A 72,089-nucleotide genomic window follows, 5' to 3' on the forward strand; every position below is an offset into this window, starting at 1 on the left:
TGCAATAACTGGAGAAGTGTTCAGTAGCTATAGATGTGGCAAATTGGAAAGCCTATTCCAGATGTTCCAAAATATGTTAGATTTTTTTTACTCTAGAATAACTTCTATTAACACAATGATTATTTGCCAAGGTTGTTTAGAGGATCAGGATTTATATTTCTATCATGTGTCTATTTATGTAAGTATGTATGTATCTATGATCTATCTATATATATCTATATCCATCTATCATGTATCATCTATTATGTTCTATCTACCTATATATTATCTATATATTTATGTATGTATCTATCTCTACCTAAAGGGAAATTTATTACAGTGGCTAACAATGTGTGGTTCAGCAGATCCAACAACGGCTGCCTAACAAAAGAAGGTCTAAGAATGCAGTAGGTTTTACACCAAAAAGGCTGCATGTCACAGCCTGACTGCAGTATATTCCAGAATCAAAAAGTGAGTTTCAATGCCAGTGAGGGAATGGACTTGCTCTAAGATTGAGAGCAAGCAGACAGCAATAACAAGCTTCCGTCCATGTCCTTTATATAGGCTGCTAGCACAAGGTGTGGTACAGAATAAAGGTGGGTCTTCTCATCCCAAATGATGTCTGTTTAACGTCATATCTCCTCACCTCAAAAATCTGAATGAGAAATGAGTCTTTGCATTCAAGGGATTTAATAAAGGAACAAAATTCCTCGAGGTGTGATTAGTCCTTTGGGTTTCAGTTAACTCAGATGTGGTCAAGTAGACAACCACAAATTGTCTTCACAAGATTCTATAAGTAACAATGAGTATTTGATGCATGACTCAATAACAAAGTAATTTTAAAGACTCCATTCTAGCATTTCATGTGTGCCCATTGCAACCTAATCATTTCTCAGGAACCATCACCTTGTCCTAGTAGTCATGGAAACGTAAGAGTGTCTACAGTAACTTGTTTTTCTTAAGGTTGGCAGTCACTGACATTTGGGCTTCAAAGAAGAGAGATAAAAAGGTAAGACTTTTATATATTCCATGCGGTTTTGATTACAACTTTCACTCTCCTACAATAGAGAATGCAAAAGAAGGCCCCTGATATATAGATTAGGCTACTTTTGGACATCCCTTCCATTTGAGGACATCCTGCTGAACATCATAAGTTCCAGGAAGCCCTGTGTATGAAAATGAAGGCATCCCAGGCCTGAACTGACCACATATCTGTGCAACTCACTGATGCTGTAGATGGGAATTAGCGACTCTGTGGTTTTCCCTATGTATAAAATGGGGCTAATACATGTGTGGGTAACATTGAATGGTCATTAATCTCCTGGACTGTTTAAAGTAGGTTCAAATGAAGCAAAGCAGTCAGCTGAGCAGGAACATGAGGCTAACAGAACTCTTCATTCAGGGCATTCAGCTCTTCTTTTGATGATGCTCTCACTGATACATATTCCCAATGACTTAGAAGAAGAGTGGTGATATTGGGATCCTCCAAATGGATCCTGTCAATGATGACACTAAAAGGTAAAAACTTAAAATATGACATATGAAGGCTTTCCACTTGGTTCTTTACAAAACTGTTGTATCTACCCTTGGGGTTCAGGCAAGGCAAGCACCACATTCTGCCAAGAGCACACATTTGTCTGAAACAAAATCATTCTCCATCCTGATTTCATTTCTGATTCAGAGCATACTGCTCCTGCAGTCAGACTGCCTCAGAGCTGCCTTGGCAAGACAGAGCTCATGGTGGTACTGAAGCCACCATCAATTACAAACCCATCTTGTTGATGTAATTTCCTAAGAATTACATCTACTGCTGTCACCTCTTAAGGAAGCACAAACCACAGAAGATTGTGGAACATTGGGTAGCGGGTAGATAATGCCAGCTGGCAAGGATATCCTTTTTGGAAGCTCCTCACATTTCTGCCTGTGTAATGGCAACAGCATTATGCACAAGCTAGACTCACTGAAGAACTTTCCCTCTTTCATTTCTGCTAAATAACTTATCAGGAATTCTAGCAGGATTTTCTCATTTTCCTTATTGCTACGGTCAAAGATTTGAATTGATGGAAGAGCCAAATAAGTTGTTTCACACTATTAGTGTGAAGTGTAAGTATTGTGTCAAAGATGACATTGGTTTACTCAAAGTACCTCCACATACATTATGTGTTGAACCCAAATGAGGTCAATTTTAGCAAGGTGCAATGTTGAATAAATAGCAGATACAAAACGCACATATCCACAATTTCTCATCTTTTACAAACATATTGTTCTGTGGTCCTGGGTTGTGAACTCAGTACCTCACTCTAACACCAAGTTATATCACTATCCAGTTACAAATAGAAGTTTAATTTTGTGATCATGCTGCTTTTAATTGTAAAATATTACACACACCTTTCTCAAGAAATGAACACTATTTAGGAAACATGAAAGTAATTATGATGGCATATTCTCCATTAATTGGTCAACTTATCATTAATTTTCTGTGCATGCTTACACTGATATATATTCAGATATTTGAAGAAGTCACATGTTTTCTTTTACATAAATGGGCATACTGTGTACATTGTATTTCTTTTTGCTTCTCTCTTCTAAAGGGTTATACAGATATTAAAGTGTTCTAGTAAGGATCAGGCAATAATCCACTACAATAATTTGAGCATTTATTCTTTTGGAACTCTCATTACAGTTATTTATAATCGTTCTGTTTTGCAAAGAAGGACGCAGTAAGCATCACCTTCAATGATACTACAAACTCTTTTTCCATCATTAGCTCCAAGCGTTGACATTCCTAGTCAACAACTAGAAACATAGCAACATTTGAAGGACACAGTCAGTGTCTAAAACATCTTACAGTCTGGACTCCTGCCACAGTCATAGATCTCAAGGCTTCTTATACGTATTTAACTAGTGTGTGGAACCCTAATAGTGTATACAGACCACTTAGATAAAATGTTGAGACAGCAGGGACAACTGCGAGTACTTGGGACTCTGTAAACCATGGCCTGTAAGTTCCCCACCCTTCTGTTATGTTCCTGGCTTGATATTATACTTGTTCTATCTCATCTTCAGATTTGCTAGAGCAAAGGAGTGGATCTTCAAGCTGACTGGCTTCCTTTGCAGCCTCCTATCTTTGGGTTTGAATAATTCTTGCAGTGAGGAGGTACTAGCACCTCAGGAAATTCCATGATAAGGTTGTTCAGCTTGTGTACATCAGATTCTAGAAGCTAATTACCATCAAGAGTTTAACATCTCTGGTTCTGTGACCAGAATTCAGGTGTACAGTCCCGTCAACTCAAACTGGACCATTTCACCTGAATTTTGATGTGCACAGACTCTGATATTACTTGCAATGCCGATAAAACCCTATGTTGTAATCTTTAGATCATCAACTATTAGTCTCAGCATTGTCAAAGTCCCAGTCCCTACCAGCTACTCAATGTTCCAGAATCTTCTGTGGTTTATGCTGCAAATGCTCTGTCTTAATTCTGGTTGTCAGCAGCCTATGTGCCATCACTTCTGTGACCTGGAACCATGTAGTACATCTCCATGGCAAAACCACCCTTGACTTTCCACCGACCTTTCCAGTTAAGAAAGCAGCCCTGATAAACAAGCACAGAACTCATGTGTTCCTAGTGGGTATCCTGACAACCACCTTGTCGCTCTTTGGTTCAATTATGTTCCTCTTTGAGATCAAGTCATTGAAAGTAAAGAGGAATCTGAATGTCTAAACAGGCCAACCAAAAGGTCTGAAATGACAGTGTTGGTGTTTGCAAAATGTCACAGGAGACTCCATGGCCAAATGTCTTACACCCACATGACACCCTTCCAATTATCTATTCATTTAAAATAAAACATCTTTGATTTTGAGATAACATTTTAATTTCAAATCGTCTCTATTTGTTGATTGTGCTTCTTCTTTAAAGATATTCACATCCTAAACTTTGCATGCCAAGACGACGTGAGGTTTGTTGTTAAAGTGAAGAAGAACACACAAAAATGTAATCAAGTATCAGGTTGGAGACAGATAAGCCTCAATAATGTGTATTGAGGGCAGAGCAGAACTTACAACCTTGTCATTGCTGAAAAGTCTGTTTTTGAGGTGGGGGGGCAGGAAGGGTATCTATGCAGTGAGGATGCTTAGAATCTCTGAAGACTTATTAGTGTGAAGACATATTACCTGGTGGGAATATCTGAAATGTCCAGGTGTTTTCCTTATGGTCTGGTGTACAATGGTGATCACTGTGGGAACCAGTGAGTAGGTGTTCCCACTGAAGCAATGAAATACCCTCTCTAAATTGGAGAGGTGGTGGAGGGAGCTGGTGTCTGGAGTTCAGTGTCTGTGTTTCTAAGGAGAGCTTCTGAATCTTTATGTCTTATCCGGAAGTAGCTGGAAAAGTGTTTCCCCAATGGGTGGCTCAACCCCTGGGGGAAGTGACTAAATCCAATGTTCCCTTCAAAAGCCACATTTTCATTTTTTTCCTCTTCCCTTAATCTCAGCATTCATAATAGTGTATGAGGTGAGATCATAGTAGAACAAAAATACAAAGCATCTTCTAAGTACCCTAAGGAGAAAAGTCAGTTAGACATACATATAAACTGACTGAGGAAGCCATGAAGGTCAGTAGAGCACTGGAGAAAGTTGTTGCTGCATGAGAGTGTTTTAAATGGAGTTTGAGATCAAATCCTCAGCATCTGGTCCCCAAGTCTTTATTGGTAAAATTGAACAACTGAGATTTTGTTAAAAACATTTGGCTGTGTCCAGGCATATGTTACACTGAAAGGTGCTGTCCTGACCTCCCACCAGTACCATTTTGCTACTGGCTCCCCTGCACTGGAATTTTTAATGGATATAGGGCTGAGAGCACCTTGCATCCTTAGCTGCTAGTAAAGCTTTCAATGACAATTCTCAAGAAAACTCACTGGAAGACTAGCTAACCACCTTCGTTTCAGCTGTCCAAGTTAAAAAAAAAAAGAGGGGATCCAAAAATCTGTTTTTGTTTTTGTAATTTCAGACCAAGGAGCTTCCCATTGCATCTTTACAGGGCATACTTAGAGTATGGAGTTCATGAATACCTCTCACTACAACAGCAGCCTAAAGTGAGAAAGGCCAGTCTACTGCTGATAGTACTCAGGTCTTGCTGTCCTCAGCTGCAAGGTATCCTCTATGGTGGAAAACATTCTCCCTTTTATAATTCTTCTGTATGTAGTGGTAGAGACGCTAGGGAGTAATACAGGCTCTCAGACATGCTATCTAAATACTAAGCACTTTGCCACTGAGCTGTATATATCTATAAGCCCCAGGGATTCCTTCATGAATGCATTTATCTTAGATTTTTAAATTTTCAAAGTGTGTGTGTCTCTGTGTGTTTTGCCTGCATGTATTCATGTGAACCATGTTCCCTGGTACCCAAAGAGCTAATAAAAAGGTGTTGGATCCTCTTGAACTGGAATTATGGATTGTTGTGAACTACGATGTGCATGTTGGGAAGGGAACTCCAGGTCCTGTGCAAAAGCATGATTAGCAATCTCTCCATCCTTCTTCTTACTGAAAAAAAAAAAGTTTTAATTAAGAACTAGCTGAGTATGATGACACATGCCCATAATACGCTGGAAATTTAAGGAGTGGTTAATTGAACATAAATTTAACCAAGTTTTTTTTTTAAGTAACATTTTGGAGGATTAATTAATTAGGGTTGTGTTTTGGTTTGTTACTTTTGAGACTCACTTTGTAGGCCTGGGTGACCTGGAACTCACCATGTTCTAGCTTGAATATCTTGATTTTTTTAAACATACAATCAAGATTTTTCTGTGATAGTGATAGCGAAGTATTTGACTTTAATGGCATTTTGGGGCAATGAACTAATTTTTCCCTTTGAAGAAGAAAAATGAGGGCTATTTATTTCAGTTTGGATTTTGCCAGGACATCCTGGACACAGGAACTCAGGAGAAAATTTATCAGCAGTACTAATTCTTCTTTTGTTCTTATTAGTTTTTATAGTCACTAATGAAGAAATTTCTTCATAATTATTGATCCCTTATGTGTGAAAGAGCTGTTTGAAATAAAACACTCTGTTCGAATTTTCTTTGGAAAAAGTGGCCTCTGATTATTGTCTACAGTTTGTAAAGAGGCTATGAGCCAATCTGTACATACTTTAGAACATCATGTTAATTCTAAGAATCTCAATAAATAGGTTGAATAAGTATTCAACCAGAATTATCTTCTTATCAGCTGTAATATCTCTGAGTATTTGCAGCTTTGTGACTCTTGGGAGAAAGTCTTTGAAGGTCTACTATCGATGAGATTGAAATGGAAATATATGGGAGTTTTATTCAAAATGAAATGACTGCTTGAAATCATGATTTTGTAGGTCTGATAAAATGGGATGAACCAAGTCTTGTGCTTGAATCTCATCTTCTTTTGATAGTACTTTTTATAGTAGCTGTCTTTTCACACCCGTATGAAACTCTTATTAATAAAAAAGTATAGCCATTTTGCTTTGGCTTCCATTCTAAGACTCCAGCTTTTAACCAGGTTTCAAATATCTTTTCATGCACAGCATGTTCATGCTGAGTTTCTGGTTTGTATTATCCACCCACGGTTCACTGGCAAATGAACATTCCTTTGAATTAACTAGATCATAAGTCTTCTCTGAGGAAGATATCTTGGCATTTTGTCCAGAATGGAATCTACTACTTTCTAATACAGAAAGAACATTTTTTTTGGTTCTATAACTTGAATTATTCAAACCTAAAGATGATGCAGCAATAGCAGAGAAGCTGTGCTCTCTAGAAAATCATGAAGTGATGAATCTACACAATCTGTTTTTACCTTTGTGTAAAATACCTTTTGTCTAAGTGAAATTTTTGACATTATAAACTTTATTATTTTTCCATCCACACTATATAATCTAGAGTCCATTAAAGTCTAATTCATCTCCTTTAATAACAAGGAAATTGTTACTGATGGTGTGAGGTGCTTGAGATATTGGAAATAAAAGAGATAATGCAGAGCATTCCCAGCAGACCTACCATCACCCCACACATGCGCCAAAGATATTTAAGCATCCATTCACAGTATTCATGCCCTCATCAGTGATCTAGACTGAGATCATGTATTCTAGCTCTAGGCCAAGGCTCTACCCCATGTCCTTCTCAATTCAGATGGTCCAGAAAGAGTGAAAAGAAAACCCAGAAAAATAGGAAGGCAGACCTGGCCTCACAACTCTAGGACATTAATAAATAGCCACAAAAACTGTATCCTTACTTTCTAGTAGTTGCATCCCATCATGGTTAGAGAGAAATGAAGAAAGTCAGGCTGTTCTCTGGATGAAAATAGAAGGGTTCAGCAATGAATATCTCCAAACAGATACCTGTAGATTTTCTAATAGGAAGGTCTGTTATCTTGGAAGCTCACTGTAAGAAGGTTGAAAGGACTTTTCATTTATAAAAGAACAGTCGACTGATGAGGCATAAATATAAAATTCCATGTATGATATGTATAAGTGATGATCCTAAATTATTCAATGCTGCTATGGTTCAGAGACATTTTGGCTAGCCACAAGAAAATGGGTCAGTTTTCTATGATAAATATCCAAGGTCTAGGTTATGGCATATAAAACAATTCCAGCAAGCCTATAACCAACATCAAATGAAATGGAGAGAAATTTAAATCAATTCCACTGAAATCAGGGACAAGGCAAGGATGCCCACTCTCTCCATTTCTATTCAACATAGAACCTGAAGTCCTTGCTAGTGCAACAAGACAAAGGTGATCAAGGGGATTCAAACTGGAAAAGAAGTCAAAGTACCACTATTTGCAAATTATATGATAGTATAAATGAGTAACCCCAAAAAGTCTACCAAGGAACTCCTACAGCTGATAAATACCTTCAGCAAAGTGGCTGGATACAAAATTAACTAAAAAAAATCAGTAGTCCTCCTGCATACAAAAGACAAATGGACTGAGAAAGAAATTAGGAAAACAACACCCTTGACAGTAGCCACAGGAAAAAAATATCTTAGTGTAACTCTAACCAAACAAGTGAAAAATTTGTTTAAAAAAAAACTTCAAATCTTTGAAGAAAGAAATTGAAGAAGATATCAGAAGATAGAAAAAAATTCCCATGCTTAATGGCTCCGTAGGATTAACATTGGAAAAATGGCCATCTTACCAAAAGAAATATACAGAATCAACATAATTCCCATCAAATTACTAATACAATTGTTTACAGACCTTGAAAGACAATTTTTAAACTTTATATGGAAAAACAAAACAAAACAAAACAAAACAAAAAAACCCAGAATAGCTAAAACAATCCTTTACAATAAAAGCTCTTCTGGAGGTATCTCCATCCCTGATCTCAAGCTGTACTATTGAGCAATAGTAATAAAAACTGCATGGTACTGGCATAGAAACAGACAGGTAGATCAATGGAATCCAATAGAAGACCCTGAAATAAGCCCAGAAAAAAACTATAGACACCTGATTTTCGAAGAAGCCCAAACCATACAATGGAAAAACATATAATCTTCAACAAATGGTGCTGGTCTAACTGGTTGTCTACATGTAGAAAAGTGCAAATAGATCCACATTTACCTGCAGAAAATTAAAGTCTGAGTAGATCAAAGACCTCAACATACAAGCAGACACACTTAATCTGTTGGGAGAAGAATTGGAGATCAACCTTGAGCTCATTGGCACGGGAGACAACTTCCTGGACAGAACACCAACAGCACAGGCTCTAAGATCAACAATTAATAAAGGGACCTCATGAAACTGAAAAGCTTCTGTAAAGCAAAGGACGATGTCAACAGAACAAAAGACAGCCTACAGACTGGGAAAAGATCTTCACCAATCCTTCATCCAATAGAGGCTAATATCCAGAATATATAAGGAACTCAATAAATTGAATAACAACAAACCAAGAAATCCATTTAAAAATGGAGCATAGAGCTAAACAGAGAATTCTCAATAGAAGAATACCGAATGACAGAGAAACACTTAAATACTTAACATCCTTAGTCATCAGGGAAATGCAAACCAAAACAACTTTGAGATTCTATCTTATACTGATCAGAATGGCTAAGATAAAAAACTCAAGTGACAACACATGCTGGAGAGGATTTGGAGAAAGGGAAACCCTCCTACATTGCTGGTGCGAGTGCAAACTTGTTCTATCACTTTGGAAACCAGTCTGGTGCTTTCTCAAAAAATTGGGAATAGTGCTACCTCAAGATCCAGCTATACCACACTTGGCCATATATCCAAAAGAGGCTCCACCATTCAACAAGGACATTTGCTCAAGTTTGCTTTTAGAAATTTTATTTAGCCAGAATCTGGAAACAACTGAGATGTTCCTCAATGAAGGAATTGATTACAGAAATAGTGGCACTTTTACACAATGGAATACTACTCAGCTATGAAAAACAAGGAAATTGTGATATTTGCAGGCAAATTGATGGAACTAGAAAAGGTTTTTCTGGGTGAGGTAACCCAGAAACAGAAAGACAGGCATGGCATACACTCACTTATAAGTGAATATTAACCATATAATATGGGAAAGCCATATGAAAACCTACAGACCTAAGGAAGCTAAACACTAAGGAGGACCCGAGGGAGGATGCTTAAATCTCCTTCAGAATGGCAAATACAATAGACACCATAAGTGGTGAAAGAGGAGAAAGAGGACGGGAGCCTAATATGGAGGGTCCTCTGAAAGGCTCCATCCAACAGGGGATCAAAGCAGATACTGAGATTCACAGCCAAAGTTTGAACAGAACGCAGAGTCTTATGGAAGAATGGGGGGTAGAAGGACATGGAGGGGACAGGAGCCCCACAAGGAGACCAATAATGCTAAAAATCCTGAACCCATGGGGTCCTGCAGAGACTAATGCACCAACCAAGGACTATGCATGAAGAGGACCTAGACCCCCTGCTCAGATGTAGCTGATTGTCAGCTCAGTCTCCATGTTTGTTCCCAAGTAAGGGGAACAGGGACTGCCTCTGTCATGAACTAGGTTGCCTGCTTCTATCATGGAATTTTTTTTCACCAACTATGGAAGGTTTTTGCTGGGTATGGTCCATTGGAATGTCGAATGCAATCTTTTAGTTTGAAAGAATCAGTCGAAGCCCAACTTTTATCACTGTTTGGCTTGAAGAGGCTTCTGCCAAGCCTATCTTTGTGCATGACTTGGTTTTTCTCATTTTCAGCTTTTAATATACTTTCTTTATTCTGTACATCTAGTGTTCCAACTTATGGAAGTGTTTCTTTTCTTGTACTGTTTGGTGCTTTGTGTGTATATTATACCTGTATGAGTGGATCTCCCTCTTGATTTGGCAAGTTTTCTTCTATCATCTTATTAAATTTTGTTTTTGTTTGTCCTTTTAGCTTGTTTTGTTGTTTGATTACATTGATGTATTTCAGTATATTGACCCCCCGACCCCGGCATGCCAAGAATGAAGCCTATTTGGTCCAGGTGGATTGTTGGTATAATATTCTTGTGGAATGTATACAATTTACCCTTATTCATACACATGCTGATTTCTCTACCCCACTATCTGGTTTCCTTTTGGACATTGCATTCTGATGCTTATTCTAAGCATCACCTGTCTCAAGTTTGTGTAAACATGCCACCATTTGTTTTCAGTATTGCAACTACCCAGTGCTGCGCAATGGAGAGAACAGGGTGGGCCATCCTGGTCCAGAATGGAGGAGAAAAGAAGTGAGTGGGAGAAAAGGTCGAAGAAGGCAGATCTGAGAAGAGAAGACCTGGAAACACCAGGAGAGATGAATCGGACATAAGATGACTAAAAGCAAGTATAATGTGCAAAATCTAAATGTGAGGAAGCTAGGTGGGCTTGGAAGTTTAAGATGGAGTAATTATTGCCCAGCATTGTGCTCTAGGTTAATTAAAAAAAATGTTATTCTCTGTGTGGTACTTTGGGTATACAACTGGCTTAGATATAACCATTGTTTAACTAAAAGATAAATTAATAGTAAATATTAATAATCAGCAACAGTGAGTGATATCTTTGATGTGTTTGAGAATTCAGTTTGCAAATATTTTATTGAGTACTTGTGGCAGCCAGAGTGGATTTGAATTAGCCAAAATGGAGTGTGTTGGTGCTGAGCTTGAGTAGTGGTCTCTGGTAAATAAAATTTTGCCTTCTGACTTTGGCAGTTAGTCAGCCTGTGAAAGACTGACTTTGGCAAGCTTTGCATTAGGGAGCTCTTGAAAGACCCCCGAGGGAAATCTTCCGTCAGGGAGACCCCCACTCCCAAGGATCAGCGAGACCAGTTGTTCGGCTGCAAACAGCAAGAGGCTTTATTTAATACACGGGTACCCGGGGCAACAAAGTCTCTCGGAGGACTTGCGCGCCCTCTGGGGGGAAAGCTGGGCTTTTTATAGGGTTTTAGAGCAAAAGCGCGGGTACAGAAGCGAGAAGCATGGTTACAGGGAGCTGATTGGTACATTTAAATGAGACCACAATTTGAGTCAGAGTTTGGCAGGGACACCAGGATTCCAGGAACTGGGTGGTCGAGAAGGTCATGATGACCCCTTAACTTGGGCCGCCACATGTTGTTTTCCTTAGGACTCCTATCTCAGCTGGAACAGTCTCACAGATATCCCACGAGGGTGAATAACACAAGCTGTTTTTAGCTCGACTGGGGCAGCCTGACCGCAGATATGACACAGCTGGGTTTCTCAGTAATTTTCCAGTTCCCCACCTAGCCTACAGAGTTTCTCAAAACAGTGGTGTACTACAAAATAGTGTTAGCTATGTTTAACTTAGGGTGAGGCGGGGGGTCTTTCACTCTGTTCTTGGGAACAAGATAGACAAGCTCCATGCTGTTCCTGGGAACAAGATTAAGCAGGCTCCGCTCTACCCTGGAAACCAGATAGTTGGTCCTGTGCAACCTTGAGCTACTCTGGGAGCCAGATAGCTGGTTCCATGCAACCTTGAGTGAATCCTTGGAGAAGCTGCCAGCTGATGCATGTGGATGTTACAATAAAGAAAGTTCCTTGTTTTCTCCTGCTTTTATATAGTTGGTTCTCCCTTCAATAAGTCGGTCCCTTGATCAATGACTTGGTGTCCTTCTTCATGTCGCCTTGTTCTTTTTATTTCTCAGCCCTCTCCTCATGCAGTATCCAAGTGTGGTTGTGGGCAGCCACACGTACTTTTGCATCAATCTTCATAAGTAAAATTGGTCTGAAGTTCTCTTTTTTTGTTGGGTCTTTGTGAGGTTTAGGTATCAAGGTGACTGCGGCCTTATAGCATGAAGCTGGTAATGTTCCTTCTATTTCTATTTTGTGGAATAGTTTAAAGCATACTGATATTAACTCTTCTTTGAATGTCTGGTAAAATTCTGCACTGAAACCTTCTGGGCCTGGGCTTTTATTTTTTGGATGGGAGACTTTTGATGACAGCTTCTCTTTCCTTAATGGATATAGGACTATTTAATTTATTTACCTGATCTTGATTCAGCTTTGTTAAATTGAGTCTATCAAGATAATTTTCCCATTTCATTTAGCTTGTCAAATTTTGCTGTGTATAGGCTTTTGAAGTAGGACCTAATGATTCTTTGGGTTTCCTCAGTGTCTGTCATTATGTACCCCTTTTTATTTTGGATTTTATTGATTTGGATATTGTCCCTCTGCTTTTTAATCACTTTGGCTAAAGGTTTGTCTATCTTGTTGATTTTCTCAAAGAACCTGCTCTCAGACATACCCAAGAGAATAGACAGCTGGAAGTAATCAAACTCAGAGCTGAAATCAATAAATTAGAAACAAAGAGAAAAATTCAAAACATCAGTGAAACCAAGAGCTCCTCTATTTTTTCAATTATAGGAAAAGGGAGGAATCTTAGTTCATAAATCTTGATGCACTAGCTTACTTCCAGGTTGCTTAGGCATCTGTGGTGTTATCATTGGTCACTGCCCACAGGGTGCTGGGTTAAAAGAAACTCTCCCTCTTACATCTCTCACTTGCTCTCTCTGCTTTTGTTTCTCTGTCAGGGTGCTACCTTTCCCCATCTCTGCCCTTCTCTCTCTCTCTCTCTCTCTCTCTCTCTCTCTCTCTCTCTCACTCTGTCTCTGCCCTCATGGCTCAATCAGGCCCTAATTCTCTTCTGCTTCCCTTTCCTCAAATAAATATCTTTCATTCAAAAAAAAAAAAAGACACAGGCTAATGGATACAAAATGGATAGAAAAACATGATTTATTCTTCTTTTGTGTACAAGAAACACACCGCAACATCAAAGATAAACACTAGCTCAGAGTAAAGGGTTGAAAAAAATATTTTTCAAGCAAATGGACCCAAGAAGGAAGCTGGTGTAGCTATTCTAATACCTAACAAACTAGTTTTCAAACCAAAATTAATCAAAAGATATGGAGAAGGACATTTCATGTGTGCCCTCCCCAGATGCAAGGGCAACCACATCTGTAAAAGGAAGATTATTAAAGCTTAAATGACACATTGAAACTCACACATTAATACTGGAAGACTTCAATAACACAATCTCACCAATAGACAAATCCTCCAGAGAAAAACTACATAGACAAATAAAAGAACTATCAGATGTTATGAGTCAAATGGACTTAACAGATAGCTATAGAACATTTCTCCCACACACAAAAGAATATACCTTCTTCTGAGCACCTCACAGAACCTTCTCCAAAATTGACTACATACTCAGTCACAAAACAAGTTTCAACAGATTTAAAAAATTAAATAACCCTTGTATCCTATCAGACTATCACATATTAAAGCTGAATCACAACCACAGACACAACAAAAAGCTTACGTACTACTAGAAACTGAACAATTCACTACTGAGAGACTATGAGGTCAAGGCAGAAATATAGAAAGAAATTAAAGACTTCCTAGAATTCAATGAAATTGAATGCACAATATACCCAAACTTATGGAACACAATATAAGCCATACTAAAAGGAAAGTTCATATCATTAAGCCCCTTCATAGAAAAATTAGAGAGGGGGGAGGGGCCAAGATGGCGGCACCTGGAGAACACCGTGTCTGAGAAGCGGGACAACACACTTCGTGCAGCAACCAGCAGACTGAACTCTGGACCCTAAAACAACAGCGATCGATCGTGTTTCCCAGGTGAGGGGAGGCTCCCATGGCGTGGGAATCGGTCGGGTCCACTCTCGGCTGCCCAGCCAGAACCCGGAAGAGAACCCGGCTAACTCGGGCTTTGGGTCTCCGGGCTGGTGCCGCAAGCCTGCTTGTGCCAATCACTTTCCTAGGCTGATTGGTGGGCACAAGGGTGCCTGAGGCTGAGAGTGCCCCTAGTGTGGGCATCATAGGGATTCTTGGGATAGCGATCCCAACATTGAAGCCTCTGCCTTGCAGGTCCACCAGGGTAATCCAGGCAAACAATCCCTGGATCTCAGTCAGAACTGCGTAATAGTGGCTTGCAGGCCACTGCAATAGTCAGAGAATCCGCGCATGCACACTGCACCCGCTAAAAGCACACGGGAATAGTGCCAGCATCACATTCTTTACTTAGGCAAAACTGAAAACACAGTGCACACTCCCAAAGCAGTGAACCTCTCTCATCTTCCTGAAAAAACAGTCCAGAAAACAGAAAGTGAGGATCATAGCCCAAACTACAACCTCGAGAAAAAACCAGTGAGGATTATAAATAACCAGATGGCTAGAGGCAGACGTAAGAACACTCCCAACAAAAATCAGGACATAATGACCTCGCCAGCAACCCCACAAAACAATGGACACTTCAATTCACTAGATACACAAGGAAACGACCTCAAAACTATGTTTCTCCAGCTATTAGAGGCCCATAGAGATGAAATGAACAAAGCCCTCAGAGAAATAACCAAAGAAATTGAGACTAACCAAGAGGAAACAAATCGAGCTCTCAGAGAAATGACTACGAAAATTGAGGCAAACAGAGAAGAAATGCACAAAGCTCTCAAAGAAATGTCCACACAAATGAAGGCAAATAAAGAAGAAATAAACAAAGCTCTCATGGAAATACAGGCAATTATACCCAAAGAAGTAGAAGCACAATTAGTGATACATAGAGAGGAAACGGACAAAAAAATAGAAGTTATCATTGAAAAGCAGGAGTCCACAATCAAACAGATGAAGGCAATGGTGCAAGACATGAAAACAGAATTAGAATCAATAAAGAAAACACAAATAGAGAAAAACCAGGAGCTGGAGAACATAGAGAAAAGATCAGGCACTACAAAGGTAAGCATCACCAACAGAATACAAGAAATGGAAGAAAGAATCTCAGGAGCGAAAGATACACTTGTGGAAATTGACACGTCTCTCAAAGAAAAAAAAAAATCAGAAAAGTTCCAAACACAAAACATCCAAGAAATCAAGGATACCATGAAAAAACAAAACCTAAGAATAATAGGAGTAGAAGAAAAAGAAGACATCAGGCTCAAAGGTCCGGAAAATATTTTCAAGAAAATTATAGAAGAAAACTTTCCCAACTTAAAGAAGGAGATGGCCATAAACATACAAGAGGCCTATAGAACACCAAGTAGACTAGACCAGAAAAGAAATTCTTCACGTCACATCATAGTCAAAACACTGAACCTACAAAACAAAGAAAAAATTCTAAAAGCAGCAAGGGAAAAAGGCCAAGTAACATATGAAGGTAGACCTATCAGAATCACACCAGATTTCTCAACAGAAACTATGAAAGCCAGAAGGGCCTGGACAGAAATCATACAGTCCTTAAGGGACCACAGATTCCAACCCAGACTACTATACCCAGCAAAACTTTCAATCAACATAGACGGATAATTCAAAATATTCCAAGACAAAACCAAATTTAAACAATATTTACATAGTAACCCAGCTCTACAGAAGTTACCAGAAGGGAAACTCCAAACCAAAGAAAACAACTACATCGAAGGAAACAGAGGAAATAGATAACTACACAACAAAAAAACCAAAAGAAGACAAGCAATGAAACTCAGTGACACCACCAACACCACATCTAAAGTAAGTAACAATTGTTGGTCACTAGTTTCTATCAACATCAGCGGACTCAACTCCCCAATTAAAAGACACAGACTAACAGAATGGTTGTGGAAACAGGATCCATCATTCTGTTGCATCCAAGAAACACACCTATGCAACAAAGATAAACACTACCTCAGAGTAAAGAACTGGAAAAATGTCTTTCAAGCAAATGGTTCCAGAAAACAAGCGGGAGTAGCCATCCTAATATCTAAGAAAATAGACTTTCAACCCAAGTTAATCAAAAAAGAGAAGGAGGGCCACTATATTCTCATCAAAGGAAAAATCCACCAAGAGGACATCACAATTTTGAATATCTATGCCCCAAATACAAGAGCACCTACATTCGTAAATGAAACAATATTAAAGCTTAAATCACACATTGATCCTAAAACCCTAATAGTGGGAGACTTCAACACTCCACTCTCACCAAGGGACAGATCAACTAGACAGAAAACAAATAGGGAAATAAAAACAATTACAGAGACCCTAAATCAAATGGACCTAATAGACGTCTACAGATCTTTTCATCCAAACTCAAAAGAGTATACCTTCTTTTCAGCACCGCATGGAACCTTCTCCAAAATAGACCATATAGTTGGTCATAAAGAAAGCCTCAACAGATACAAAAAGATTAAAATAATCCCTTGTATCCTATCTGACCACCATGGACTTAAGCTGGACCTCAACAACAACAGAAATAACAAACAGCCTACATGCACATGGAAACTGAACAACCTGTTACTCAACGACAGCTGGGTTAAGGAAGAAATAAAGAAAGAAATTAAAGACTTCCTAGAATTCAATGAAAACGAAGGCACAACATTCCCAAATTTATGGGACACATTGAAAGCAGTGTTCAGGGGAATATTTATAGCACTAAGTGCCTGCAAGAAGAAATTCATAACATCACATACAAACAACTTAATGACCCAACTGAAAACCCTAGAAAAAAAAAAAGAAGCAGATACACCCAAGAGGAGCAGAAGGCTGGAAATAATCAAACTCAGGGCTGAAATCAATCAATTAGAAACAAATAAAACTATTCAAAGAATCAATGAAACAAAAAGCTGGTTCTTTGAGAAAATCAACAAGATAGACAAACCCTTAGCCAAACTAACTAAAAAGCAGAGAGAATCTATCCAAATCAACAAAATCAGAGATGAAAAGGGTGACATAACTACAGACACAGAGGAAATTCATACAATCATTAGGTCATACTACAAAAGCCTATATGCCACAAAATTTGAAAATCTAAATGAAATGGACAATTTTCTTGATAGATTCCATCTTCCAACATTAAGTCAAGATCAGGTAGAAAGACTAAACAGCCTTATATCCCCCAAGGAAATTGAAGCAGTCATTCACAGTCTCCCCTCCAAAAAAAGCCCTGGGCCAGATGGATTCAGCGCGGAATTCTACCAGACCTTCAAAGAAGTGCTCACACCAATACTCCTCAAACTATTCCACAAAATAGAAACAGAAGGTACATTACCAAACTCATTCTATGAAGCAACAGTCACCCTGATACCTAAACCACACAAAGACCCAACAAAAAAAGAGAAGTTCAGACCTATCTCTCTTATAAACATTGACGCAAAAATACTCAATAAAATACTTGCAAACCGAATCCAAGAACACATCAAAGATATCATCCACCACGACCAAGTAGGCTTCATCCCAGGCATGCAAGGGTGGTTCAACATACAGAAATCTATCAATGTAATCCACCACATAAACCAACTGAAGGAGAAAAACCACATGATCATCTCCTTAGATGCTGAAAAAGCATTTGACAAAGTCCAACACCCATTCATGTTTAAAGTCTTGGAGAGATCAGGAATACAAGGCACATATCTAAACATAGTAAAGGCAATATACAGCAAGCCTATAGCCAACATCAAACTCAATGGCGAGAAACTTAAATCAATCCCACTGAAATCAGGGACAAGACAAGGCTGCCCACTCTCTCCATACCTCTTCAACATAGTACTTGAAGTCCTAGCCAGAGCAATAAGACAACTAAAGGAGATCAAGGGGATACAAATCGAAAAGGAAGAGGTCAAAGTGTCACTATTCGCAGATGATATGATAGTATATATGAGCAACCCCAAAAATTCAACCAGAGAACTCCTCCAGCCGATAAACACCTTCAGCAAAGTGGCAGGATACAAAATCACCTCAAAAAAATCAGAAGCCCTCCTGTATACCAAAGACAAAAGGGCCGAGAAAGAAATTAGGGAAACAACACCCTTCACAATAGCCACTAATAACATAAAGTACCTTGGGGTGACACTAACCAAGCAAGTGAAAGACCTGTTTGAGAAAAACTTCAAGTCTCTGAAGAAAGAAATTGAAGAAGATCTCAGAAGATGGAAAGATCTCCTGTGCTCATGGATTGGTAGGATTAACATTGTGAAAATGGCCATCCTGCCAAAAGCAATCTACAGATTCAATGAAATTCCCATCAAAATACCAACTCAATTCTTTACAGAACTTGAAAAAAAGATTCTCAGCTTCATATGGAGAAACAAAAAACCCAGAATCTCCAAAACAATCCTGTACAACAACAGATCATCTGGAGGTATCTCTATCCCCGATCTCAAGTTGTACTACAGAGCAATAGTAATAAAAACTGTATGGTATTGGCATAAAAACAGAAAGGAGGATCAATGAAACCGCATAGAAGACCCAGAAATAAACCCACACACCTGTGAATACTTGATTTTTGACAAAGAAGCCAAAACCATTCAATGGAAAAAAGACAGCATCTTCAACAAATGGTGCTGGTCCAAATGGATGTCCACATGCAGAAAAATGGAAATAGATCTATATTTATCACCCTGCACAAAACTAAAGTCCACGTGGTTCAAAAACTTCAACATAAAACCAGATACTCTAAATCTGTTAGAAGAAAAAGTTGGGAACGACCTAGAACTCATTGGCACAGGAGACAACTTCCTGAACAGAACACCAACAGCACAGGCTCTAAGAGCAACAATCAATAAATGGGACCTCATGAAACTGAAAAGCTTCTGTAAAGCAAAGGATACTGTCATCAAAACAAAACACCTGCCTACAGATTGGGAAAGAATCTTCACTAACCCTTTATCTGACAGGGGACTAATATCGAGTATATACAAAGAACTAAAGAAGCTGAAAAGCAGCAAACCAAGTCATCCACTTAAAACAGAGCTAAACAGAGAATTCTCTGTAGAGGAATATCGAATGGCAGAGAAACACTTAAAGAAATGCTCATCCTCATTAGCCATCAGGGAAATGCAAATCAAAACGAGCCTGAGATATCACCTTACACCCATCAGAATGGCCAAGATCAAAAACTCAAGGGACAACACATGCTGGAGAGGTTGTGGAGAAAGGGGAACCCTCCTCCACTGCTGGTGGGAATGTAAACTGATACAACCACTCTGGAAATCTATCTGGGGCTTTCTAAGACAATTAGGAATAGTGCTTCCTCAAGACCCAGCTATACCACTGCTAGGTATATACCCAAAGTTTGCTCAAGTACACAAAAGGGATATTTGCTCAACCATGTTTATAGCAGCATTATTTGTAATAGCCAGAACCTGGAAACAACCCAGATGTCCATCAACAGAGGAATGGGTACAGAAATTGTGGTATTTTTACACAATGGAATACTATTCAGCAATCAAAAAGGAGGAAATCATGAAATTTGCAGGCAAATGGTGGGATCTAGAAAAGATCATCCTGAGTGAAATATCCCAGAAGGAGAAAGACAAACACAACACGGTATATACTCACTTATATAGACCTATAAGATATGATAAACATAATGAAATCTATACACCTAAAAAAGATAATCAAGAGAGCGGACATGGGGTAAGATTATCAATCCTCGTTTAGAAAGACAGATGGGATGCGCATTGAATATATGACAGGAGTCTACTGAGTGCATTTGAAAGACTCTAACTAGCATTTTCTTCAAAGCAAAGACTCATGACCAAACCTTTGGCAGAGTATAGGGAATCATAAGAAACTAGGGGAGTTAGTCTGATGAGGAAAGGATAGGAGCTCCACAAGGACCAAATATATCTGGGCACAGGGTCTTTTCTGAGACTGACTTGCAACCAAGGACCATGTATGAATGTAACCTAGAACCTCTGCTCAGATGTAGCCTGTGGTAGCTCAGTAACCAATTGGTTTCCCATAGTGAGGGGAACAAGGACTATTTCTAACAGGAACTCAATGACTGGCTCTTTGGCCTCCCCACCCCCCACGGGAGAAGCAGTCCTGTTAGGCCACAGAGGAGGACTTTGCAGCCAGTCCTGAAGATACCTGATAAAACAGGATCAGATGAATGGGGAGGAGGTCCCCCCTATTAGTGGACTTGGCAAGGGGCATGGTGGAGGTGAGGGAAGGAGGGAGGGACTGGGAGGGAATGAGGGATCGGGACATGGCTGGGATACAGAGTTAATAAAATGTAACTGATAAGAAAAAAATAAAATTAAAAAAAAGAAAAATTAGAGAGATCTCATACTGGCAATTAAACAGCACACCTGAAAGTCCTAGAACAACAAGAAGCTTAAACCACCCAACAGTACTAGGTGGCAGGAAATAATCAAACTGAAGCCTGAAATCAATAAAATAGAAACAAAGAGAATAAAAAATCAATGAAACATAGACATGGTTCTTTGAGAAAATCAACAAGCTAGACATACCATTATCCAAACTAAAATTCAAAGAGAGACAGTACCCAAATTAACAAAATCAGAAATGAAAAGGGGGACCTAACAACAAACACAAAGGAAATCCAAATAATCATTAGAAATTCAAAGAATCAAAAACCAAAATTGAAAAATCTAAAAGAAATGCACAATTTTCTTGATAGATATTACTTATGAAAGTTAAATCAAGATGAGATAAACAATTTAAATAGACCCATAACCACTAAGGAACTAGAAGTTGGCAGTAAAAGTCTCCCAAACATCAAAAAAAGAAAAAAAAGAAAAGAAAAAAGAAGAAAGAAAGAAAGAAAGAAAGAAAGAAAAGAAAAACAAAACAAAACAAAACAAAACAAAACAAAACAAAACAAGGCCAGATGGTTTTAGTGTAGAATTCTACCAGACTTTCAAAGAAGAGCTAATACCGATACTCCTGAAGTTATTCCACAGAACAGAACCTGAGGGAACATGGCCACCTAATTTTTAATAAAGAAACCAAAAATACATTGGAGAAAGAAAGGATCTTCAACAAGTCAAACTAGATGTCTACAAGTAAAAGAATGCACATAGATCCAACTGATCACCCTGCACAAAACTCAAATTCAAGTAGATTGAAGACCTCAATATGGCCACAGATACACTGAACCTGATGGCAAAGAAAGTAGGGAGTAACCTTAAACCAATTAGCATAGGAGACAGCTTCCTGAATAGAACACTGAAAGAACAGGCACTAATAGCAACAATTAATGAATGAGACTTCATTAAACTGAAAAGATTCTCAAAGGCAAAGGACGCTGTCAATTGGAAAAAGCTCTAGCCTATAGAATAGGAAAAGATTTTTATCAATTTCACATCCATTTGATAAAGGACTAATGTCCCAAATATATAAAGAACTTAAGAAACTAGTTATCAACCCTCCCCCCAAATAATCTAATAAAAATAGGGAACAGATATAAACCAAAATTCTCAATAGAGGAATCTCAAACAGCTGAGAAGCACTTAAGGAAATGTTCAACATTAATAGCCATCAGAGAAATGCAAATCAAAAGGATTTTGAGTTTCCATCTTACATCATCAGAATTACTAAGATCAATAATACTAGTGAGAACTCATGATGATTGGTGAGGGATGTGGAGAAAGAGGAACACTCCTCCATTGCTGGTGAGAGTGCAAACTGTAAAGCCACTTTGGAAATCAATGTGGCAATTTCTCAGAAAATTGGGACTAGCTCTATATAAAGACCCAGCTATATCATTCCTGGACATATACCCTAGGGAAGATCCATTCTACCACAAGGACACTTGCTCAACTATGTTCATAGCAGCTTTATTTTTTAATAACCAGAAACTGGAAACATCTAGATGTCCATCAACTGAAACTATATAAAGAAAATGTGGTACATTTACATAATGGAGTATTACTCAACTGTTAAAAAGTGGCATCATTAAATTTGCAGGCAAATTGATGCAACTATCAATAGTCATCCTGAGTGAGGTAACCCAGATGCAAAAACAAATATAGATTATAGCTATTTATGAGTGAATATTAGCTCTTAAGTAAATGATAATGAAGCTTCATCCAACAGACCAAGAGAGGTCAGGTGAAGAGGAGAGTTTCTGAATGTAGTGGGGGGGGGTGGAATGTATGGATCTACCTGGGAAGAGGAAACAGAATAGGTCTTTTTCTTGGTGAACTCCCAGCAGGAGGGATCAGGTGTTTGGCTGGGGTGGCACATGGGAGGATGGAGCAAGAGAGTGCAGGGAAAGATGCTTGGAACGGGGATGTATTTGAGGGCTGATGTGGAAACTTCCTGGAATCTAGGAGGATGATCCTAGTGAGGACTAGTTGGTGGAGGACATGGAGTCTGAACTGGCCATCTTTTGTAACCGGGAAAGGCTTTGGGGTTGCAGTCTGTCTAGTTTTGGGCTGAAGGGGTCCAGTGGAAATTCCCAAACAACACAGGCTGATGCTAGTAAAGAGCATCATTTGCCAAAAACTGACAGCAGGGCTATGTTACCAAGGCCAGGAGCTACACAGCTTATTGAATGTAGAAATGTAAAGCTGGTGCTTAAATGGAGCCTTCATCTCTATGCTCTAGCCTCATTAGTAGGGGAAGACACTCTGCAGGATATAAAAAAAGAAACCCAGTCAACAAACCAGCCATAAAACTTTGGCCTACAGTCTCTCTGACCTGCAAGTGTGCTATGGCAATGGTGGAACAGAACTTGTGAGAGTGGCCAAGAAATGTTTGGTTTAACTTGAGGCCCTGACACTAGAGGTAGTCTATGCCCTCCAGTGCCTGCATAGCCAGGAACTGGAGAGTGGGTAAGTCCAGTGTCCTAAGGTAGAACCATACATGACTGGTAAAAAAAAAAAATCAACAAAATGATTCCTAATAATATTCTGACATACTTAGAAATCAATGCCTTGAGGGAAGGAGGGGGATCTAAGATGGCAGTGCCAGGAGGACATTGTGTCTGAGGAGCAGGACAGCAGTGACTGTTCAGTGATCAAGAGACCAAACTCTGGGCCCTAAAACACCAGTGATTGTGTTTCCTTGGGAGAGAAAACCCCATGGTGTGAGAAGCAATCAGGTTCATGTCGCCCAGCTAAACCCCGGAAGAGTTCCTGGGTCCTGGTAGGTGCTCCGGCACCCAGCATAGAGCCACACACCTGTATGTTCTGATCACCATCCCAAACTGAACTGCAGGCACCACAACACCAGAGACTGAGATTTCCAGTTGAGAAACCATCCCAGACAGAACAATGGGCCCCAGAGCACTAGAGACTGGGTTTCCACGTTGGGAGGAAATCCCATGGTTAGGAAAACATCAGGTCCAACCTCAGAGCACTCAGCCAAGACCTTCCACCCTCTAAAGTTCTTGGGAAAACTTCCCGGGTGTCTGCAGGTTGCACAGTTGCCAGTGCTGAACCACTTGTCTGCACCTGCATGCTCTACTTACCATCCCAGATGGAACTATAGACCCCAAAACACCACAGACTGGGTCTTCCTGTCAGAAGGAATCCCAAGGTGGGGGAAACATCAGGTTTGACCTCAGGACACCCAGCTCCTGAAAAGTTTCTGGGTTCCCATAAGCTCCAGGCTCTAGCTTCCTGCTGCATACATGAGTGCTGCGCTCACCTGCCATTGATTACTGCATGGGTACTGGGGGCACAGAGCTCCAATCTCAGATTTACAGAAGCCTGAGAGCCACTGGAGCAGCCCCCAGATACTGCTCCAAGGTGCACCCAGATATCCCTAGCTAAACTAACAAAACCGCAATGCTTCCTGATTTTCCAAGAGGGTGTGCCCAGCAAACACAGTGTAAGGGCAACAGCAGCAGTTCATTAAATTCAGAGCAAGAAACCCAGCAGCAGGGCAGCTGTCTCCAGAACTTCTCCTGGTGAAAGGACAGAACCCCTGACTACCAGTCACCACACCTGAGGTGTGCTGTGTGAGGTGCCTGAGGTGAGCTGTGGCAATTCCAGAGAATCACTGCCATTTGGTTGACCATACCCAGAAACCTGACGAGGCCTTCTTCAGAAACCTGCCAAGGGGATTCTATCCACCCAAGGATTCCAGGAGGCACCAGAAACTAACAGCCAACACTTAAGACAGGCAAATGGGTAGAGGCCAGTATAAAAACACAACCAACAAAAGGCAAAGCAATATGGCATCACCAGAACCCACTTATCCAGGGGCTAGTAGCCCTGGAGACCCTAACATAAGTAAATTTCAAGAAGATGACCTTACATCTATGCTTATGAAGAGGATAATGGAGGAAACAAATAAAACGCATAAAGAAATAGAGGAAGATAAAGTCAAACAGATTAGGGACATCTGTAAAGAAATAGAGGACGATAAAGTCAAGATGAGAATGGCCTTCTGTAAAGAAATATAGGAAGATGCACCCAAACAGTTTGCAGCCTTCAGAGAGGAAATAATTAAATCACAGAAAGAAATAAAAGAAACAGAGGAATGATCCAACAAACAGGTGAAGGATTTGAAGGAAAAACAGGAAAATAAAGTCAGACAGGTGAAGGACTCAACAAAACATTTCAAGATATGAAGGCAAAATTGGAAAAATTAAAGAAAACAGGAACAGAAGAAATCATGGAGAGGAAGAACTTAGGGAAGAAAACCCCAGAACTACAGAGGTAAGCATAACCAAGAGACTACAAGAGATGGAAGAAAGAATCTCAGGTGCAGAAGATACAATTGAATAAATTGATGTATCCATCAAAGAAAATGATGAAACTAAAAAATTAGTGACTCAAACCATCCAAGAAATCCAAGACAACATGAAAAGACAAAATAAGAATAATAAGAAGAGGAAAAAGAAAATTCCTGTTTCCAAGGCCCAGAATATATTTTCAACAAAATCATAGAAGAAAATTTCCTTAATTTAAAGGAGAGGCATATGAGCATACAAGAGCCCTACAGAACACCTAATAACTTAGACTACAAAAGAAAATCCTCCTGCCACATAATAATCAAAACAGTAAGTATACAGAACAAAGAAAAAATACTGAAAGCTGCAATGGAAAAAGGCCAAAAAACATATAATGGCAAACCCATGAGAATCACAACTGACTTTTCAAAAGTGACTACGAAAGCCAAAAGGACCTATATGGATATCATGCAGATCCTAAGAGAACACAGATGTCAGCCCAGGCTACTATACCGAGCAAAACACTCAATCATTATAGATGGAGAAAACAAGATATTCAATGACAAAACCAAATTTAAAAAATACCTACACACAAATCCAGCATTACAGAAGATACAAGAAGTAAAAATACAACCCAAGAAAACTAACTACCTTCAGGAAAACAAAGGAAATAAATAACCTCACTATAGCAAAACTAAAAATAGCCAAGCACACAAACACACTAACACAACCAACATCAAAATCAAAGGCTCTAACAGCCACTGGTCATTAATCTTTCTCAAGTTCAGTGGACTCAATTCTCCAATATAAAGACACAGACTAACAGAATAGAAGCATAAACAAGACCCAAAAATCTGTTGCATACAAGAAACACATCTAAGTCACAAAGATAGATATTATCTGAGAGTAAAGGGATAGAAGACGTTTTTCCAAGCAAATGGACCCAAAAAGCAAGTAGGAGTAGCCATTCTAATATCTAAAAAAATAGACTTTCAACCAAAATTAATCAAAAGAGATGGGGAAGAACACTTCATACTCACCAAACGAAAATTCCACCGAGAAAACATCACAATCCTGAACATCTATGCCCCGAATAAAAGGGCACCCATATTTGTAAAAGAAACATTAATAAAACTTAAACCACATATAGATCCCCACACACTACCAGTGGCAGACTTTAACACCTCACTCTCAACAAAGGACAGTTCACCAAAACAGAAATTAAACAAGGAAACAATGACTCTAACAGAGATCATGAATCAAATGGATCTAACAGACATCTACAGAGCCTTTCACCAAACACAAAAGAATTTACCTTCTCAGCACCTCATGGAACCTTCTCCAAAATAGACCATATAGTTGGTCACAAATCAAGCCTTAAGAGATCCAAGAAGATTGAAATAATCCCCTGTATCCTATCTGACCACCATGGACTAATGCTAGACTGAAACAAGGGTGGAAATAGTAAATAGCCTACACACAAATGGGAACTGAACAACTTGCTACTCAATGACAGCTGGGTCAGGTAATAAAGAAAGAAAGAAATTTAAGTCTTCTTAAAATTCAATGAAAATGAAAGCACAACATATCCAAATTTATGGGACACCATGAAAGCAGTGCTAAGAGGAAAGTTCATAGCATTAAGTGCCTTCAAGAAGAAATTCAAAGCATCTTATTCAAGCAAATTAGTGGCTCACCTGAAAGCCCTAGGGGAAACAAAAACACAGAACCACCCCAGATGAGTAGAAGATTGGAAATAATCAAACTCAGGGCTGAAATCAATAAAATATAAACAAATAAACCCATGGACCCAAGAGCCGGTTCTTTTAAGAAAATCAACAAGACATAAAAACCCTTATCCAAACTAATTAGAAGGCAGAGAGAAACTCTCCAAATCAGCAAAATCAGAAATGAAAGGGGGGACATAACAACAGACTGAGGAAATTCAAACAATCATTAGCTCTTACTTCAAAAGCCTACATGCCACAAAATTTGAAAATCTAAATGAAATGAACAATTTTCTTGATGGATTTCACTTACCAAAGCTGAATAGAAACCAGGTAAATAAAATAAATAGTCCTTTATCCCCTAAGGAAATAGAAGCTCTCAACAAAACTCTCCAATCCAAAAAAAAGCCCAGGGCCAAATGGTTTCAGCACAGAATTCTACCAGACCTTCAAAGAAGAGCTAACCCCAATACTCTTCAAAATATTCCACAAAAAAGAAACAGAAGTAACATTACCAAACTCATTTTACAAAGCCACAGATAGTTTGGTGCCCAAACCTTTCAAAGACCAAATAAAGAAAGAGAATTCCAGGCCAGTCTCCCTTATAAACATTGATGCAAAAATACTCAACAAAATACTCACAAACAAAATACAAGAACACATCAAAGATATAATCCACCATGACCAAGTAGGCTTCATCCCAGGTATGCAGGGGTGGTTCAGTATACGGAAATCCATCAATGTAATCCACCATATAAACAAACTGAAAGAAAAAAAAAAACACCACATGATAATCTCCTTAGCTGCTGAAAAAGCATTTGACAATATCCAACACCCATTCATGTTTAATATCTTGGAGAGATGAGGAATACAGGCAATATACAGCAAGCCTATAGCCAACATCAAGCTAAATGGAGAGAAACTTAAATCAATCCCACTGAAATCAGTGGTATGGCAAGACTGCCCACCCTCTCCGTATCTCTTCAACATAGTTCTTGAAGTCCTTGCTAGAGCAATAAGATTATTAAAGGGGATGAAAGGGATACAAATTGGAAAGGAAGAAGTCAAAGTATCACTATTTGCAGACGATATGATAGTATATCTGAGTGACCCCAAAAATTATAAAACGGAAATCCTACAGCTGACAAACACCTTCAGCAAAGTGTCTGTATACAAAATTAACTCAAAAAATCAGTAGCCATCTTGTATACAAAAGACAAATGGGCAGAGAAAGAAATTAGGAAAACAACACCCTTCACAATAGCCACAAAGGACATAAAGTACCTTGGTGTGACTCTAACCAAGCAAGTCAAAGATATGTATGAAAAAAACTTACAGTCTCTGAAGAAAGAAATAGAAGATATCAGAAAATGGAAAGATTTCCCATGCTCATGGCTTAGCAGGATGAACATAGTAAAAATGGCCATCCTATCAAAGCAACCCACAGATTCAATGCAATTCCCATCAAATTACCAAGCCAATTCTTCACAGACCTTGAAAGAAAAATTCTCAACTTCATATGAAATAACAATAAACCCAGATTTGCTAAAACAATCTTCAGTAATAAAAGATATTCCGGAGGTATCTCCATCCCTGATCTCAAGCTGTACTACAGAGCAACAGTAATAAAAACTGCATGGTACTGGCATAGAAACAGATAGACAGACTGGTAGATCAATGGAATTGAATAAAAGACCCAGAAATAAACCCATACAACTATGGACACCTGAATTGGACAGAAGCTTACCACGGCAGGACTCTGAAAGACTCTACCCTGCAGGGTATCATAGAAGAGGCTGAGACTCATAGCCAAACTTTGGGCAGAGTGCAGGGAATCTTATGAAAGAAGGGCAAGATAGAACAACCTGGAGGGGATAGGAGCTCCATAAGAAGAGAAAAAAATTCTGGGCAAGGGGATCTTTTCTGAGACTGATACTCCAACCGAGGACCATTCATAGAGATAACCCAGAATCCCTGCACAGTGATAGCCCATGGCAGCTCAGTGTCCAAGTGGGTTCCATTGTAATGGGGACAGGGACTGTCTCTGACAAGAACTCAGTGGCCTGCTTTTTGATCACCTCCTGAGGGAGGCGCAGCCTTGCGAGGCCACAGAGGAAGACAATGCAGGCACTCCTGATGAGACCTGATGGAGTAGGATCAGATGGAATGGGAGGAGGACCTCCCCTATCAGTGGACTGGGTAAGGGGCATGGATGGGGAAGAGGGAGGAAGGGTGGAATTGGGAGGGATGAGGGAGGGGGCTATAGTTGGGATACAAGTGAATAAACTGTAATTAATAAAATATTTTTTTAATAAAGAAATCAATGTCTTGTTTAATTGCCACCAGTGTCTTCCTGTGGCAGCAGATGGAAGCACAGCCAGACATGCGGAGTGAGAATCTAAACTGAAAGTCTTCATTGGGTCACTCCTCTTGGATTTTGGGTACCATGTGGAAGAGGGAAAGGAAAGACTGTAGGAGTCAGGGGGAATAGAGAACACCAGGAGAAAATGAGTCAGCCAAACAGGGCTCACATGTGCTCACAGACTGAAGTGGCAAGTACAAGGCCTGCATGGGTCTGTACCAGGTTCTCGGCATATATGTCATGGTTGTTAGTTTTGTGTTTTTGTGAGACTCCTAACAGTGGCAGCAGGTGTGTCTCTTTTGCCTGACTCTTTTGTCTCTTTTGCCTGCTTTTGGGACTCTTTCCCTCCTTGTCCATCCTTGATACGAGGGCTTTTGCATTGTTTTATTATCTTGTTTTGTTGTGTTTGGTTGGTGTCTCTTGGAGGCCTGCTACTTTCTGAAGGGAAACTGAGGGGGAAGTGCATCTGGGGTTGAAGGGGAATCTGTGGTCAAGATGTATTATGTGAGAAAATAATCTATTTTTAATAAATTAAATAACATTAAATTAAAAAGAAAATAAAATATGTCATTAATAGGGGAAAAGAATGAATAGAAATGAAAGATTAGGGGAACTTTGCATATAATGTGGGAAAAAAACAAATACATGAGTTCTTGATGTACTAAAGCCACTTGAAAAGGTTTAGAAAGCCACTCAGAGAAATAACTGCAGAAACTTCCATAAGCAAGAGTAAGGTACATATAAGAAATAGGAAATCCAAGGGTAACCAGTCAAATGGAACCCCAGCACGTTCCTTGTATCATTTCTTAAAATAAAGTGAAAAAAGATTTTCAAAACTGTAAATAAATAATCCAAAATATACCCTGGGGCATCTGATGCTTCTGAGAGGTGATTTCATAAAAGAAACCAAGTAAGTAAATGAGGGATAGGAAATAACCTCACTGTCTGCACCATCTTCATGACTTTTCTGTGTCCCATCCACAGCCCCACTCAGTGCCCAGAAACCTCACATCCACCATCAGAAAGAATCTAGCCTGGTTCCCACATTGAGTGTTCCACCCTACACATCGAGTGATCACTCCTACCCTACTGCAACTAGCCATAGGTCCCTTCTGCAGAGCCTGTCCCACTCCATTCCATGTATGCACTCCCCATGTCTTCCTCTAGGGTCTAGCCAGGTGATTACCCTTGACCTCCCACCCAAGCCTTTTCTGAAACATCCAGATCTAACACAGGCACAACAACCAGTTCCTTGACCTATTCTGGATAGCTCCAACATGCAGCAGATAACTTCTAGGTTTACTCCAGGTTCCCACAATCATAGTTTCTGCTTATTCTGACCAAAACCACTTGAACCAAAGGCATACCTCTAGGCTTTCCCCAGGACTCACCCTACCTACCCCAAACCACCCACAAGCACCTCCTACACGGTCTCTACCACCTAACTTGTACCCAGACATCTTAAACCTCCTCCAATGTCTAGCCTGATGTCTTCTGAGTGGCTCTTATCATCCAACTCAGTATACAGACTCCTTATGTTCCCCTTCAGGACCCAGCAGGGGACTCAGATCCTTTGCCCTAGCCTAGTCTTATCACCCACGCTAATGCTGCACACAAGTTCTGTGCTTCAAGCAATACCCTTCCTAACTAGATTTCAAGAGGGCCCCACATTTACCTTGACCTGGTATGACCAATCTTGCCTGTCTGCCAGCCAGTTCTAGGATGCACATAAGACATACCCTACCTGCAACCACCCACAAGTCTCTTCTATGCTACCTCCACACCCCCACTTGGTACATGTACTTCTTATAACTTCCTTCAGGTTATTGCCTGATCTGTTTGTCATGGTCTCTGCTACCACACTTGGTACTCAGACTCCGTGTATCTTCCATAAGGGCGCTGCATGGGCATTATATTCCATGTCCCAACATAGTCTGCACACACATCCCTTACAGAAGGTTTAACCAAGTAGACTTTCGACCTACAACCAACCACAGGTCCCTTCTGTTCACCACCCCACTAGGCTCCTAGACATCCCACTTCATCTTCCAGGGTCAAGCAGGGTGAGTTCCCTTGAACTGCTCATTACTTCTCTTTCTGTAGTCCTCCATATCCAGCCTTCATCCCACAACCAGTACACTGGCCTTGTCTGGAGACCTGCACTTGCCCTCCAGCCAGCATCATGGCTTCCTTTGCACCTGCCTATACTGACCAGCCCTGTTGGGTCAGAGATAAGTTCCAGGTCTCAGCTAGGACCTGTCCTGCCTACAATCACCTACAGGACACTTCTATGCCACCTCTTCAACCCCACTATGTATCAATACCCTCACATAAAGCAATAATCTAAGCATGGATACCATATCACAAACTTCTGCATATTGTGACCACCTAAGAATACACCACAGCCAAACTCTAGGTTTCCACTAGGATCTGCCCTGCTGCAACCATCCAAGTGTCCCTTCTGCATTGCTAACTACTCAAGTGGGTACCTACACTTTCCATATCCTCCTTAAGGTCTAGTCCAGTGAGTTCCCTACATCTCCCCACCTATTCCTTTACTTTAACCCCCCAGGTCTAACCTGGGTCACACAACCACTGCCCTGGACTACTTTGGTCACTCCAGCCTGCACAGCAGCCTACACATAGGCCTTACAGGGTCCTACATTTTTTCAACAGCTTATTCTAAAGAGCCTAGCCTGTGCTGCAGGCAAACTCTAGGTTTCAGCCAGGATCCACCTTTCCTAAAACCACCTATAGGTCCCTCCTGTGTAGCCTCCACCTACTACACTAGGTAACCAGACTTCACCTGATATTCTCTGGGAAAGGCCAAGCTTAGTGAATTTCTTGACCTATCCATCCACTCCCCTTTTGCAACCTGACAGGTCTAGCCTTCGTCCCATAGCCTTTGCCTGGACTAGTAGGCTTTACTAGAACAGTCCTTACATGAAACCACACAGACGGAACTTCTGTGTGTGTTGCCAATACCGTGCCACTCAGTATCCAAAGTACTAATGTTCTCCCTCAGGGTCTAGCAAGGGATTCATATGCAATTGCCCTGGCCTAGTCTGACCGCCCTTCCCTGGGCTGCAAATGAGCTCTGTGCTTTAGGTAGGACCGGTCTTATCTGAAAACACCCACAGATCCCTTCAGCAAAGCCCTCACTAATCCCTTATGCATTCACACTTTACAAGTCTGCATCCAGGATCTTTCCTGGTGAGTACCACTGAATCCAAGCCTGTTCTCGGCAACAAGGTAGATCTAGCCTGGATCTCACATCCAGAGTCTCAGCCTAGTGTGGCCAGGCCTACCTGCAGAGAAACCAATATTTACACATCTGCAGGGTCTCATACTGTTTGCACCGGCCTAATGGGACTACTAAGGGCTGTGCTACAGAAAATCTCTGGGATTTAGCCAAGACTGCCTTACCTCAAACCACTCATAGGCCCTTTCTATACAGTCTCTTTCAGTGCACTTGGTACCTACACTTCCCATGTCCTTGTCAGTGTCCCTCTCCTCCCCATCTAAGCTTTTCCCAAAACCCACAAGTTCTAGCTCAGGTACCAAATCCATTGCCAGTGCCCACTGTTGCCAGCTATTCTTGCACAGCAGTCAATTTCTAAGTTTCCCAGGGGACCCACTTCTTTGTCTTTGTCTATTTGATCAACACCCAGTGTGCCCCAGCGAAGCCCCAAATTCCCACCAGGACTCAATTTAACCTGCAACCAATCACACGCACATTCTAGGCAGCCTTTACCATGCCACTGGATAATCAGAATGACCACATCCTATTCCAGGGTCTAACTTCATCCCTTTTGTGTGACTCCCCCGCCACCAATTCACAAGAACCCAGGATCATCGTATCCTCTTTAAAAGAACTACCCTGGTGTGTTCCCTTGACCTCTTCATCTACTTTTTTTTTTTTTCAACCATACAGATCTAGCCCATATCCTGCAATCAGGGACCCCAGACCTCTCAGGAGCTAACATCAAGGCTTCTACAGAGTCTCCCATCCTTTGCACCTGCCTAATCTGACTACCTCAGCCTTGGCCTCAGAGAAGCTCTAGGCTTCATCCAGGACTGGCCCTACCTGCAATTATTCATAGGTCCCTTTTGAATCATCTGTGCCCCTCCACTCTTGTCCCCAGACTTTCTATCTATTCCTCCAGTGCCTAGAACAGGCCCCACATCACCTGGCCTTGCACAGTCCGACAACCCCTTAGAACTTCACAACCAAACTCTAGGCTTCCAATAGGCCCTGCCCGACCTAAAACCATCCTCTGTTTTTTTTTTTTTTCGTTTGTTTGTTTTGTTTTTGTTTTTCTGTGCTGCCGCCACCACTCCAGCAGGCACCCAGACTTATCCAGGGTAGATCCAATGAATTCCATCAAACTCCCCATCCGTTCTGTAAAAACAGTCTCCATATCTAACCCAGCCTCCACAAGCAGTGCCCTGGCCTTCTTTGGTTACACTAGCCTGCACAGCAGCCGAGATCTAGGCTTCTGCAAAGTATCATGTCCTTTTCACTAGCCTCGTCTGAATGCCAAGGCTTGTTCTTCAGACAAAATGCAGGTTTCAGCCAGGACAATGCTACCTGCAATCTGCCCTTCTGAGCAGCTTCCACCACCCACTTTGTACCCATGTCATCCTCTAGGGTCTAGCCCAGTCAGTTCCCCTTGACCTCTTCATCATGCCTTTTCTAAAGCCTACCAGATCTATCCAGGCTCCCACAACCAGTGCCATGGCCTAGTCTGGCCAGCCATGCCTATTCACCAGACAACTACTAGGAGTTCCCACAATCCTACATCCTTTGCGCTAGCCTAGTCTGATCACTCCAGCATGGTCCAGAGACAAACTCTAGGCTTTAGCCAGAAATGCACTACCAGAAATCATCTGCAGGTCCTTTCTGTCAAGCCTCTGCCACCACAACGGCCCCCCAACATCATATGGAATCCTCTAGGATAAAGCTTGATGATACCTTGACCTCCACATCCATACCTTTCCTGAAACACACCAGATCCTTGTCCCACATATTTTGCCCCTTCCCAGTAATACCATCCCAGATTGCTCTGCAGCCAAAGTCTAGGCTTTGATAATCACATGGCCTACCTGTAACCATATCTAGGCACCTCCTGGGCAACCTCTGTTTTGCCACTCAGTATTCAAATGACCTACAACCTTCTTCAAGGTCTAGCCTGATCCCTTTTGTGTGACACTCCTGCCATATCAACCCACTCAGTACATAGGCTCCTCATGTTCTTCAGGGTTCATCAGGGGACCTTGTGAGTACTCTTGGCTTCCTATCCAAGCCTATCTCACAACCAGCCAGATCTGTCCTGGGTCTCACAACCTGAGTCTCACAGCCTAGTCTGGTCAGTCTTACCTGCATATTAGTCCTAATGGCAACCACTCACAGGCTTCTCTTTCCCTGCCTGACCACCTCCTTAGGTACCCAGACATCCCATCATCCCATGTCCTCCAGGGTCTAGTCTACTGGGTACCCATAACATTCCCTTCAGACCTGTTTTTTTTTTTTTGAGACCAGTATATTTAGCATAGGTCCTACAGTCAGTGCCATGATATAGTCTGACCAGCCCTTCCTGCCCAGCAGCTGATCTGTAGGCTTTGTAAGTATTTCATACCTTTTACCCTGGCCTTGTCTGACTATAGCAAAGCTCTAAGCTTTAACCAGGGATTTCCCTACAGGCAATAACCCACCAGCCCTTTCCAAGATGCTTTCATCACAGCCCTGGGTAACTAGATTTCCCACCTCTTCCTGAAGGGTCTAGCCTCATCCATATTGTGTGGCCTCTTTCAACTCATTTGTTACCCCGATTCCCTGAATCTCTTTTCATTGTCTAGTCTGTATCCAACATCCTTTGCTGCCACAACCTAGTCTGATCTACCCCACTTGTGCTGCAGCAAAGCTCTAGGCTTCCAGGAGAACTCACCCTATCTGTAATCACCCACAATCTACATCTGTTTCCTCTGCTATGTCCCTCAGCACCCAGAGACTTACAACACTGTCTAAGACGTTTACTCAGATCCCTTCTGTGTGGCCCCACTAGCACGGGGATTCAGGGCTCACAGGACCTCATTCTGATTCTTGTAGTCTAAACATTCCTGCCTGTCCTACAGCTAAGCTTGTGGCTACCACCTGGACACCCTACCTGCAATCACCCACAGGCTCCTTCTGGGCTGCATCCACCCCCTGACTAGGAGCATAGAATCCCCATGTAATTGTCTAGGGTCTAGTATGGGTGCCACATCCCAGGTACCAACACTGATTGCACCACAGCCAAGCTTTCACCAGGACCTGCCTTCCCTGCAATAATCCATAGGTGCCACTGGGTTCTCCCCAAACCCAGTAGGTAACAATAATTTCATGCCCTTTTTCAAGGGAGACGACAGTGAGTTCCCTTGACATTACCATTTAAACCTTTCTGCAACTCACCAGATCTAGCCCTTGTCTCACATCCTGTTCCTAGTCCCACTACAACCACCCCCAATTGCAAAGCAGCCAAACTCTAGGTTCCCACAAAGCCTATCGTAAATGCAACCTACCACAGAAGGGGTACATTCTGTTCCCCTTAATCATGCCACTCGTTAACTATTTCTGATGTCTGTTCTTGGTTGTCAACTTACTACATCTGAAATTAACTGAAAATTCGAGTCAGTGGACACACCTGTGAGAGATTTTTTTTTTTAACTAATTAGATCATTTGTTGTAGGAAGATCCACTTTAAATCCAGATAACTTCAGGTGGGAAGGCACATCTTTAATCAGGGTCACAGCTTCTAGTGGCTGCCTAGATAACAGACAAGGAAGAAAGAAGCTTTTACTCTTTGTGGATCTCCCTCTGTTCTTGATTCACTGGCATTAGAGCCTACGTCCTTGGGATTCAGATGTACACTGAAGACCAGCTGAGACATCCAGCCTTGTCGACTGAACAACTACTGGGGATTCTTGGATCTTCTGTTATAGACAGCCTTTATTGGACTAGCTGGACCACAGCTGTAGGCCACTCTAATAAACCCCACACATATTTCATTCTATCCATTCTGTTCTGTGGAACCCTGACTGTATATACCATTCATCCCACATCTTCCTCCAGGGTCCACTTTCATCCCTTGTGTATGGCTGCATTCAATTGACTTGTTAGGCAGATGTCCCAAGTCCTCCTCTGTGGTCAAGCCTGGTTAGTTCCCTTTGACTCCCCCACTGAAGCCTTCCTTTAACATGCCAGGTCTGGCCCTGGCCTGACAACCAGTGTCCTGGTCTAGTCTGGCCACTTAGCTTGGGAAGTAGCCAACATCTTGACTTCCACAGGGACACACATCCTTTGCATGGCTTAGTTTGACCACAACCACCTATGTCCCAGATAAACTCTAAGCTTCAGCTAGGATGGCCTTACCTGTAACTTTCTTCAGGTCCGTTTAGCATTTGCCTTCACCACTCCAGTTGGCACACCGACTTTCCATGTCATCTTCCAGGTTCTAATGTGGCCAGTAGCACTAACCTCAACAGCCAAGCCTTTCCCCTACCATCTGGCCTAGCCTTGCTCCTACAACCAGGGCCATGGAATAGTTTTCCATAAGTCCTTGTACAGCAGCTGACATCTAGGCTTCAGCAGGATGTGCAGAATTTGCTCTGACCAACATTACCAAGCTCTGGGACTCTTCCTACTGACAACCACCTACAGGCACTGGCTGCCCTGCCTCCACCATGCCACAAATTACCCAAACTTCCCATTTCTTCTTCCAGGGTCTAGTCTTCCCTGCTTCTCCTGTGCTGTAGCCAAACTCTATGCTTCTAGCAGGACTTATACATGCAACCACCCACAATCTACATTTGTACCAACACTCCACTCAGTACCCATACTTCCCACATCCTCCAGAAGTGTCAAGTCTTATCCTATGTGGACCCATCAACCTGGGAAGTAACCAAATTAAATACTGCTCCAAAGTCTAACTTAGATGCTGCATCCTGGGCCACAGCCTAGGCTGACCATCACTGTCTGCCTTACATCAAGATCTAGGTTTCTGCTTGGATATCCAACCAGCGATCACCCACAGGCCCCTTCTGTGGCACCCCCAACACACCACTCTGTACAAGGACAGCCCACATCCTCCAGCTGGGTCTAGTCTTATCCTTTCTATGTTGCCCCCATCAAACCAGACAGTAGCCAAACTCCTCCATGTCCTCCTCTATGATCTAGCCTGGGTCCAATATACTATGCACAGCTGAGGCTGGGCACATTCAACTGTACTGCAGTTAAGCTCTAGGCTTTGGCTTAGACACCTTACCTAAAACAACCCACAGGTCCCTTCTGTACTGCCTCCCACTACCCTACTAGGTACACTCCCTGTGTCATTCTCTGTGGTCTACCATGGGTCCCGCATGCCATGCCTCAACCTAACCTGTCCAGATCCAATTGCCACACAACCAAGCTCTAGGCTTCGAGTCAGGGGAAATGCCCTATGTGCAACAACCACGGGTCTCCTTTTAGCAAGCTCCACCACACCAGAAATACCCACACCAGAAATACCCAGTCCTTTTCCAGGGTCTAGCCTGGTAATTTCTCTATTTCTTTTTCCAGATCTAGCCATCTGTGTGGTTTCCTTTAACACGTTCAGTAACCTAACTCATCAAATCATCTTCCCGAAACTACCCTGGGTCCCACAAATCCTGCCACACCTGAATCAGAGCAAAGCCTCTGTTTCCGCCAAGTCCCAGGCTTTTGCCTGAACCCCACTACCTGCAACTACCCACAGGTCATTTTTTTGATGCCCCTAGTACCCTGCTATGTATTCAGTTTCTCCAAGACCTCCTCCAGCATATAGCCTGGGTCCCATAAACCCTGAAAGTGCCTAGCCTCATCAGCTTTGCTAGCGTTAAAGCCAAGGTCTAGTCTCCTACCAGAACCAGTCCTTACTGCAACCATGCTTCTGGTCTCCCTTGACCACACCATAGGTACTCAGAATTCCCAAGTCTTCCTCCTGGTAAAGCCTGGTTAGTTTCTTTGACTTACCCACTCAACCAATTCATCTAACCTGCCAGGTTTAGCCCTGGTCCCACAACCAGTGACCTAGCTTAGTCTGGCCACCCAGCCAGTGCAGAAGCCAACAGTTTGACTACACAGGTTTCTTTACATTTTGTACTGGCCTATGTCTCAGACAAGCTCTGGGTTTCAGCCAGGATGGGCTTACCTGAAACTTCCTTCAGGTCATTGCCTCCACCACCTCAGTTGGTAGCCCAACTTCTAATGTCTTCTTCTAGCTTTTGTCGTGGTGAGTACCCCCTGACATCAACATCTGAGCCTTTGTCCCCACTTAGCATATCTAGCATTGTTTCCTCAACCAGAACCTTGGACTAGTCTGGCAATTACTGTCTGGGCAGCAGCTGACTACTAGGCTTCTGCAGGGTTCACATACTTGACCCTGGGTATCTGACCAATGCGACCTGTACTGCAAGCAAGCTTCTGCCAGGACTTGGTTTACATGCAAACACCCATAAGGCAGGTTCTGTCCTGTCTCCCCCATGCATTCTGATATTCTCCTCCAGGGCCTAACCTCTTCATTTCTGTGTGGCCCTGAACTGCCATTCTATACTCAGACTGAACACATCCTCTTCTATTATCTTCATGAGCCCCATGTCCTGTGATACACACCTAGTTTGCTTTCTGTGGCCTGCTCTGTAGCCAAACTCTATATTTCCACCAGAACTTGACATACCTGCAACCCATAGTGCTTTCTTTGCCAACACCAACATGCCACTTGGTACCCCTGTCTTTAATTGGTACCACACCCTCAGCTCCAATCCAGACTGACAACCCCTGCTTATACCACAGCCAACCTCAGGGCTTCAACCAGGACCTTCTCTACTTAAAACCAACCACAGTTATCTTCTGCATCACCTTCATTGAGCCACTAGTACCAAGACTTTCATCTTCCTTTTCAAGGCTACCCCATCCATGACTTTTTACCAACCTGCCAGATCTATCATCAGACCCACAATCAGTTTCTATTATGGCTATCCCTGTCTGTGAAACAGCCGATCTCTAAGCTTTAACAGGGTTTCATATCCCTTGAACCTTTCTAGTCTGGTCACCTCTGCCTATGATGCAACCATACTTGATGGTATAGACTGGACAACCAACCTCAGGTCCCTTATGTGCTGACTCTGATATCCCACTTGGTACTGAGATTCACATGTCATCTTCTAGGCCCCACATCCTTTGTTCCAGTCTAGTTTGACTGCCCCTTAATGCACAACATCCAACTTGGAAACTTCAGCCAGGACCTTCTCTACTTGCAACACCTACAGTTCCCTTCTGATTACTTCTACCATCCCACTGGGAACCCAGATCCCACCATGTCCTCTTTCAGGCTCTAGCCTTATACATTTTCTGAAACATACCAGATCTAGGATCTCAATTCAGTGCCTTGATGTGTGGTCTATCTAGCCCCAACTATGCAGCAACCAATCCTTAGGCTTCAGTGGGTTCCACAATTTTTGACAATGAGGCAGACATACTCCAGGCTTCAGACAGGACCTTTTCTTCTTCAACCACTCACAGATCTCTTCTTGACTGCCTCCATCATCTCACTAGGTACTCAGTATTTACATGTTCACTTCCAGGCTCTAGCCTTATATCTTATGTGCAACCCCACAACTCCTGTCAGTACCTAGTCCCCTCATGCTTTGCTTCAAGTTCTAAGCTGAATACCATATGACCTTTTTCAGCCTAATGCGACTACCACAGCCTATTCACAGGCAAGCTCAAGGCTTCATGCAGGATCTTTCCTACTTGCCACCACCCACAGGTCCCTTCTGTGATGACACCACCACACAAACGTACCTAGACTTCCCTGGACCTCCTCCAGAATCTAACCTGGTGAGTTCCCCTTAGCTCCCAATTCGGCCTTTTTCCACAACCTGTCAGATCTAGCCCAGGTCTCAAACGATTTGCCCTGGCCAAATGTGACCACAGATCCTCCAGAGTCTGCCTAGTTCACATCCCATGATCCAGCCTTGTCTGACCACCCAACCCCTGCTGTGAGATTGCCAAACTCTAGTCTTCTGCTTGGATCCTTCCTACCTGTAACTACCTACAGGTCCTTTCTGTGTAGTCTCCACTACTGCATGTGGTTCCTATAGTCCCCATGTCCTCATCCAGAGTTTAGCTGGGTTAATACCTGACCTCTCTATCCACAGCTTTTCTGCAATCTGCTGGTTCTATCCCATTGTCAGTTTGCTCTGGCCTATGAAACAGTCAGGCTCTAGGCTTCTTCCAGGACCCACCCTACCAGCAAGCACTCACAGACCCCTTCTGTGACTCTCCAACAACCCCACTCAATACCCAGACTTCTCATTTAATATTTCAGGATCTACCCTGATACTTTCTATAGGGCTTCCACACCTCCTTCAATTTCTAGTCTGAGTCCCACATCCTGTGCCCCCAACTTTGTCTGACTATGGCCCTCTGGGCTGCAATGGAAACACTAGGCTTTTGCCAGGCCCCGCCTTACCTGCAACCAACCTCAAATCGCTTATGCACCCCTACTCCATCCCACTCTGTACCCAGAATTCTCAGGTCGTCCTCCAGAGACTAGCAAGGAACCCAACACCATACGGCTCAGCTAAGCCTGACCATCTTGCCTGAACAACAGCCAAGCTCTAGACTTGTGCCAGCCTCCACTCAGTTGTAACAATTCACATGCCACTTCTTCCCTGCTTCCACGATCCAACTCAGGACACAGACTTCTCATATACTCCACCACAGTTTAGCATGGTGCCTTCCACATCCATGCCTTCCCTATAATCTACCAGATCTAACTCAGGTTTCACATTATTTACCCTGGCCTAGTCTGCCCACTCTGCCTGCGAAGTAGCAAAGCTCTGGACTTTAGATAGGACCTGCCTTATATGCAAGTAACCTCAAGTATCTTCTGCACTGCCTCCACTGCCCAACTCTGTACCCAGATTTAACATATCTATTCATGTAGCTAGTCTGAACCCCTCATTGTGACCTCCACAACCTCACCCAAACTCTCTAAATCTTATTCCAGATCTAACTTGGGTCTCACATGCTCTTACCTCGCCTACACTGACCACCTAATCCTGTGCCCATACAGACAAACTTAAAGCTTCACCCAGGACCTATAATTACCCTTCTCTTCTGCCCTGCCTTCATCACCCAACTTGGAACACAGACCTCCTGGTAGTCCTCCGTTTTCTATTCTGATTTGGATTTCTGACCATATCTTTCTGCAATCAAGCAGATCTAACCTGGATCCTACCAACACTGTTCTGGCCTAATCTAGTCACCGTAACACTTAGGCTTCTGCTGGGCCCCACATCCTTTGCACTGGCCTACCCTGACTTCTGCATGTGCCCCAGCCAAGGGCTAGGCTTCGGCAAGGACCTGCTCTACCTGTAATCAGCAAAAGATCCTTTTTGTACTGCTTCCACCACCTTACTTGATACCCAGACTTACCAAGTCCCCATCCAGGGTCTAGCCTGATGCCTTTTGCATGGCCTCCAGCACACTGGTTAGCTCATACACCATACACACACACATAAAATCCAGCATAGGGCATTCATCCTTTGTGGATCTTTACTGATTTAGGTTGAAGTCTCCAGATAGCCATTTGTTTGCATTCAGTCTATGATTGTGGACTCCCTTTTCCAGTCAGGTTCTAAAAGTTGCCCCGCCCCCGAATGGGTGACCCCAGATTTCATAAGAAGCATCACAAAGCCCTCAGAGTAGATTACAGGCTGGACCCTTTCCTGATAAGAAAACCAGCCCAGCAAGCACCTGGGGAATTCCTAGAAATACCCCACCTTGCTAAGGATCTTGGTACTCAGCAGTGATTTTCAATTGTAATTGTAGATTCTCCCATGCACAGGATAATTAAGTGCTGTGTTCTCTTTCTTGTGATAAGACCATGTCCGTGGAAAATGAGGCACTGTGCCGCTATATGTAAATAAAGTATCTCTGACTCCCTGACCCCAGTAAATCCAACACATTCATCCTGAAAATTTCTCACACTGCCCATGGTTTATAAATCCCTGTTTTCAATTAAACGTGTTGAATGGTTGTGTGCTGCATGATACCATCAGCCTTCCACAAATAGCTGCCTGACATTAGTCATTTATCCCCTGCTGGGCTGCATATGTCCAGGCCTGCCCTCAGGCCTGGTGGGCCTGGGCATCACAACGGCTGTGTCTCTGCTGCAAACCCACCAGGTATGTGTTTGCCATGCTGCACCCTTGCCATGCTTAGCACAGCAACTTAACCAAGAGCTGTAACACTTTGGTATAACCATAGGCTTTGGAACACCCAAGTTTTCCCTGCCACCAACCATCCTTTTTAAATGTAGCTAAACTGTAACAATACATGAAAAAGCTTTTCACCTTGGCTTAGCTAGTATATCAGCCTCCTCCTAAAATACTCTAGCCACTCCTGAGAGAAACAGAACCCTCATACTCCATCTAGGAGCCAAAATCTAGGTCCTCAACAAATGGAGAACGACAATCTTGTGCACTGGACTCATCTGTCCACCACTCCTGTGCTGCAACATCCTATAGCATTCCACAGTGTAGATGAATAATTCAGCAACATGGATACTCTGACTAGAATACAGAAACACCTTAATACCTACCTTTAGTCCATCTGGGTGGAATGCAGACATGGCATTAGTATAATACTTTTAATCCCAAACAATGAAGGTGAAGTGAGTCTGTAGAAGGGAGCAGGATTTTGCTTTGTCCCAACATCTACACTTTTCCAGCAACATGGCAGATCTAGCCTGGGTCCCACAACCAGTACATCACCTTAGTTTGGCCTTCTCTGCCTATACAGCAAAGGAACTCTAGGCTTGGGCCTGGATCCTTCCTGCTTATCCCCAAAATGACAGTATTTTTAAATGTCATATCCAACCTTTTCAACTAGCCAAAACCTTCCCTATACTCCAGACTTGGAACAAAAAGCACCTCGCATAGATCAGACCAGCCACCTTTGTCTGCCTGATTCATTCCATCCAAACCATTCTAACCTCTAGACATAACCTGACAACTCATCTTTTTCCCCAAGCTCTTTCAAACAAACAAAGATATAACAAAAGAAACCCAAAAGCCCATATGTCATTACAAAAATGCCAACAGTATGAAAGATCAAGCCAGTATCTTCTCTCCAAAAACTTCTAGTCCTGCACAAATGACATCAATGAGAATTACATAAATGAACTCTAGGATGAAGGAACTCCAGGACACAGAATTTAAAGAACAATGATGAACTTCATGAAATAATTCAAGGTGTTAAAATAAAACACGAAGAAACAGCTCAATGAAATTAAGGAGAAAGAGCTTAAGGAGAATGAACGATGAGAGATTCCCAAGAAAAGAGAGACATAATGTTGTTGGGGAAGAGAAAGACAATCCAAGACTTGAGAACAGAATCCAATAATGATATAAAAATGTTGAATAAGACTTAAGCCAAAAAGAAAATGGAATTGGAAAACTCAATAGGTCAATTAGAAAATTCAAAGACAGCCTTACAAGTATACTGAATCAACCAGATATAAACTATAAGGAATTAAAGATAAAGTACAGGATCTACAGAAAATAAGAAATAATACTAAAAACAAGGACACAAGTTGTATTTATGAGCTCTGTACACTTATAAGCCCATAAAATCCGAATGACATTGGAAAGGTCTATTGTTTGTTTGTTTGTTTGTTTGTTTATATGTATCCAGACAAGTTCTCACTGCAGAGCCTTGCTTGCTGAGAATTCACTATTCAGACAAGGCTGGCTGCTTTGAATTCACAAAGATCCACTTATCTCTGAGTCAAAAATGCTGGTAGTAGCAGCAAGTGACATCACACCTCTTAAATATACCTTTTAATACCATCTCATCAGTGAGCTGGACATCAACAGTGGATTTTGAGAGATCAAAAATACTGTCTATAATACTTCTTTCCATGGAACAAAACTGTCTTGGCAACTAGCATCTGGATTCTAGGAAAAGCATCACTTTGGTCCACTGGTATACCAGTGTTTGAAGGTGCTTGCTGTTGTCAGGAGCCTGATATTCATTTTTGTCCACCATCAATGCCTCTCTTCTGAGGCCAGGGATATGTGGTAGGAGGGTTGGTGACCAATGACAGACACCTGAGAAAGAGTAAAAATAGCAAGGAGCACTGGAAGCAGACAGCTGCTTGAGGAGGACAGCTAGAGGGAGCACCGTGTGACTAGCCACCTCTGTGACAGAAGAGCAAGTGCTGGGAGGTGGCTGTCCCTTAAGATACGGTGTTGCCGATCACATGCATCCCAAGCTCATCCTGGCTTCTGTGGCTCCGCCATTCTCGTTGGGGTGGGTTTTCTGCTGATCCCTGTCACAGTGGAGGGTGTTCAGGAAATCATACACCTTTTTGTTCAGAGCAGTAGCCAGAATGCTGGCAACTGCTGAGCTGTCACCATGGCTACAGAGAGATTATTTTCTATTAGGAGAACAGTGACTCATGTATAAGTAGGGAATTCTTTAGATGTCAGTGGGGATCGCATGCTTCATGCAGGAACTCTGTCAGTCAAGATTTGCCTTTAGCATCTGGATATTGAGTTTTGACTGACAAGCTGTCAATGACTGATGTGCCCAGAACAGCCATATACAGAGTGACTGCAAGCAGTGCTGCCTATAGATGAGTGGACTATCCCAGGGAGATCTCGATGTCTGGAGCATTAGCTTTGCCTTTGGCACATTAGGAACCCAGTGCTGGGAGTGGATCAGTCTTAACAGATTGTAGTGAAATGACAGAGTGCCTGCACGAAGCATGCTGGCCCCACTGACATCTAAAGAATTTCTTACTTATTGCTTGAACCAAAGATAGGACTACACAGAAGACAGAAGGGCAGGCATATAGTGATCCTTGGGCTTGTGGTTTGGGAGACTGGCTGGAAGATTGTCTTGGGAAGAGTTTTAGATCTTAGGTACAAGAAGGAGAGGAAATTTTGGAGCATTATATGGACCAGGAGTAGGGTGGAAAAGAGCACAGAAATCTTTGGTAGGTTTTATTCGACTTCTGAAGGAGAGTCCTAGAACAGTGAAAGCCATGAATCCAGACACCAAGAAGAGAGCAGGGATAATTGGCAAGCAGCTTGTGATGGACCATTGTCTGTCTCTAAAGGGTTGTTTTTCCTACAGAGGAATTTGGGGGTTGGAAGACCTGTTCTTTCTTGATTATGGGAGTAGTGCTGTGCTGTTTACATGCAGTCACAGGCACTGTATGTGGAAGAGTAAAATGTATTTACTTGAAAGCGTACTTCAGTGTAAATAACAAACCTAAGTCAACATCATCTTATAACACATTTATTGCCAAAATCAAGTCATTATAGAAGTTATCTTTTAATGTAAGTAATACAATTAATTAAGAGCATAAGAGTGTGTTGAATAAATGGAGCATATTCCATGTCAGCTGAGTGGAAGTCTGAAGGTTTATATGCTGCTCTCTATATTAATGTAATACAAGTACTATTTTCTGTGAATGCCTGGTCTACATTTTTAATAAAACCCAACTGTCCAAGCAAAGGAACAATGAGCAAGAGAAAGGTATTAAGTTGACAGTCTCTGTGGATTCAGGCTCATGTTTATTTGAAACACTCAGTCTGTGGGTACCTTGCCCCTGCAGGCCTGGGGACTCTGATTTTGCTTAATTAGTCACAGAACACAGGCCTTCTTTTTGTGTCACCACCCTGATTGAGCCTGGATTTGAAAAAAAAAAGAGCTGTATCTTTTTGTGTCTATTTTCATAGACATGTTTATATATTTCATTTTCATTTTATAAGTACAGTCTTTCACTGTAATTAAAAGAAGAATATGTGTACCATTTATCCAATTACTTGAAATCTGAAATTAAATGAAATGAAATGAAAAGGCAAATATTTCAGAAATACAACTTAGATGAATAAGGGAAAGATTGAAATAGGGGCTGACAATAGAAATCAGAATAAATGGACAATAATAATACTTTCCCAAGGAATTCAAAAGTAAAATGAACACTAAATTTCAAGCTCATCAAATCTTAAAGAAAATCGAAGAAACACAGGAGAGTCCTTTTACATTTTATCATGCAGTAAAAGTGACAGGAGCATACTGTAGACAAAGAATAAAAAGAAACCAGGTCAAAGACAAGATCTGAGAGAATTAAAAATTAGGTTTTAGAGTTACTATCCTGTGTATGTTCTGTTATTCTGTGTCTTCTTGAGATCTCAAGGCAGTAGACAGTGAGTGGCCAAGGAAGCAGTCATGTCTGTAGGACTCTAGCTGATGAGCTGCAAGGCCGAGGTCAAGGAGATCTGGGAGACATCCCAGATCTCGGAGGGGACAGAGGGCCCCCTATCACTGAGCGGGACACTGGGTCCCAAGTCTGTTTTGTGGGCCTAGAAGTAAGTGGGTTGTTCCCACAGAGACAGGAAGTGCCACCAACGTACTGGTTTTAGGTTCTTACCTGCTCCACTGGCAGAATCTATTGTTTGGCTTTCTGTTTGTCTGTCTTGCTGTTGTAATAATTGTTCTCATTTATTTGGATGCAACTCGGGTGACATATAATATGGAACAGACTCCTTCCACTCCCCTGGATTTGCTCCTTGCCCACTTCAGAGAAGTTAGGGCCAGGGGACGGAACCTTTTCTTTCTCTTAACAGACAAATTCACCATCTTTTGCAGCTCCGAATGGCCCACCTTAGATATCAGATGGCCACTGGAGGGAGCTTTCAACTTAAGTGATCCTAGCAGTCAAATTAGTGATCCTCAAGCCTGACACAGGACACCCAAACCAGTTTTCTTACGTCATGGTCTGGTAGGACCTGGCGTTTAAGCCTCCCACATGGCTCCAATCTTTCAAACCTTTCCTCCATGATAACCCAATTTATTTAGGTCTGGAAGCCAAAACAATGCTGACTATGGTAGAGTGACATAGCCAGAGTGGAACTGGAACGACTCAGAAGAACAAACTTGCCGGGAAGAGCCAACTGCAATGTCCAACTGTCACTGTACCTTTCTTGTATCCAGTATTACAGGGGGGAGGAGAGGAGGACCTAATCTTTCCCCCTCTTCTTTACCTGAGCCCCTTACAGTCTACCCTGCCTGGAAACATTGAGGCTAAGGTGAGAGCTGAAGCTGCAGCCTCAGCAGAAGCCATTCCCACATTATCCGAAGGGGTGGAAAGCCCCTGTGCCACAGGCCCAGGTGGAAGGACCTGCTCAAGGAACTGGAATCAGGCAGATGGCCATGCCCAAGCTAGATTCCACAATGGGCCTTGCCTCTCTGAACAGCAGGGCCAGCTGATGACCAAGGCAATCAACCTCATTGCTATTGGCCTTTCGCTGCTAGTGATCTTTATAACTGGAAGGAAAGGCATGTTAAGATTTTAGAAGATCCAAAGGATCGCATAGAATTGCTTGATACTGTTCTACTGAGGGGCTCTGTTGGCAGGTCTCAAAGCAGTGGCCAAGAGGTCCACTCATTTGACTAAGGTTTATAATGTCAAGCAGGGACTAGACAAAAGCCCCATGACTTTCCTGGAAAGGATCATGGAAGCTTTCTGGAGGTACACACCATACGATCCAGAGGCAGGTGAAAATAAGGCCACAGTAGTGATGCCCTTTGTGGCCCAGGTGGTGCCAAATATTAGGAGAAAGCTCCAAGGCATAGAGAATTTGCAGGAAAAGAGTCTCATAGAGTTAGTAACCATGGCAGCTAAGGTGTATAACAATAGGGAAAGTCCAGAGGACAAGAAAATCAGGATCAATCAACAGAGTAACAAAGATATGATAAGTTCAATGGCTAAGATTTTGCTAGCAGCCACCTAGTCTACAGGTAATGGCAGGTAAATGCTGAAGGAAATGGCTCAAGGCACTGAAGGTAAGAGGCAGAACAAAGGCAAGACAAATTTGGGATGCAACCAGTGTGCTTACTATAAGGAAGAAGGGCATTGGGCAAAGGAATGTCCCAAGAAAAGAGGAGCTAAAAAGACACGCCCTCTAAGGGGATTTGATAGATGATAGTTGGGGATGGGGTTTGGACCCCCTCCCTGAGCTTAGAGTAACCCTAAAATTGGATGGGAAGCCAATGGATTTCCTGATCAATACCAGAACCCGACATTCAGTTTTGTTGAAACCAAAGGGTCCTCTGTCTAATAAAAAATCTTGGGTACAAGAGGCCACCAGAATGAAGCAATATCCATGGACTACCTGAAGAATGGTGGACTTAAGAACGGGCCAGGTAACCCATTCATTCATAGTGGTACCAGATTGCCCCCCTACCGCCTATGGGGAGAGATCTCCTGATGAAGCTGGGAGCTCAAATACTATTTTTTTGCCAGATGGCCTCAAAATACTTGAACACCAAAGGCCCCAGTGCTTGTCCTTGCTACCACAGTGGCCAATTAATATAGGCTCTTTGATACAATGAGAATGCCAGACACCACCATAGACGTCTGGCTAGAAAACTTCCCCCAGGCATGGGCAGAAACAGGAGATATGGGATTGGCTAAGCACAGACCACCCATTTTCATTGAGATGAAGCCTGGTACAGATCCAGCCAAAGTCTACAATACCCAATGCCTCTAGAAGCTAAAAAGGGCATCACCCCTCACATCTGTCAGTTACTAGAGCTGGGAGTTCTCAGGCAATGTCCATCAGCCCGGATACACCCTTGCTGCTGGTTAAGAAGCAGCATTCCAATGACTATCAATCAGTTCAGGACCTCAGAAAGGTCAATAAACAAGTGATGGACATTCTTCCTACCGTTCCTAACCCATATACCCTCCTATGTGTGTTGCCCCAGAGCACAAATGGTACATGGTTCTAGATTTAAAGGATGCCTCTTGCAGTCTGCCTCTAGCCCCAAAGTGCCAGGAATATTTTGCATTCAAATGGCATGACCTGGACATTGGAATAAATGGACAATGGACGTGGACCAGACTCCTACAAGGATTCAAGAACTTAACTCTCCAAGAATCTTTGATGAGGATTTGAGTGAGTCCCCCAAGTTACTCTTTTGCAGTATGTGGATGATCTGCTGATAGCTGCTGACGAGAAGACTTGCCTACAAGGTTATCAGATGACCACAAGGAAACAGTCCCCAAGATCCAAACCCCCACAAGTTGGAAGCAGGTATGGGAATTCTTGGGGTTGGCTGGATTCTGTAGTCTCTGGATACTAAATTTTACAGAGCTTGCTAAGCCACTTTGTGATGGCACCAAAGAACAGTCAGGTGACTTCCCCTCACACTATTGAGGGAGTGCTGAAACAACCCCCAGAACAATGGCTAAGCAACATTTGCCTGACCCATTATCAAACACTGCTACTGAATCCTCACAGAGTCAATTTTCAGGTGCCAACTTCCTTGAATCCCGCTACTCTGCTGCCAGACCCAGATCTGGACGTTCCCCTGACTACGCTGGGATCTTAGCCCATGTGCACGGAATCCTAACAGATCTCCAGGATGTTCCCCTAACTAATGCAGAGAAGACTTGGTTCGTGGATGGGAACAGCTTTGTCAGGGGTGGAAAAATATATGTGGGGGCAGTGGTGGTGTCACTGATTGAGACTATATGGGTAGAGCTCTTTTCTCCTGGAACTTTGCCCAGAGAACCAAACTGATAGCATTGACTAAGGCATTAATTCTGGGAAAAGATTTAAACCTTAATGTGTACACTGACAGCTAGGAAGCTTTCTCTACTGCACATGTGCATGGTGCCATCTACTGGGAGTGAGGCCTATTAACAGCAGGAGGAAAAACTATTAAAAACAAAGAAGAGATACAGGCCCTCTGGTTCCCCAAAAGACTGGCTATCATACACTGTCCAGGACATCAGAAGGGGACACTCCAATCTCCAGAGGTAACAACTGAGCCGACCAAATGGAAAAGGTAGTTGCATTAGAGACGGAGCCCACTGTTGCCTTGGTTGATCCTGAGGATCTGGTCTTCCCTAAGAAGACAAACTATTCCCCAGAAGATAATAAATGGGCCAGGGGATTGCACATGTCTCAATACTTAGGTAAATGTTGGAGATCAACTGAAGGAAACCTGATACTCCCTGAAAAGCTGGGAGAGAAAATGTTAAGAAAACTCTATTGCTCCTCCCATATGGGTATCCAGAGGATGCAAGATTTAATTCAACAAGCAGGAATGACTATTAAAGATGCTAATTTCAATACTGAAGACATTGTTTCCAATTGCAGGGCATGCAAATTGACAAATGCTGTGTCTAATGGTAGAAATGCAGGTACTTGGCTGAGAGGTAAGAAACCAGGAGCCTACTGGGAAATAGATTTTACAGAAGTAAAGCCTGGTAAAAATGGCTACAAATATTTGCTAGTTTTTGTAGGCACCATCTCAGGATGGACTAAAGCTTTCCTGACAAAGCATGAAACAGCACAAATTGTAGCCAAGAAGTTACTAGAAGACATCCTACCAAGGTATGGTTTTTCTCGGATGATAGGGTCAGATAATAGACTGGCTTTTGTGTCCAAGGTAAGTCAGATTTTGTCCATGGTCCTGGGTATTTATTAGAAATTACATTTTGTTTATAGATCCCAGAGTTCAGGACAGGTAGAAAGGATGAATAGAACTTTAAAAGGCACCTTAACTAAATTGACCTTAGAGACCTATGTGGATTGAGTGGCTCTTCCAGGTGCGGAATTCTCCTTATCAGATGAGACTCACTCCTTTTGAGATTATGTTTGGAGTCTCTCCCCCCATTATCCCCAATCTACAAGCTGAGGTCATCCCTGAATTTGAAGATCAAGACTTCTTGAATGACCTCAAGGGAATACAATGATCCCATAAATATGTTTGGCCTAAATTAAGAGCTCTTTATGAATCAGGTCCTCCCCTGAAGCCTCATCACTATAGACCAAGAGATTGGGTCTACATCAAGAGACACCACTAGGGGTCACTGGAACCACACTGGAAGGGACCATATGTGGTGCTGCTGACAACAATGACAGACTTGAAGGTTGAAGGTGTCACCACTACACCCACACCAGACCAGCTGGCCCCTTTGAGACCAAAGAGGACTACACCAATCGTCAGGCAACATGGAAAGCATCAAAGAACCCAGAAAACCCACTCAAGCTCAAACTTTGTCATTCCTGACCATGACGAAATGCTTGACCATATGTACTGCTACTCAAAGCCCTTATCAACTGCTTAACCTCACCTGGATGGTCATTAACACAGCTACCAGAGACATTGTTAATGCCACATCCATGGGAGCCCCCAAAGGTACATGGTGGCCTGTCCTTCAGTTTGACCTTTGTCAATTAGCCTTGGGAAATTGGGACATAGGAAATTGGATACTGGGCTCACAAGGAAGGCCAGAATGTGGAGATACTGGAAAGGGATGTGCACTTACCCCTTCCTCACACCCATGTGAACCGAGATGCAGCCGTCTGACTAGGAGGGCAGCCCTATTGGACATCCCTTTCTATGTATGCTCAGGATGGGGCAGGTCCTGCAACCAAATATGTACTTGTGGAGGGGTGGACCAATATTTTTGCTACAGCTGGGGATGCGAATCAACGGATACCATATACTGGTCATCCCCCATTAAGGATGATTTGAACTCAGTCTCTAGAGTCAATCTCCCTCGCTTATCCAGCAATTCTCTGTATGAAAGATGTTCCAGTTTTCTAAATAATCTTATCCAATTGACCTTCATGGAGAAGAGCAAAGCCTTTTCTTCCTGGGAGGCAGGGAAAATATGGGGACTGAGACTCTTATCAATCAGGTTATGACCACGGGCTTCTCTTTACTGTTCAGCTTAAGACAGAAATCCTAACTGGAGAAATTAAAAGGACAGTGGGCCCCAATCCAGTTTTGAAGTCCAAAACTCTACACCCCGAATGCCCTCATACACCCACCTCAAGCCCCAGGGTCTCTACCCACTCAACAACCAAGACTGACAACTTCATGGCTATAACGGATAAAACAACGGCACCCCTAATGCTGCCAGGCCCTCATTTTGACAATGAGTCAATCTGGACCCTTAAGCAGCAAACCTATCAGATGATGAATGATTCCAGGCCAGATCTAACAGATTCATTTTGGCTCTGTTATTCCCCTAGGCCCCCATACTATGAGGGCATTGCATTTAAAATGGGCAGATCTCTTATTTGTGGAGCACACAAGAATGTAGATGGGTGCAAGCTGGCCAGGCAGGTCTAACTTTGCAGGATGTCTTGGGTACTGGTACTTGCATAAGCAAAATACCAGCCTCCAATGGAGTCTTATGTAACAGGACCATCCCAGTTCCATCAAATGATTCTTACCTGATCTCCCCTGAGCAAGGATGGTGGACATATTCTATAGGACTGATACCCTGCATTCATTCTAAAGTGTTAAATCAAATTACAGGGTATTGCATATTGGTACAACTCATCTCTAAAATTACTTACCATACGGATGAGGAAATGGATAAAGCTCTGCTTGGGATGGCAACAACGGGAATGAGGAAACAGAAGAGAGAGCCATTCACTGTCATCACCCTAACAATATTACCAGGGCTGGGACTAGCAGGGACTGAAATTTCTGCATTAGTGACTCAGAGCCATAGCTATAACACCCTTAGAATAGTCATAGATGCAGATATTCACAATTTGGAAAAATCCATCTCTCATTTGCAGGAGTCATTGGCTTCACTGTCAGAAGTTGAGCTACAAAATAGGAGGGGCCTAGACTTGCTATTCTTCCAGCAAGGAGGACTCTGCGCAGCCCTCAAAGAAGAATGTTGTTTTTACGCTGACCACTCCAGAACAGTCGAGGAGTCCTTGGCAAAAGTTAGTGAAAAGCTGGCTAAACGTGAAAGAGAGTACAAAGCAGAGCAAAGCTGGTTTGAATCTTGGTTTAATGTTTCCCCTTATTATCTGCATTAATAGGACCCTTGTTGATATTGTTACTTATGCTTACTTGATTGCCTTTAGTAGACAAAGATTGGGAGTGATCCAGCAAATGGTCATGAGGAGTCAATATTAGGCCCCCTATCAGATCACTGAGGTAAGAGAGTCTATGTTTCAGGAAGCCCTGTGATTGGGCCTTCAAGGAACCTGTCAGAGGAGGAAGTGAGAGATCAGAGAATTAAATTTTTGTTTGTTTTCTTTTTTGGGTTACTGAGCTAAAGTGTTTAAAACATATCAGGCCAGCTGACCTTGCTGCTTCTAGGCAGATCCAGCCAACTGCAAGGAAGAGCTGACCTTGCTGCTCATTAGAGATACCGTTGCCAGGAAACCAGCCCGGATGGCCCCTAACATATTGCAACTTATAGCTTTGCTCCTGAAAACAGCACAGACTGAACTAATCACCCCTCTCCCTTAGCCCAAGGCGGGCCATTTCCCCACAACAACAGAGAGAACAAAGAAAGCCAGAATCGTTCATGGTTTTGGTACCTTCCCACAGTAAATTGTTTTTGAAATGTAGCCTCCTCTTTTCTCTTTTAACCACTAGAAGCTTGCCAGGCTGGAATCCCCTGCTTTGGGTGCACTGGAAGGGGCTGGAACCCATAAATCACCCTCAATCCAGAGCTCAGGGCTCTCTCAGCTGGATACCAATGCCTTGGTGTGTGTAAGAGTCCCAGCTCGGATGTGAATAAAGATCCTCATGTGTTTTGCAACAGACTTGACTCCTGGTGGTCTTTTAGGGGTCTCACAAAAAGGGCATAGCAAGGCTACATAGAAAAACCCTGTCTCAAAAAAAACCAAAAGCCAAAACCAAACAAAAACAAAACCCCACAAAACCCATCCCCCCAAAAACAAAAAAGTAAAACCAAGACAACCATACTCATGGAAATAAATGAAAACCGATGAAGAGAAATATTAGCTAGGAAGACTCATTAATGTGTACATAAATGACCAAAGGCCTAACATTAAAAAAACATATCATAACCCACTGTGTTAACAAAATACAATATGGAAATCATCTCAGTAAATAATAAGTAATAGAAAGTGACAAATCTTTGGCTACATTCATAATAACGTTTTTAATATGTCTAAGAAGGGAAAGGGGATTTCTTTTCTCCATAAATTGTTAAAACCCATAATAGGGCTAAGATGCAGCTCAGTAGAACTTTGCCTGCATGCTCTAAGCACTGGCTTCCACCTCCAAAATCACTATAAACAGACAAACAGAAGACTACAATATCAGGCAAAATATTGAAGTAGTAAAAATGTTCCTTTTGAAACTGAGAAATAGCTCCTTTTGACAATTTGTTTATACATCTTAATTCACTGAGTGAGAAGAATAATTGAAGGACACATAGAAGAAGAAACAAATTCGTCATTACTCATACTCTCATTAGTGATTTGAGTGTAGTATATTGAAAATAATCTACATAGAAGTTATTAAAGGATGCTTACTCAATTGGGGATTTACTGCAGTGATACAGTGAGTGTCTAATATGTACAAGGTTCTGGGTTCAAATCCCAGCATTCAAAAAATAAAACAGAAAAAAAACCCGCCATGGCTACTGAATATATATGAATGAATGTGTATATATACAAATATATGAATACATAAAGATATATGAATACATATATTTACATAATATGTGATTTGCAAACCTATCTATATTTTAAAAAGTAATGAACAATGAATAAATTATTCTAACAGTAGTTTCAAAAATGGGGGTGGGCCTAATCAGGCATACATAGCAGATTCAATAGGGTGCCTTTCACTCATATAATAATTAAGCTGTGATCAAGAGTAATAATGAGATGTAAGAAAGTACTAAATGATTACTTAGTGCTAGGGCATAGAAGGAAGGAAATGCACTGTGCATGTTCAGTTCCTTCATGGTGCAAGGCATACTTCCTCCCTGCGTCTAGCAGAGACGCTGTATTAGCCAGGACGTAGCTGATCTCAGTGGGGAATAGTCAAAATGCAGCTCTTCGGAGGATAGGCTGTGCAAGCAGGGTGATCAGCAAATGGGCGGCGTTGCCGCAAGCTAGGAAGCTGCTAGGCAACTCTTGTTTGTCTGTTGAGTGGGCTGCTGATTACTTTCACACAGACATTACAAGGTTGCCATGGGGGATCCTGGGTTCTGTAGCAGAGACTGTTTGGGGTATCAAATAGCTGCAAATCTTCCTCACTGCTACCACCCTGCTACTATTAGAAATGGAAAAGTCTTTCCTTCTTTCTGTATCCTTCTACTGCCCTCTACTGAGACAGTTTAACATTTTCCATGAAAAAAGAGAAATGCTTAAGTTAGTGTTTTCATAGAGTATGTAGTCAGAGTTGGAAGGCAGTAAACTGACGATTGATGCAAAACTAATAAAGAATTATAATAAAGACTTACATGTAAAAAGGTGGTAAAACTATTCAGAGATATTATTGTTGTAGGTTGAATAGTACTTCTGTTTGTGGCAAGTGTCTGTCTTAGTTCCTCAGAGTGGGTCTTTTTGGAGATAGGGTAATTAGCTCTAATTTCTAAGATAGCTCTAATTACTTGAGGATCTAATTAGAATTGACCCTAGTGTCTTTAAAAAACTGAGATGATTTGGACACAGAGAAAGACACACTTAAAAGAAATATCATAGGGAGAAATAGCTATCTGTACATAATAAACAGGCAAAAACCAAAACCAATTCTCATCCACAACCAAAAGGAACCAACTCTGTTAACATCTCAGATTTCCAGCCTCCTGGACTCCAATACCATCAGTGTCTTTTGCTACTCAGCAGACCAAGCAAGCTAAAACAAAGTTTAGTACTGAAACATGGGTTGCTGATGTAAAAAAAAAAAAAAAATCAACTTATGATAAAGATGTAGCTTTGAAATTAGGTAAAGCTGGACATATGGCAAGACCCCAATTAGTTTGGGAAAATTCGGACACAGACAAGGAGTAGTTAAATTTAGGCTAGAGACATAGATTATTTCCTCCCCCAGCCTTGTGAAGAAACTGACCCCCAGGCTGACTTTATTGTTATACCTGTAGCTTCCAGAACCATGAGATGATAAATTTCTATTTAAGCCATCTGGCCTCTGGCAAACTAACCTAGACACCATGTTTACTTCCATAACAGAGAGCTATCATCTGTTCATTGACCAGGCAACAATACTATAAAATGTCAGTTTTCTCTGAACTAATTTTAAGATTTAATATAGATATCAAAATAATCATCTATTGTAGCATTTGACAAAGTGGTTCTAAATATTATACAGTAGTTTTTCTATCTAAAGTTTTGTTTTCAATGATTTCAGTAACCTGCAACCAACTAAAAAAAAAAAATAAATGGAAAGTTCTAGAAAAATACAATGCGTAAGTTTTAATTGGGTGCCTGTCTAGGTAGCATGATGAAAGTTTTCACTATGGCTCATCATACCCAGGATGTGACTCATCCCCTTGTCCAGTGTACTCACATTGTATATGCTAATGAGCACTGGGTCACTCTGTAGTTATCCCAGTCATCACATTATTTAGCACTGTGCTGGAGTTGCTGTGCAACCTCAAAGTAGAAAAAATGAGCTGAATGATGAATAGAAGAAATCATAATCATTCTGTGGCTCTCAAGTATTTTTGTCGACATTTATACAGCCATATGTGTATAAGAAAATTCAAAATGCAAATTCATTCTCAAATGCCAAGTTTTCTTCAGTATGTTCATAGTGTCAGTGTTCCTCATACTGTGACAAGGTGACAAGGACTACAATACCTGCAGTTAGAATGTGATTATTCTGAAACATTCATGAAATGGAAGTTATGCAAAAAGAAAGAAAGAAAGAAAGAAAGAAAGAAAGAAAGAAAGAAAAAGAAAAGAAAAAAATTACTGCTGTTAGCATCAAGATAAATGAGTCTCGCTAGAGTGAGCAAAAGTATGTCAAAAAGAGTAGAGTATGGTCTCACATATCAACATTTAAGAAGAAGCAAATCTGTAGCATAGAGGGGTAAAAAGAAGATTGCCTATGTATAAAGTTTTATAAAAACCAGGAAAGGATTTGGATTTGTGACATGTCCTGTGTTTGGGAAAGTTCACATGAAATGTCTGTAAGCTACAAAATGTCTGTTGTTTAAATCAAGTGCTGCTTACACAAGTCTGTGCCTTATAATTGAACCGTGCCTATGTTTTGTATCAAATATTACAAATTACTGATACAAATTTAATTAAAAGCAGAGGTTTAGAATTAGGTGGAACAGCTAGTACAAGAGAACAAAAGCAGTACCAGAAGGCCCTGAAGTGCTCTTTCCTGACGTATACATATGTATTATATACATTTTACACATGGATGGATATATAGCAAACTCATGTTGTACAGTAAATGTCTTATGCTAACAATAAAAAATAGTTTGCTTGATTTGTTTTCTTCTTCAAACCATTGTGGCTACTACATGAATGGAAACCAATGTTAGTTTTAGCTCAGTTAAAGATAGTAAAAGTGTTTGCAATGCCATTTAGAGTTTCAGTTTGGAGGGGGGACAAGATGGCGGCACCTAGAGAACACTGCATCTGAGGAGCAGAACAACATTCTCCATACAGCGACCAAGAGACGGAACTCTGGGCCCTAAAACAACAGCGATCCTGTTTCCCAGGTGAGAGGAAATGGTGTGGGAATCAATCGGGTCCACTCTCACGTCACCCAGCCAGAACCCGGAAGAAAACCCGGGTCGTGCACGCACCAGGTCGCCAGACCAGAGCCACATGCTTGCATGTCCTGATCACCTTCCCAGGCTGATCGGTGGACACACACACAAAAAAAAAAACCCACCAGAGACTGAGAGTCCCAGTTGAAAGAAAACGCCACAGGGAAGGAAGGAAACGGTATCGACTTGGGTCACCCAGTCTTTCCCTGTAAAAAGTATCACAGACCAGTGGGTCCAAGCTGCCATCACTGAACTGGCTTCCAGCCACAAAAACAGACAGTTGCTGTGTGCCCAGCTCTCCAGCACAGACAGAGCTGTACGCCCCAGGGCACCAGAGACTGGAAGTCACTGGCAGGAGAAATCCTCGCAGGGAATGAAGCAAAGGGGATGGACTTAGGCTACCCAGTATATCCCTGGAAAAGGCCCCCCAGAGTGGCCCAACCCAGGGACCAGCTGTGCACCAGATAGCCTGCTGTTACCAGGAGAATAGTATCAACCCGCCACAGATTACCGCTTGGGTACTGGGGCACAGAGCCCCAACCTCAGACCTACAAAAGCCCAGAATCCTCCAAATAAACCCCCAGATACTGCTCCAAGTGGCAACCAGTTATCCCTAACAAAACTGACCAAACCACAGGACACACAGGTTACATCAGCAGGTCACTAAATTTACAGCAAGAAACCCAGAAGCATGGCAGATGTCTTCAGGACTTCTCTGGGTGAGAGGAGAACCCTCTCAACTAACAAGGACCATAGTTACCACTCAGGTCTCTATGCCTGAGGTGAGCAGCCGCGCTCCTGAAAAACACCTGCCATCCAGTGACTATACCCAAAAAGCTGAGAAGGCTTCCTTCAGGAAAAACCACCTTCCTGCCAAGGGGATTCTCTCTACCACAGGATTCCAGGAACCACCAGAAACTAACTCCAAACACCCAAGATAGCCCAATGGGTAGAGGCCAGTGTAAAAGCTCAACCAACAAAAACCAGAGCAATTTGGCATCTCGAGAATGCAGTTATCCAGGGGCAAGTAACCCTAGACACCTCAGCATAATCGAAATTCAAGAAGATGACCTAACATCTATGCTCATGAAGAGGATAACAGAGGAAACAAATAAAATGCGTAAATATCTAGAGGGAGATAAACTCAAACAGATTATGGCCATCTGTAAAGAACTAGAGGAAGATAAAAACAGATTATGGCCATCTGTAAAGAAATACAGGAAGTTGCAGCCAAACAGTTTGTGGCCTTTAGAGAAAAAAATGCTTAAATTACTGAATGAAATAAAAGAAACAGAAGATTGTTCAAACAAACAGCTGAAGGTATTGATGGAAAAACAGGAAAATACAGTCAGACAGGTGAAGGAAATCAACAAAACAGCTCAAGATCTGAAGATAAAATTGGAAAAATTAAAGAAAACACAAATGGAGAAAATTGTGGAGAGAAACAACTTAGGGAAGAAAACAGGAACTACAGAGGTTAGCATAACCAAAAGACTACAAGAGATGGAAGAAAGAATCTCAGGTGTGGAAGATACAATGGAAGAAATAAATGTATCTGTCAAAGAAAATGTTAAATCTAAAAAATTCCTGACACAGATCATCCAAGAAATCCAAGACAACATGAAAAGACAAAATCTAAGAATAATAGGAATAGAGGAAAAAGAAGGATCTAACAGACACTGGTCATTAATCTCTCTCAACATCAGGGACTCAATTCTCCAATAAAACGACACAGACTAACAGAATAGATGTGTAAACAAAACCCAGCAATCTGTTGCATACAAGAAACACACCTAAGTCACAAAGATAGACATTACCTGAGGGTAAAGGGTTGGAAGACGGCTTTCCAAGCAAATGGACCCAAGAAGCAAGCAGGAGTAGCCATTCTAATACCTGATAAAATAGACTTTAAACTAAAATTAATAAAAAGAGATGGGGAAGGACACTTCATACTCATCAAAGGAAAATTCCACCAAGAAGACATCCCAATCCTGAACATCTATGCCCCAAATACAAGGGCACCCATATTTGTAAAAGAAACATTGATAAAACTTAAACCATACATAGATACCCACACATTAATAGTAAGAGACTTTAACACCCCACTCTCAACAAAGGACAGGTCAACAAAACAGAAATTAAATAAAGAAACAATGTCTCTAACAGAGGTCATGAATCAAATGGACCTAACAGACATTTACAGAACCTTATACCCAAACACAAAAGAATTTACCTTCTTCTCAGCACCTTATGGAACCTTCTCCAATATAGACCATATAGTTGGTCACAAACGAGCCTCAACAGATACAAGAAAATTGAAATAATCCCTTGTATCCTGTCTGATCACCATGGAATAAAGCTGGACCTCAACAACAACAGAAATAGAAAAAGCCTACACACACATGGAAACTGAAAAACTTGCTACTAAATGACAGCTGGGTCAGGGAAGAAATCAAGAAAAAAATTAAAGTCTAACTAAAATTCAATGAAAATGAAGACACAACATACCCAAACTTGTGGGACACAATGAAAGCAGTGCAAAGAGGAAAGTTCATAGCACTAAGAGCCTTCAAGAAGAAATTCGAGACAGCTCATTCAAGCAACTTAATGGCTCACTTAAAAACCCTAGAAAAAGAAGAAGCAGACACACCAAAAAGGAGTAGACTGCTGGAAATAATCAAACTCAGGGCTAAAATCAATCAATTACAAACAAATAAAACAATTCAAAGAATCAATGAAACCAAGAGCTGGTTCTTTGAGAAAATCAACAAGATAGACAAACCTTAGCCAAGCTAACTAAAAGGCAGAGAGACACCATCCAAATCAACAAAATCAAAAATGAAAAGGGGGACATAGCTACAGACATGAGGAAATCCAAACAATCATTAGGACTTACTTCAAAAGCATATATGCCACAAAATTTGAAAATCTAAATGAAATGGACAATTTTCTTGATCAATTCCCCTTACCTCAGGACGAGGTAAATCAATTAAATAGCCCTATATCTCCCAAGGAAATAGAAGCAGCCATCAAAAGTCCCCCATCTAAAAAAGCCCAGGACCAGATAGTTTCAGTGCAGAATTCTACCAGATCTTCAAAGAAGAGCTAACTCCAGTTCTCTTCAAACTATTCCACAAGATAGAAACAGAAGGAACACACCAAACTCATTCTATGAAGCCATAGTCACCTTGGTACCTAAACCTCACTAAGACCCAACAAAGAAAGAGAATTTCAGGCCAATCTTCCTTATGAACATTGATGCAAAAATACTCAACAAAATAATTGCAAACCGAATACAAGAACACATGAAAGATATCATCCACTATGACCAAGTAGGCTTCATCCCAGGTATGCAGGGGTGGTTCAATATACGGAAATCCATCAATGTGATCCACAATATTAACAAACTGAAAGAAAAAAAAACCACATGATAATCTCCCTAGATGCTGAAAAAGCATATGACAAAATCCAACATCCATTCATGTTTAAAATATTGGAGAGATCAGGGATACAAGGCACTTATCTAAACATAGTAAAGGTGATATACAGCAAGCCTATAGCAAACATCAAACTAAATGGAAAAAAACGTAAAGAAATCCCACTGAAATAAAGGACAAGGCAAGGTTGCCCACTCTGTCCATATCTCTTCAACATGGTTCTGGAATTTATTGTTAGAGCAATAAGAGAGTTGAAGGAGATCAAGGAGATACAAATTGGAAAAGAAGAGGTCAAATTATCACTATTTGCAGCTGATATGATAATATAAGTGAGTGACCCCCAAAACTCTACCAGGGAACTCCTACAACTGAAAAAACACCTTCAGCAAAGTGGCTGGATAAAAAATTAACTCAAAGAAATCAGTAGCCCTCGTGTATACAAAAGACAAAAAGTTTGAGAAAGAAATTAGGGAAACAACACCCTTCACTATAGCCAAGCAATCCTCTACAGTAAAAGATCTTCTGGAGGTATCTCCATCCTTGATATTAAGCTGTACTATAGAGCAACAGTTATAAAAACTGCATGGTAATTGCATAGAAACAGAATGGTGGATCAATGGAACCAAACAGAAGACCCAGAATAAAACCTACACACTTATGGACCCCTGATCTTTGACAAAGATGCCAAAACCATACAATGGAAAAAAGATAGCATCTTCAACAAATGGTGCTTGTCTAACTGGATGTCTACATGTAGAAAAATGCAAATAGATCCATACTTATCACCCTGCACAAAACTGAAGTCCAAGTGGATCAAAGACCTCAACATAAAACCAGACACATTAAATCGGTTAGAAGAAAAAGTGGGGAAGACCCTAGAACTCATTGGTACAGGAGACAACTTCCTGAACAGAACACCAACAGCACAGGCAATCAATAAATGGGACCTCATGAAACTGAAAAGCTTCTGTAAAACAAAGGACACCATCATCAAAACAAAGCGAATGCCTACAGATTGGGAAAGAATCTTCACCAACTGTTTATCTGACAGAGGGCTAATAACCAGTATATATGAAGAACTAAAGAAGCTGAAAAGCAGCAAACCAAGTAATCCACTTAAAAAATGGGGAACAGAGCTAAACAGAGACCTCTCTGTAGAGGAATATCGAATGGCAAAGAAACACTTAAAGAAATGCTCAACCTCATTAGCCATTAGGGAAATGCAAATCAAAACGACCCTGAGATTTTACCTTACACCCATCAGAATGGCCACAATCAAAACCTCAAGTGACAACACATGCTGGAGAGGTTGTGGAGAAAGGGGAAACCTCCTCCACTGCTGGTGGGAATATAAACTGGTACAACCACTCTGGAAATCAATCTGACACTTTCTCAGACAACTAGGAATAGCACTTCCTGAAGATCCAGCCATACCACTACTAGGCATGTACCCAAAAGAGGCTTAAGTACACAGTAAGGACATTTGCTCAACCATGTTTGTAGCAGCTTTATTTGTAATGGTCAGAAGCTGGAAACAGCCCAGATGACCCTCAACTGAATAATGGATGCAGAAATTGTGGTACAACTGCACAATGGAGAATTAAACTGCAGTGAAAAATAAGGAAATCATGAAATTTGTAGGTAAATGGTTGGACCTGGAAAGGATCATCCTGAGTGAGCTGTCCCAGAAACAGAAAGACACACATGGTATATACTCACTCATATAGACATATAACATAGGATAAACCTACTACAATCTGTATATCTAAAGAAACTAATCAAGAGAGAGGACCCTGACTAGAATGCTCAATCCCCATCCCAAAAGGCAAAGAGGATGGACATCAGAAGAATAAAACAGGAAACAACCTAGGAACCTGCCACAGAGGACCTCTGAAAGGCTCTGCCCTGCAGACTATCAAAGCAGATGCTGAGACTTATGACCAACTGTTGGGCAGAGTGAATGGAATCTTATGTAAGATGTGGGAAATAGTAAGAGCTGGAGAGGACAGGAACCACACAAGGAGAGCAACAGAACCAGAAAATTTGAACACAGGGGTCTTCCCAGAGACTCATACTCCAACCAAGTACCAGGCATGGAGATAACCTAGAACCCCTGTGCAGATGTAGCCCATGGCAGTTTAGTGTCCAAATGGGTTACATAGTAATGGGAAGAGGGACTGCCTCTGACATAATCTGACATAATCTTGATCACCTCCCCCTGAAGGGTGAGCAGCCTTACCAGGCCACAGAGGATGACAATGCAGCCACTCCTGATGTGTTCTGATAGACTAAGGTCAGAAAGAAGGAGAGGAGGACCTCCCCTATCAGTGGACTTGGGGAGGGGCATGGGTGAAGAAGGGGGAGGGAGGGAGGGTGGAACTAGGAGGGGAGGAGGGAAGGTGTTATGGGGAATACAAAGTGAATAAAGTGTAATTAATAAAATAAATAAAGTTTCAGTTTGGTGAGTCACCCTCATTATTCTTTTTTTTTTTTCATCATTGCTTTTATCATTGCTCATTCACTTAGGAAACTTAAACATGGCCCTGAGCTTGACATTTTCAGACAAGGCTGAAAGGCCTAGCAAAAGGAAAGATCAGGATAAAGTCAGAGAAGGGCAGATACCACCACAGATCTACAATAAAGCAACCTTTCCATGTAGTGCTGAGGATGGGACCCAGGGTCCCATGCATTCCAGACATACAAGGTACAACATAGCCACATTTCTAAGACTTATACGGACTTTTGGTCAAGATCCTTCATGTAGCTTAATAGTGGGCAAAGGCAGATGGAGTAAAGCTGGTGTTGTTTCTAAGCTTATATGTTGAATAGAGGGTTCTCAGCTGCTAAGTGCTAGGGATTCCTTTCATCTTCTTTGCTCATTTCATATTCCTGAAGCATGATAAACCTGCTCTTGATGATGTCACAGCTTCTTTCCCACAGATGCTGATTTCCTAGAATCTCCCAATGAGGGTTTAGTAGAAGTTTTTGTTCTCTTTTTTCAAAGAAGAGAGCTATAAGCAGTAATCTCACCTCATTATTCTACCTCCTCAGTGGGCATGGTGACCTCCAGAGAACCGAGCATGGCAGAGCTATGAGGTGAGCCTTTATGCATACATCACATTTGTATGTCAAAGTAACTGGCCTTCAGAGATTTCAGACATCTTTCACCACATGCTTGAGGTGTGAGAATTGTCACCTGTTTTTCTTTGACAAAGCAAGAGGATGCCCTGGCCTCTGAACTCTGTAATTCTCTAGGACTAGTTTGGCCTAGTCAAACAACTAGAAAGGGAATACAGCCATTTGTGTCTCAATCACCTGGCTTCCAGGTTCCTTTGATACACCCACAGAAAAAGCTTAACTACTTGATCATTTTGGCTTCATTTTTTGTTTGCCTGGTTGGTTGGTTTTGATTTTTTTCTGATACAGGGTTTCTCTGTGCAGTCCTGGCTGTCCTGGAACTAGTGTTGTAGACAATGCTGGTCTTGAACTCAGAAAGATCCATCTACCTCTACCTCCCAAGTGCTGAAATTAAAACCATATGCCACCACCACCAAGCTTGAATACACGAGGCCACCGTGTATTCATATATTTTATTGGACATTCCAAAAGAATGTGTTCTTGAGACTGAGTGGGTATAACCTGGGACATCTGGATTATGTGTTGTGGATGGAGGAGCAGAAAAATGTACTTGTCCTCACTCTGCTGTGATTCCAATCGCCTAGGGCCATCTCTTTATTTCTGATTTGCTTTCTTATCAATGCTGAGACAAATGCTCAATGAAATTACAGAGTGGGATTCTCTGAGTGGGATAATTTAATACAGAAATAAGCAGGGAGTGTGGATGTAGGAGTGGAAGGAAATAGTAATTGAATTTCCCATGAATCTGCATCCTTTTTGCAATAGAGTAGTTGTTTCAACAAGGTTGGAATGAATTTCAGTGATGTAAGAAAGAGATTAATATGGCTATGAGGTTAATTTAGCAATAGGAATAGGTTTTGTGTTATAGATGCACAAAGAAGAGATTATAAAATGATCTATGGGGTGTGCAGAGAAAGTGGACTGTCCTTCCTTGGGAAACACTGTGAGTTACATCCTCTTCATTTACATCAGTAACCAGAATATCATTCATTTTTTTTCCCCATTCTGCCAACCTTCACTTCCATGATTCATTGCAAAGATATTTCATTCTACTTGGCTGCATCTTTCTTTGTAATTTCTAGATCTGGGAGAAAACAAAACAACAACACAAGGTTTCTAATAAGACTTTGTATGTGAATTTAAATGTTCACTGGCGCTAATCACCTATGGAATCCAGCTGAGACTGGCTGCCAGATGGAGAAGAGCCTTATAAACTCCCAAGTGGTTCTTTGCCTTGTCCCATGAGGTGGAACAAACTATGTGTTTGGAGCATCAGAAATAGTTCATCCTGTGACTGAAGAGCTTGCTAAAACCTTGAAGACCCTGACATTAGGCAAGGAAAACTTTAAACTAAGAGGATTAACTGCCAGACCCTGATATTAATGCTCTCGTCACCATCTGCTCTAATACAAGCTCTCAAAAATGTGGTACACATAAACAATGGAATATGATTTGGCAATTTATTTTTTTTAATAATGTTAAATTTTATTGACATAAATTTAAGACTTTTTATGGTATTAAGAGATATATTGTGTTTACAGAATAGATAATGTAATTGCGTAAAATAACTACCCCAAATCAGCTATAAGCTAAAAATTTATACATAAAACTCATGGAAAACTTAACACAAACAACAAAAAATAGTTACAAACATTTGAAGTTGAAGTAGTGCTGAATTGTTGGGTTAACACTACCTATAGCAATATTTTTTTCCCATCAACACTGGAAAAGTTCTTTTTAATTTATTAATTACAGTTCATTCACTTTGTATTCCAGGTGTAACTCCCTCCCTCATTTCCTCCCAATCTCACTTTCCCTCCCTTATCTACTCCCATGCCCCTCTCCACGTCCACTGTTACGGGAAGTCCTCCTCCTCTTCCTTCTGGCCCTAGCTTATCAGGTCTCACATTTGCTCAATAATGTTCATAGTATCTTTATTCATAAAAGCCAGAATCTGGAAACAACCCAGATGTCCCTCAATGGAAGAATGGATACAGAAATTGTGGTACATTTACACAATGGGATACTACTTATCAGTTAAAAACAAGGAAATCATGAAATATGCAGGCAAATAGTGGAAACTAGAAAATATCATTCTGAGTGAGGTATCCCCAAAGCAGAAAGACCCACATGGTGTATATACTCACTTATAAGTGGGTATTAGATATATAATATAGGACAAACCTAATAAAATCTGTACACCTAAGGAAGTTGGGCAAGGAGGAACCTGGGTAAAATGATCAATCCACTCTGATATAGGCAAATGGTATAGACATCAGAAAAGGGAGAAAACAGGGAACAGGACAGGAGCCTACCACGGAGGGCTCTGAAAGACTCTACCCAGCAGGGTATCAAAGCAGATGCTGAGATTCATAGCCAAACTTTGGGCAGAGTGCAGGGAATTTTATGAAAGAAGGGGGAGATAGAAAGACCTGAAGGGAACAGGAGCTTCACAAGGAGAGCAACAGAACTTAAAAATCTGGGCACAGGGATCTTTTCTGAGACTGATATTCCAACCCAGGACAATGCATGGAGATAACCTAGAACCCCTGCACAGGTGTAGCCCATGATTTGGCAATTTGAAGGACGGCTTCTTGTCACATGCAGCTGCATGGATACAATTGGAAAATATTATGTTCCATGTAGTAAGCCAAACATAAAGACAAATATTGCATGATTTCACTCATTTTGGAAAGCCAATAAAAGTTAATCACATAGGACTGTTGAAAAGACCAGAAGCAACTAGAAGTTAGGAAGACAAAGGGAAGGTGGAAAATGAGGGAGTGAACAGTGAGTACCAAACAAAAATATGAGGGAGTAGCTCTAGCCCTTTCCCTATAGAATAATTGAATATCTAAAATCTATCATAGTGAATTAGACAAATCAAAACAATTGGACAAAATTGAGTTTAAAAGTTGTCAACACATCTAAATAACAGTATTTGGGAAAAGAAAATGCCAATTTTCCTGATTTGATAATTACACCTTGTACACTTTCATTGGATTATATTATACAAATGTGCTTGATTACATATCAATTATAAAATCAAAATTAAAAATTTCAGATGATGAAAATTATTTTCTTCACAGTCTTGTGATTCTCAGTACCTCTGTAAAAGGTACTGGTTTGAATATTCTATACTTCTTACAGAGAGAAATATTTAGCTGAGGAGTATAGATATGAAAATTTTTTTCCTATAGAAAGCCACACCCATAAAAGGAACATTTCTAGCATTGTGGCAAAGTCTGTCCCAGAGGTCTCCTACGTGGCCTCTCCTCTAAATTGTAGTTATCCATAGCCATGTTTGTACCATAGACTTTTGCTTGTCCCCACACATGCTGAAGTCGTAACTTGAAGGGACCTTTTACTCCTTAATCATTAGGATTATATCACCTTCCTGCAGAGAGTGCTTGCATCCCACACATGATTGGTATGGAAAGAAATGAGGCCTCTGTGGTCGATAGCAGAGATGAGATTCCAAAAGGCTGCCTTTGTTCTAGGGTAGATTATGCACTCATACCACGTCAGGGTTCCCCCTCCCTTAACCCTTGGCAGAGAATTGGGTCCCTCTCCTACCTGATGACTGAACTCCTTGATTTCCTAACATGAGGCCTCACAATCCCAAGAGTTTGTAGGGAGGTGAGTAAATATCATGCCACCCCTGTGTGAGCCCTTCCAAGAACTGATGGTAGGAATGGAATTCTGTGGCATCCTTACTGTTCAAGAGTGGATGATCTCTGAGTATTTATTTGGGTTCCAGGCATGAAATGGTCCTACCTTTCTGCTCATCTAAGGCCTATCCCCTCCGAATATCCCCCTCATCTCCAGAAGGCCTCTGAGGAAGAACTGCCAGAGCTACATCCTAACTGAGGCTTCTAAGGCATGACAACAGTGGCCTGCCAGACTCTACTGGTCCCACTGTAGGTAGTATTAGTGTTATCTCTGTCCTCGTGGAGGAGTTAATCCCTTGGTTACTATCACAGTGAGTAGTTCTTACTGATCTAAAGTTTCCCTAACTAATGACCAATACCTTTATCTTCCAGTACCCTGAGTAAAGGTCCCCTCACTTCAAGATACAACCCAAACATCATTGGAAGTCAATATCATTAACCCGTGTCTGTTTCAAGAGTACTGGGTAGAAGTGAAAGTGCTTACAGTTGGCTGCAAGCTTGAACTAGTAAGAGAGACAGAAAAAAAATGTCTCAGGCAGCTCACAGGAAACCTCAGATTCCCAAATTTTTACAGAAGATAATTCTTAACACTTAGGGTCCAACATTGTGAAATCAAACAAATTCTTTAATGTGAAGAATATCAGATTTGAATGAGTTTCTGATGTATATGAAGGACAAGTAAGAGTGTAAGGCTTGTTTGGAAGTGAAGTATGCTGGTAGGAAAGGAGGATGTGATCAGAAAGAAGAATGTGAAGAGACCTCAGAGATCCTGTCCCTTTTATTGAATGAACTTGAAACATCTGCAGAAGATACAAGTAGTACACAAGATGATCTGAGTCCTGAAGGGCAGTGCTGGCAGTAGAGGGCTTTGACATAAAACTGTGGGCTTACTGAGTTGTGTCGTTTGGAACAATCAAATGTTCAAAGGCTTGTGTGAAGTCACATCTTCTCTACATTAGAGAAGAGGGTGTTTGTGACCCTTTCTCTTCATAAGTCTTAACTGGACCATTTGTTTGGCAAGTAAATCAGCAAAATCTTTTCAATATGGCTGTGCTCTGGTTAATTCATCCATTCCCCTATTAACAAAGATTTGAACTCTTACAATATTAATAGAGATTTGTACTCTAATGATTATTATTATCAGCACTTACCACTACTGTGGCCATCTCTCTATATTTCCTTTCCTGCCACATACTCTTGTTTCTGTTGGATATAGATCCAAGAGTTGAAATTCTGACACAGGATGTTTGTTATACTTCAGCAAATAGAGGGAAGTCATTTTCTTAAGTAGCTGAACCAAATTGTGCTTCCACTAATTAGGCTTGAAAGCGCTGACTGTTCCACCTATATTCACTCTAGCACTAGGCACTTGTAAAATTTCATTTCAGCCATTCTTTTCAACATAATGATATAATATAATTTTATTTAATTTTTATAATTTTATGTGTGAGAGTGTTGGTATATGTATGTGTATACAGATGTACATGCCTATGTGTACATGCCTATGTGTACATGTGGAGCTCTGAGGAGCAGAGGATAATTCAGTTATCACTTGTCACTTTCTACCTCACTCTCTTGAGACAGGATCCTTTACTGACCTTGGATCCAACTGTTCTGCTAGGCTAGTAGCCAGCAAGCCCCATCAGTCCTTCTGTTTCCATCCATTCCTGTACCTCCCATTGCTGGGGTAATGGGTACACAGCCCTGTCTAGACTTTTATGTATATGAACTCAGGTCCTCATGCTAGGATATCAAAGACACTTACTCCACCATCTTCCCAGCCCCTGTAGTTTTATCTCATTAATGAATTAAGGATTTGTATCTTTTCATGTGATGATTACTGATAACTAATTTTTGTTTTTTTGCATACTTGTTGTCAGAATTAGTATGTTAGAATTTAATATTCAATTCAGAATGCTACTGGATCTAAATTTTCATGTGTACCATGGACACTGAAATCAATACTAGATGATGATAGCCCTCTGATATGTTCAGAGACCACTTGTGTATAGTTTAATGCTCTCCCCATGTTAGTATGGAAATTGCCTGGAATCATGCTATAATTGTGGTAAGCATATTATCCAATTTTTAAAATGCAAATAAATTTCACATCCATTAATTTACACAAAGTCCTCATTATAGTCCTAAACCAGATTCTGTTATCTCATTCACCAGCCTATCTACCCAAATTTTGTCCAGATTTCATTTTCTTCTATCCAGTCATTGTCTAAAGACAAGACTCCTTCTATGATTCCTCTTAAAGTGGTCCACTGCCAAAGCTTAGGGTATCCACTGCCATTCTCAAACTACTGTCAATTGCTCTGATAGGACTATTTCATGTCTTATGCCATCCTGGTTAGAAAGTCAGTGACTAAACTAAGGGTGAAATTCCTTGAATAACAGTATTATTATATATAAATGGTAAGTTGTTATTTCCAAAATTATTGTTAGTATGATCCCTTATTATATCAGAATAACAACTCCAAAAACTGTGAATTTTCACCAGTCCTAGAATATAAGAGAAGCTATAACTGCTAGGATGTAGCCCTAGGTTCAGTTTTGTTTTTTTTTTTTTTTTCTGACACTTGGTCTTACTTACAACCCAGACTGGACTCCTTGAATTCATGGGAGTCTTCTTGCTTCCTAGGTGCTGAGTTTATAAGAATGAAACACACAGTGCAACACCTATGTTCTTTTGTGCTCTTCTTACTTCTCAGGATAGGAAGCTGGTACAGTCACCGAGAAATCTAGGACTCCATCATAAATGTCTACAAGTCCCACATTAGTAGAATAAGAGTACGAGGTCCATGGCTTGCTACTTTCTTGACAGGCCTGGAAGACAGGATTTATTAGTAAAGGAAATGGATCTGTTGGCAGATTTTTCCAGAACTAAGGAGAGAAAAGTTCTTAAAAGGGAGGACTTTCCCCCCCTATCCTGTAGCAGTGGTTATTTTTATAGAAAATATTAAACAAAGGCTAAGAAATGCTTTTGTACATATTGTAGATTAAGCTGTGGTTACCAGAACTATAAGAACTCCCATCCTGGGAGGAAGGTCACCTCCAGGTCTCATCCCCAGTGTGATGATATATTTTCCTAGGGAAAATATTATTTCTTCTGGATACATTTCTTTATGGTCGCAGTTACAGAGTTATAATGGAAGAGCTCCCTCAGATAGAGGCTCCTATCACCTTCCACTATAGGCTTCTGGTTGCCAGTGCCAATTCCATTTGTGGCTTTCAAGGGCTGCCAACAATCTTTGTTCCCCTTCTGGAATCCCCGGCATACCGCACAATCAATCTCTTTTCTTTTTCAGGTGCTGGATACGGAACCTAGGTCCTCCAAATGCTGTGTATGCACTCTCTCCCACTGAACTGGACCCTCAGCCACTCACCATCATTTTCATTTCTTAATAATTTACTTATCTCTAGCTCCTGCTCTCCACATACAGTTTTCATGGAAGCTTCACAGCACCATGCTTCTTCTTCTTTTTTTTTTATCAGAAAGTTTAATTATCCTTCAGAAAAAATTGAGTAAATAACTTTCTCTGAAAAAATATACTGACTCTGTGTGGGCTCCAGTTATTACACAGGAGGGACAAGACCTTACAAAGTTGCTGGTTGGATAATGACAGAAAGTCCCATTTCCAGTCTGATGATAAAGGTACATATGGCCCAAAGTACATATGGCTGAGAATAAATACAAAAGAAAGGCCAAAGGCATTAAAGCTGGGACATGCAACGGGTTCTAGGAGAAAAATCTCAGGAATACCCCCAGAGGCTAAGGGAACATTTGACTGGAATTTGAAGCTCCTCAGTCGTCTTTGTCCTTTTCTCCGTGCTTGAGGATGCGTGTGAACTCGATGTAGTTGAAGTTCCCCTTCTTGTCGATGGGGGCCTCCCTGTATATCATCCACTTCCTCATCTGTGAAGCAGTCGCCCATGGTGGTCAGCAGCTCCCTCAGGGAGTCCTGGATGGTGCCGATTGCTTGCTTCCTCATCAAAGCAAGCAAAGGCATTTCTGATGACATTCTCAGGATCTGTGCCATTCAGTTTCTCACCAAACATGGTGAGGAACATGGTGAAATTGATGGGCCCCGGGGCCTCATTCATCATGGCATCCAGGTATTCATCAGTTGGATTTTTTCCCATTGAAGCAAGCATGTCGTGCAGGTCCTCCTTGTCGATGAAGCCATCCCTGTTCTGGTCGATCATGTTGAACGCCTCTTTGAACTCTTCGATCTGG

At 41.5% G+C, this 72,089-nt stretch overlaps 2 pseudogenes; one reads left to right on the plus strand and one right to left on the minus strand.

Moving 5' to 3' along the window:
* The first annotated feature begins 1,468 nt into the window (after window positions 1–1,468).
* On the plus strand, window positions 1,469–50,808 carry LOC129669349 (uncharacterized; annotated as a pseudogene).
* A 20,840-nt stretch (window positions 50,809–71,648) lies between these two features.
* Window positions 71,649–72,089, minus strand: part of LOC129669343 (myosin regulatory light chain RLC-A-like) — a 548-nt pseudogene continuing 107 nt past the window's right edge.

The sequence above is a fragment of the Psammomys obesus genome, unplaced genomic scaffold (assembly GCF_907164565.1).
Source record: "Psammomys obesus unplaced genomic scaffold, mPsaObe1.curated_primary_1811, whole genome shotgun sequence".
Lineage (NCBI taxonomy): Eukaryota > Metazoa > Chordata > Mammalia > Rodentia > Muridae > Psammomys > Psammomys obesus.